The sequence below is a fragment of the Carassius auratus genome, unplaced genomic scaffold (genome assembly GCF_003368295.1).
Source record: "Carassius auratus strain Wakin unplaced genomic scaffold, ASM336829v1 scaf_tig00031346, whole genome shotgun sequence".
Classification (NCBI taxonomy): Eukaryota; Metazoa; Chordata; class Actinopteri; order Cypriniformes; family Cyprinidae; genus Carassius; species Carassius auratus.
Genome location: NW_020525918.1, coordinates 115,683 through 187,771, shown reverse-complemented (window position 1 = coordinate 187,771; position 72,089 = coordinate 115,683). Strand labels below are relative to the sequence as shown.

The 72,089-nt window shown below is 38.8% G+C and overlaps 4 protein-coding genes across 4 annotated transcripts in view; all 4 read right to left on the bottom strand.

The window, feature by feature from the left end:
- Positions 1-31,948: 31,948 nt before the first annotated feature.
- LOC113080444 (C-type mannose receptor 2-like) lies at positions 31,949-34,470 on the bottom strand. Its single transcript, XM_026252619.1, has 4 exons — positions 34,434-34,470; positions 33,973-34,341; positions 32,479-32,820; positions 31,949-32,319 (listed from the first exon to the last, which is right to left on the bottom strand). Exons 1-4 carry the CDS (start codon positions 34,468-34,470, stop codon positions 31,949-31,951), a joined length of 1,119 nt encoding a protein of 372 aa, XP_026108404.1.
- An 8,077-nt stretch (positions 34,471-42,547) lies between these two features.
- LOC113080443 (macrophage mannose receptor 1-like) lies at positions 42,548-43,267 on the bottom strand. The gene is made up of 3 exons (XM_026252618.1): positions 43,229-43,267; positions 43,080-43,134; positions 42,548-42,984 (listed from the first exon to the last, which is right to left on the bottom strand). Exons 1-3 carry the CDS (start codon positions 43,265-43,267, stop codon positions 42,548-42,550), a joined length of 531 nt encoding a protein of 176 aa, XP_026108403.1.
- Positions 43,268-45,195: 1,928 nt separating this feature from the next.
- Positions 45,196-47,239, bottom strand: LOC113080442 (C-type mannose receptor 2-like). The gene is made up of 5 exons (XM_026252617.1): positions 47,207-47,239; positions 46,994-47,032; positions 46,542-46,898; positions 45,731-46,072; positions 45,196-45,566 (listed from the first exon to the last, which is right to left on the bottom strand). Exons 2-5 carry the CDS (start codon positions 47,028-47,030, stop codon positions 45,196-45,198), a joined length of 1,107 nt encoding a protein of 368 aa, XP_026108402.1. The 5' UTR covers positions 47,031-47,032; positions 47,207-47,239.
- Positions 47,240-71,400: 24,161 nt separating this feature from the next.
- Positions 71,401-72,089, bottom strand: part of LOC113080447 (macrophage mannose receptor 1-like) — a 2,581-nt gene continuing 1,892 nt past the window's right edge. The window contains exons 3-4 of the mRNA XM_026252623.1: positions 71,979-72,089; positions 71,401-71,815 (exon numbers count right to left, since the gene is read on the bottom strand). The exon at positions 71,979-72,089 is cut by the window's right edge and continues 231 nt beyond it. Of these exons, the coding sequence (XP_026108408.1) occupies positions 71,445-71,815; positions 71,979-72,089 (482 nt within the window). The 3' untranslated portion in view covers positions 71,401-71,444. The remainder of the gene's footprint in view (positions 71,816-71,978) is intronic.

Genomic DNA, 72,089 nt, shown 5'->3' with positions numbered 1-72,089 from the left:
CATGGTACTTGCTATTGAACCACAAGTCCAAGAATTGCTTTGTCACTCCCAAGAGAACACAGTGCATGTAGTCAGTTGGAAAGCTGTCCACAATGTCAAAACCAGTCGAGGGATTCAGGAGGACTAATGGTGATACTGTCTTCACACCATAAACATGGTCAACATCATTCTCAGTGGCCATCTGCCCACATTCAATAACATTGGCATGGGTTCTTTTTTGTGTCTCAGTAGGCGGATAGACTCTGAAATATCCTTTTCCCTTTGGCACTGTTTTTCCTTCACTTAAGCAATGGCCACATCCATATGCACCATTGAACTGATGTATACCTTTAAGAACACATCGGGCTACTGCATCACATGAGCATATGATAGGGAAAACCTTAGACACCACATTTTTTTTCGTATGTGGGTGCTTCCATTCCAGACCTTGTGAATTAACTTTTAGAATGTCATCCACAAATTGCTTAAGATAGGTGGACATTTCAGGTTTACCACGCCCAAAACAGACACCTGCGAGTATTATGTTTTTGAAACGAACATTTGGGTGGAGTTCATTGATTACACATCTGATTGGCCACAATGAGAAAGGTGAAGACTTAAACATTGGAATGCCATCACAGTTCCATAGTAGTGATATGTCATTAGCTGTGAAATTAGGGAGCGTTTGATACATTTCACCCTTTCTCACATCATTTGTTCCATTTTCTTCTGGCTGAAATACACACTCTTCTTTTTGAAGAATGTCTCTTAGCTGGTCCTCAATAGAGAGACTTATATAAAAATTGCCTTCTACAAGATTCTTTTGTTGGTCATTTATCTCATTGCACTCTGGACAGTGCATGTTGTTCTTTGAAAGATGTGACCGGCAAACTTTGCAGAAAAGGTGAACATTTAGAGACTCTAATCATGGAATAGTTTTCGGAAGAGGTGGAGAGACTGTGGCAATGTGTTGCTACTCGGGAGAAAGACATTTAAGAGCTTTAAAAGGTCTTCCACAGTACTTGCTGTTAAACTGTGCCTCAGTGAAAAGGACAAAATTAGAAGTACAGCCTGTTCAATTGTTATCTCTGATCCTGTGTAAAGAGGTGTCCCAAATTTTTCAAATTGTGAATTAGAATCACAGTTTGTGTCAGCAGTGTCATCAATAGCAGATTCTACTTCTCCCTGAATGTCACTCCACTCATATTCGACATGGTCCATTTCATCAACAGAATCATAAAATTCCTAGTTTTCCTCACTGTCTGCAAGGGAGTCATTCTGATGGGTAACATCTTCCCAGCTGTGATGAGGAGTGTTGTTTCTTCGCCATCGACTTGTCTTTGGAAGAGGACAAATCGATTCTGGATCCAAAAACCTAGTAATGTAATCAAGTTCTATTTTAACATGTGACAGTGCTTTCAAGTAATATGGTAAAGTCATAACATTTCTTTAACCCCTGAAGCTGTTTAGTTATTTTTGTGTTTTAGAAAGTTTTACACTTTTTACTTCATCAAATTGGTACACAGTTTGGTAACTTTTGTGGCACTTCCTAAAGTATCAGAATCATCCATTTGGGAAAAATCACACCGCTATTAATGGGGCTGAACTCTGAAACATCAAGTGTGCAAAGGATTAAGACTGTTTACTCTAAATTGAGCCGGAACACTCAACTTAAACTAGGAAAACATTTGCTGAAACATTCTAAGATTTAAAACTCAACACACTAAAAGTTTCCTTTGACTTAAGCATTTTTAAATACATACACATAGATTTTAAACACCGACTGTAAACACACTGACTAAATGCAACTGGCTCTGACTCAGTGGGTTCAGAAATCAGATCATCAGCCACATAAATCAAGTTCTGATCAAGCATTCCTGTTCATTTTTGTTATATTTTGAATTTTGATGTTATAATTATTACAAAATGTTTTAACTGAAATCATGATGTAAAAACTGACACTGCATATCAACATTTCTAAACAAATAAATAAACAAATAAATAAGTAGGCTTCTTGTTATTTAGATGATTTTCTTTTCACCAGATGGCACCAATATGCCTCAATTCATTGGATTTTTTTACTCCATGTTTATATAAAGAGGGTAAGAGTTTATATATATATATATATATATATATATATACACACCCTCTAGCATTGTTCATTTACTCTAGTCACACTAGACATATATATATATATATAGAAATATGAGAGAAAAAAAAAGAAAAAAACATTTTTTTTTTTTAATTATATTTTTTTCTCTCCGATCTGCAAACAATACGAGCGTGACTAGAGTAAATGAACAATGCTAGAGGGTTTAAAAACTTTTTTTTACAACAAAAACAAATAATCATATCAATAACAATATTGTATAAGACTTACAATATCCATAAATATAAAAAAAGAGTTTGCAAGTATTAAATGTACTCATTATTATTTGAAATATTTATTTTTTTAAATGTATTATTTTTATTGCTTAACTTCAAGCTGTAAAAATAGGCTACATTTTGTAAGGACCTCTTTGTCGTGCATTCATTTCACTGTAGGGATATCTTCTGGTTTAGCTGAATCATGTGGTCACTGTTGTGCAAAGATCAAATATGAATGTAACTTCCTGCATAATAATAATTTCAGAAAATTTCTCAAATCAAAATTATAAAAAGATTAATATAAAAAGAAAGATTAATATATATATATATATATATATATATATATATATATATATATATATATATATATATATATATATATATATATATATAAATAAAACACCACCCACAACTCACTTGGTAGGCGTGAACATTTAATTGCGCATGCGCATTTCCTGCTCAAACTGCCACGGTCGGACTCGGAGTCGAGGAGGAGACGACAGGAGCTTGAAACCGGAGGGAGCACTGACAGAAAATTGTAAGTGACATATTTACTACTTAATTCATGTCAGTATTTGACACAATATAGAAATATTTAAGCGTAAGCCTGTGTAAAATGTATTTGTTAAGTGGGCCTAACTTACGTAAACATTTATCTGGTTAGTCTTAGGTCGTTATAGAAAAAAAATACATATATTATGATATTATTTAACGGGTTACCTTCGTCAGCTACTTAAACCATAAGTAGAAACTGTATACTAATTTCATAATTTGTTTTTTTTGCAATAATATCGAAATAGACGATCGTCAGTGGCTGTCAGTTAAGGCCTAACGCTCCGTCTTACGTGCTGGTTGCTTAGTAACAGTTTTGAACATCATTTGTTGGAGGGAAAAGCCCCTGCACTGTTCTAAATCTACCTTAAACCTCAGTTCACTGGGCTTATCGCTTGAATATAAATGAGAAGATAACAACTTGTGTTCTTTGCTTTTGAGCATATCTCTGCCTAGAGAAAGCAAGCAACAGGCTGTCATAACGTTCAGACGCGCAAGCACCAAGGCCGTTTTTTAATTATTATTATTACCAGTCTTAAGTGTCAAATGATCCTTCATGCTGATTTGCTGCTCAAAAAACATTTATTATTTTTGTTACGTTTTATTAAACAGGGTTACTTAATAGAAAGTTCAGAAGAACAGCATTTATCTGAAATATAAATATTTTGTAACATTATAAATGTCTTTATCATCACTTTGAATCAATTTAAAGCATCCTTGCTAAATAAAAGTAAGAATTTCTATGACCCCCCCACCAAAAATTATAATAATAATAACAACAACAAATGTTTATTGAACAGCAAATGAGCATGTTAGAATGATTTCTGAAGGATCATGTGACAATGAATTCCGCAGTACTGATGCTGAAAATTCAGCTTTTAATAACAGAAATAAATTACATTTTAAAATGTATCCCAATTGAAAACAGTTGTTTTAAATTGTAAAAAAAAATATTTCTCAAATATTTCTTAATATGAAATATTTCTCAATATTATTGCTCTTGCTGTACTTTGGATCAAATGAATGCAGGATTGATGGGGTGGGGGGGGGGGGGGGGAGAGATTTGGGGGAAAATTAAGAAAAGGGAAGCGATGGTGCAGTGAAAGAGAGAACATTTAATTATTTTCCATGGACTTGTGGTTTCAGAAATTTTTTTGGGGTTCAACAACTTGTCCCTGGAGCAATATCCTTAAAAGGACATATTTGATAATTTTTTTATCCTTAATAGTTAGACTTGTCCCTATTAGGGTTTAAAAGCTAGAAATATGTCCTTGGAGCCCTTTCTGTTTAGCTCAGTGTTTGGGTGCTGCTTTTCCCCCTGTCTTGTCTCGTTCTGTGTTGCAGGAGGAGCTGACTAACTTGGTGGATGTACCGGAGGCTTACCATGATTTGAGAGCGGTTTTCAGTAGATCCCGAGCTTCATTTCTGCCTCCACACCGCCCGTACGACTGTGCGATTGACCTGCTTCCTGGCACTTCTCCACCTAAGGGGCGCCTTTGCTCTCTGTCGGGTCCGGAGCGGGAGGCCATGGAGAGGTATATACATTATTCTCTGGTAGCAGGCATTATCCGTCCCTCATCCTCTCCAGCCGGGAATCATTGTCCTTTGCCGTTGATGTCATCGGCCTTCGAGCTCCTTCAGGGGGCAACCATCTTTACGAAGTTGGACCTACGCAGTGCTTATCACTTGGTTCGGATTAGGGAGGGGGACGAATGGAAGACCGCCTTTAACACCCATATAATGCGTTGGATGCGTCGGAGGTGGGGGTGGGGGCAGTTTTGTCTCAAAGATCAACTTCGGACGAGAAAATACATCCCTGCGCCTTCTTTTCTCATCGTTTAACCCCCACAGAACGGAACTATGACATTGGGAATAGGGAGTTACTAGCTGTCAAGCTGGCCCTGGAGGAGTGGCGTCACTGGTTAGCGGGAGCGCGATTTCCGTTTATCGTTTGGACTGATCATAAGAATCTTGAGTACATTCGCACCGCCAGGAGAATAAATTCTAGGCAGGCTCGCTGGGCATTATTTTTCGGACGTTTCAGGTTTACCATTTCTTATCGCCCGGGCTCTAAGAATGGTAAACCTGACGCGCTGTCGCGGGTTTTTGAGGCTGAAGCTAGTCCCACCCTCCGGGTGGCCATTTTGCATCCCGAACGGGTTGTGGCTGCGGTCACCTGGGGGGTGGAGTCCAAGGTCCGCGTGGCACAACGCCATGCTTCAGTTCCCACTGGATGCCTGAGTCAGTACCTGAGTCAGTCCGAACTAGCGTACTTCAGTGGGGCCACTCTTCTAGTCTAGCTTGCCACCCTGGAGCTACTGGTACTTGTAGGTTAATCAAGCAGCGGTTTTGGTGGCCGTCCGTGGCGCAGGATGCTCGACGGTTTGTGTCGGCCTGTCCGATTTGCGCTTCGGGTAAGGGATCCAATCGACCCCCTGCAGGGCTACTTCAGCCGTTGTCGGTCCCTTCACGGTCCTGGTCACACATAGCGATGGACTTTGTGACTGGCTTGCCTCCATCTAGGGGCAAGACGGTAGTTCTCACTGTGGTGGACAGGTTCTCAAAGGCGGTCCATTTTATTCCCCTCCCCAAATTGCCGTCAGCGAGGGAGACAGCGACTACGGTCTTAGATCACGTTTTCCGTATTCATGGCCTCCGGGTGTCTACTAAGGACATTAATGTCAGACTGCCCTCACGTAAACTGGGACCCAAATTTGTTGGACCGTTTATCATAGCCAAAGTGCTTAGTCCGGTGTCAGTTCGGCTCAAATTACCCCCTCAGTTTAGAAGGATCCACCCGGTTTTCCACGTTTCTAAGATTAAACCCGCCTTTCGCTCCCCCCTTCAGCCCCTGACCTCTGCCCCTCTGCCTCCTAGGCTTATCGAGGGGTCGCCTGCCTATACTGTACGGCGGCTCATTGATGTTCGGCGTAGGGGTAGAGGTCATCAATATCTGGTAGACTGGGAGGGTTATGGTCCGGAGGAGAGATGCTGGGTTCCGGCTCGCGATATTCTGGATTGCGCTCTCATTGATCAATTTCATCAGCGTCATGGTGAGTCCTCCGGGGATGCCAGGAGGCGTCCCTGAGGTGGGGGGTACTGTAACGGCGGGGTTGTGCAGATCACGAGCTGATTCTTCCCCACCTGTCGCTCATTCCCCCACTCCCTTATATGTCTCTGCTTTTCTGTCTGTGGTCGTGAGTAGATTGTTTTGTCTTTGTCCATGTTTTGCATGATTCTCAGTATCAGTCTCACCTTCTGTTCTTTTGTCAAAGGATCCGTAATTCGGAGATCCGGCAGCGGGAGTGGTCCGCAGTGTGACGGCCAGCTCGGAGATCTCCGTGTGCGCCAGAGCATTTATTGTTTGTTATTTTTTGTTTTGTGGCGAGAATAAAGATTCTCCTTTTCTTTACTCTGAATCCTCTGTCCAGTACGCACCCCTGACACCTGTATTTATTTATTTATTTATTTTTATTTTTTTTGGTGTTCCAAAATTTTATTTGTTGTCATTGAACTAAATATAAAGTACTTGTTTGACCTGTGCCATTGCATTTTTTATTTCTCTCCCTTTTACCATTCCTATTTATTGTCTGTCAGAAAAAAAAAGTATACTTCTAATTTTTTAATACTTGAGTACAATTTAAAGTTGTACTTTTTTTATTTTATACAAGTATGATTTTGACCAGGTACTTTTAATTGAGTAAAATTTTCACTGAGTACTTGTACTTTCACTTGAGTAAAATGTTTTAGTACTTTTTATACTTTTATGACAAAGTGCAAAGTTTCTTGAGGGAACATGAAAGTTTTGTGAGAGAATGCAAAAAAAATAAATCCCACCACCATTTCATTCAGGGGCTCCATAGTGTTGTCCTCTTGTATTATCAGCAGAGGACTCCATAAATCAAGATAACTTGACTTGACTTGTTTTCTATCACAGACTGATGATTTTGATTAGATTTTTTTTTAAATTATTATTATTAATGTTTTATTATTTTTAATTGCTTGCCATTAATATCATATTATATAATATTATATATAATATATATGGGCCCTGGGATTTTTAAACCTTTATCTTTAATCTACAATATTTATATTATACTATCAGCGAATCACTGTCTGCATAGTTAGTAAGCATGTTGACATCATCCATAGAGGTCAAGCCCCGCCCTCTTACTCTGAGCTTAAGACTTCTCTCTGTTCCTTACAAGTTTGTCTCAGCAGCTTTGTGAATAGCTTTTAAGACAAAATTCTTTGCTAAAATGTTTTACTGATATTTATGAGATATTTAGTGGTAAGATTAAATGCCCAGGAGCCATATGTATAAAGCAGCTCAGTGTAAAATTTTTGTCCTAAATGTGTCAAAATTCTAAGAATGACATAATTTTACTCTTATTTCTAGACTTAAGAATAAGAAGTGTTAGGACTAGGTTTCAGCTCCTAAATTATTTAAGAGAGCTGGAGATGTCTCCTAGTCAGGAGTAACAATACGGTAGCAAAGGGGAGGAGACACACACTTGCACTTCCACTCTACAAATGAATGCTACAAATCAATACATTTCATCATAATGGTGAGTTCACTGATATATATAGAAATAGAAATATAGATCAGTGGGAATGTCTTTAAATTTAGATAAGATTTTGAAAAAAAAAAAAATCTCAAAAGCGGTGAGGAAATCACTAAACTGGCATCACTGACATTGACTACAACATAATCAGTTGTTCATATTGCACTGGTCCTCTCTTGTTTTTGCATGTGTTCATAATTTATTTGTGTGACAGCATGGCATCTTTCAATGTACTACACTTTATCGCAAATAAAACAAATTATTCTAAGTAACTATGCAATATGCTTACAATTTGCATTTTTTTTTTATTGTGAAGATGTCAAATTTCCTATACATTACCCATCATAATCTATTTTCTTAGTTGATACCAGTAATCTGTAATATGTATCTTATTTTATTTATAATATTTAATTTAGATCATATTAATAGTAATCTAAATGCAATATTGGCTACTGAAAAAGTTGTAAAAGATTTTTAAATTAGCATAGTAGCCTAAAGTATTATGTATAGATTTATGCTGTATAATATTCAATTAAATGTCTAATACATTCATTCAAGATGAGGCAGCAGAGGCAAGCTCAGAGAGTGAGGAAGAGCCCACTGAGCATCAGCCAAATCGAACAGGTACAGGTAAGCCTGTTAAACTGGCTGAAAGTAGCAGCTCAAGCAGAGGTGTCCAGTCCTGCTCCTGGAGGACCGCTGTCCTGCAGAGTTTAGCTTCAATCTCAGTTAAAGCCACATGAACAGCTAATCAGGCTCTTAATAATAAAAGAGACTTCCTGACTGGTGTGTTAGACGCAAGTTGGAGCTAAAATCATGGCCCTCCAGGACTGAGCTTGAGCATCCCTGTGCTACAGTATAGTGCGAAGAATAAAGATAGACAATTACAGCATCATAAATTAAATTAGCATTCAGCAGTATTTACAATATGATTGTAAAAGGTTTGTTATTAATTTTCTATATTAAGATGATTCTGCCTCAGAGTCAACTCAAATAAATCAAAGTGAAGATCATGGAACTGAGACAGAACATATTCAGATTGAGACAATAATAAAGGGAGACAGAGAGAGAAGAGACAGAGGCAGAGCAAGAAGATATGGAAAGTGAGGCAGCCACAGCAGTGTCACGATCGCATAAGGTACAGGAAGCAAGTTGCAAGTAAATGATCCTTTATTAGAGAAGTATGGTCAGGCTGAGTAGATGGTGGGTGACGCGGGGACCTCGATGGCAGCACAGACTGGTGAGAAGGTGATAGAGTGCGCAGGTGGGTGAAGATGAGGGATCCGTGAGATGAATGGTAGTCCACAACGACCGAACAGGAACATGACACAAGGAGTAGCTGAGCGGCTGGGACACAGACAAGAATCACGGAGGACCTCAAACAACGATCTGACAAACAAGCGACGAAAGACAGGGCATTAAGTAGGCTGGTGGAATGAGCTGCAGCTGCCGCTGGTCAAGATGATCAGCGGCAGGGCCGTTTGAAGGATTTTGGGGGCCCCAAGCAAAATGGACATAGAGGCCCCACAACCCCCGCACGCACGCAAAGCCTACAGGAACCACAGCATAGCCATACAGTTTAAGTTCACCCACACTTATATAAATAAAAAAAGGTTTACAGTGAAAATACTGCTTGAAAAAATAGTTTGGTGGGAATTCAATAGTGATTTGCACTGTTTTTTTTTTTTCTAATAATATGACAGCACACACTTATCAGTTTAAACTCTGGGCTGTGCATGATATCAGCTATAATTATAGAGCTTGTGGTACCTTGGCTATATAGAGGAAACATCAGCACTGAGAAGTGATGCATCTGTTGATGTTGAGGATGAAGTTGATGGTGTAGCTGGGAAAATAATTGAAAAAAAAAAATATCTGAAATTACCTGTCAAGTATCGTTTTACCATTTCACTGTTAGCGTATTGAAAAAGGTCACTATTAACAGCTCAGGGGTGCGTTTCCCAAAACCATAATTGCTAACTAAGTTAGATGGTAGACACTTTATAATAACAATCATTAATAGATGGTAAATTGATAGTTAATTAATCTTTAGTTAATTGTCGTTTAACTGTTAGCAAACAGTATTTTTACTTATTATAAAGTTTACCGAAAAATTAAAGATATGTTAGCATTTCCATATTTTGATATTAGAAGGGAAGGGATGCAGGCAGCTGCTTTCACTACCAATGCTTAAAAACATCCCAAGCTAATGTCTGATGCACGGAATTTATTGTGTGGTTTTCCTAACCCCCATTTGGTAAATAGATTATCACGGTGGAATAGTATAGCATGCTATTTGCTATGCCACTTTCATCTAGGGCTGTAGCTATCAAATTGTTTTAGAAATCGAGTATTCTACCAAAAATTTCATCAATTAATCGAGTAATCGGATAAAATGTGTCTTTGCTTATTAGTATTAATTATGCAAGAGAAAAAAGATTCCTGGGTCTCTTAAAATGATCAACTAAGTATCCTTTTTTAGATTTTTTTTTTTTTTTTTTTTTCATTTTTAAATGCATAGAATGCAATGCATACATCAAAAATAAACATTTAATTATTATCCATTGTTTCTCTGTCTGTACTTGTACTCTGAACAATGACAATAAAGTTGACAGATGAATTAAGTGCATTTAAGTGCCATTCAGTTGGGGTTTTAAATAGGCATTTTCTGAGATGCACATTAAACATTAAACACAAAACATTGATTTAATTTATATTTTAATTATTGAAAATTACTTACTTAATTACTAAATAACTTAATTTTTTGGTAAACAATGGGGATTTACTATTAAAAATAAAAAATTGAAGAAATTTTTTGTGATTAAACCTTAAAAAAAAAATTTTAGTAGTAGGCTATGTACATTCTGCTGAACAATAGTAATACATCTCTGGAAAATACTCATCTAAAACAGGACTTGTGTATGTGATGAAGTGAAGTGAAGTGAAGTGACATTCAGCCAAGTATGGTGACCCATACTCAGAATTTGTGCTCTGCATTTAACCCATCCGAAATGCACACACACAGAGCAGTGAACACACACACACACACTGTGAGCACACACCCGGAGCAGTGGGCAGCCATTTATGCTGCGGCGCCCGGGGAGCAGTTAGGGGTTCGGTGCCTTGCTCAAGGGCACCTAAGTCGTGGTATTGAAGGTGGAGAGAGAGCTGTTCATGCACTACCCCCACCCACAATTCCGTCCGGCCCGAGACTAGAACTCACAACCCTTCGATTGGGAGTCCAACCCTCTAACCATTAGGCCACGACTTCCCCGGCCTAGTGTGACACTAGTTTTATTTAAATCAAACGGTCAAATGCTCATGAAGTGACTGTCAGAGCAGTTCTGGAGATGTTGTTCATGTGTTCTCGTCTTATTTAGTGAGACAGCAGACGATGAAATTACCGTGAGTGTCACGTGCGCTTCAGTGTGTGTTAATAAAGGAAGTCGCGCTTCTGCTCCATTCAGACACACGCAGAACATGCAGGATTCATATTTAAATAGACTGTTCCGGCTTAATATTTACAGATATTAGTCCATCACGTGAGATCACGTGGTTGGCTGGCTGCTGTCAGCGACTACTGAGAGGGGCCCCCTTGATGGGGATCCCGATGCATGTTACTGCATTGACGATCAAAGGGGCGCTCACACAGTGTCGTTGCATTTTATTCTTAACCAGTCATTGTCTTGGGGCCCCAGGCCAGCTCGGGGCCCCAAGCAATTGCTTGGTTTGCCTGCCTTGTCGCGACGGGCCTGATCAGCGGTAACACCCACATGAAACAATCAACATGACGTAACATGAGATGAGCAGGAAACAGTGCATTCATGAACCGTGACAAGCAGTGTACACAAGAAAGAAAGAGCCAGAGGTCTTTGAGTTATTGTTCCAATTACAAAATCCATTAGATACTGCCCATGTAAAGGAATACAATATAACATACAATGAGGCCATCACAAAATGTTAAAATTCTGTTGGACCCTGTCGTCCAATTTTGCAGATCCCAAAAAATGCACAAGGATGATAATTTTAGAGGCAATGGTATAAAGAACACCCCTGTAGTGTTGTCACGGTACAAAAAAATATTTGTTTCCTCGCCAGAGTGATATACTATTTTACACACACACACACTTAGCTTCTTAATCAGTCAGTCAAGCATTATATTATGGTATTAAGCACTTTTTAATGTTAGAACTTTAGTTCTTTAGTTTACAAGTACCGCAAAGAATGGCGGCCTTGAAGTGGCCCAGAACTGGATTAAAGACTAGGGCCACACATTGGGCCATATCTCAGCCAGTTAATCACCCTTAACTGGCCCTGAACTGGGCCAAAACTGGTTTTTGGTACCAATTCTCAGCATTGAGTAAACCAGAATCCCCCAATCTGAGCCACACCTGAGCCTTATATAGCCCAGACCCAACCCAGACAGCAAGCAGTTTCAGCCCAGCTGGGTGCTGAGTACAGGGTGAGAGAAACTCGAGGGAGATCCAGTTAAATGGGGAAGGGTTGCTCCAAAGGGACAGGGAGTGACCCAAGAGACAAGCTCGTCCCGACAACACACAACATGACAATTCAAAACCAAACCCCAATACCCTGTGCCTCATGAGATAGACAGCATAATAACACCCAAATGCTGAGTTAATCAGCACTCCCCAGTAACCTCCCTAGTTGGCAGGCAATGCCTGGTGGCCTGCTATTTGCAAGGACATGAGACAGAAGCTTTATGGGACACAGGTTCCCAGGTGTGTATTAATGTTGAGCAGTGGAAAGACAGCTACATACCGGAAGTTAGCAACAATGTTGAAAAACAATGTTGAAAAACAATGTTGTTTTCATCAACAATGACGACAACGAAATGATTTCGTTGACGCACCTTTTTTTATGACGATAACGCGACGATGACTAACTAAAAATGGCTCTAATGTGACTAAAACATGACGAGAAGTTTTTAGAGTTTTCGTTGACGAGACGAGACGTAACGAAAATGATTATAAGTCTGACGTTCACAATGCATGTCATTTCTGCCTGTTTTGGAGAAGCACCCGGCTGCAGCCTGCAGATCGAGGCGGGGCTGCCCGTTTTTTTTAAATGCGCAGTTGATCAGCGCAGCACACTGTGACTCCATGTTGCTTTGAGCACATCATTCTGCACCCGCGATGTGCATACGCGCTTTGTGCGCTCTGTTTTGAAGCGTTTCATATTATCATGGGTTTGCGCACTGAAAGATTATTAAAAGCCTATATTTTTATACCTAGCCTACACAATACATTTAAAATGAGCATAATTTAATTGTATATAATTTGTGTGTAGTGTAGGCTATATAAATACATACACTTCTTAGCTCTTGACATCCATATATACATATAAAATTGTGTTACTTTATTACTGTGATTACTGGTGAAAATAGGCAATGTGCTGAAATTTTAGAAGAGCATCAATTCATGGAAAAATATATAACTTGAAATATGTGGATAAAAGGTTTCTGCCCGATGCGACCATGAAGTACAGCTTGGCAGCACTGCATCTCCATCAATGAGAAAGTCTAGTTTATTATGCAAAGCTTTTAAGGTTAACTGTTGTTTTATGCAACACTCGTTACAACCTGTAAAACCTAAGTCCATTTCCGATACTTTTTAACCTAAATTAATTTGTTAAAGACTACTTTTTTGTTTTTTACTAAAATTGACTAAAACTTGACTAAAACCTTTTTGCATTTCGTCGACTAAAACTTGACTAAAACTATCAAGTTTATAAGTGACTAAAATGTGACTAAAACTAAAAAGCATTTTCGATATTGAATGGATTTGCATCCCTTTTAACCTTATGAATGCTCCAGCAGCGTTCCAGCAGTTCATGGAGAAATGTTTGAAGGGAATGAGAGATTAAATCTGTGTGCCATATCTGGACGATGTCTTGGTCTTCACAAAATCATTTGATGATTTGAAGTGGAGGCAGTGAGGAGAGTACTGAGGAAATTATGTACCCATGGGATTAAATTAAAGCCACAGAAATTCAACATGTTCAAGGACGAAGTGAGATACCTGGGCAGAATTGTGTCTGCAGAAGGTAGTCGCATAGACCCAGCCAACACAGCTGCTGCAACAGCTTTGAAGGACAAGTGACCAAGCACTGTAGGTGAGCTACATAAGATCTTGGGCTTGCTCAGTTACTACTTGATCAGGTCCCTGGTCATTGACTATCCAGAGTCAGGTCAAGTCACCATTGACTTCCCAGAGTCAGATCAAGTCACCATTACCACCCATGAGTCAAGTAAAACCACAGTTAAACCTCATGAGTCAAATCAAGTCACCATTGATCTCTGTGAACAGGGTCAAGTCACGGTTGGTCTTTATGAGCCCAGTCAAATCACTACCGTTCTTCCAGAGCCTAGTCATGTTTCAGCTGAACTTCCAGAGCCTCGTCACATCATGTCTGTTGTACCCAGCAATGCTCTCTCAGCCTGTTCTATTGCTGTCAAGGAAACTGTTACGGCTGTGGAACCTCCAGAGGTGGTGGCAACTGCTGCAGAACCTTCGGAGGCCATCTACCCTCTCGTCACAGCTATGGAGGCCACCTATAAACTCACCGCCTGCCCTGTCATGACCTTTGCAGGCTATCTACCATCTCTTCATGGCCATGGAGGCCACCCTTAACATGTTCATGTTCTCTGTTTCAGTCTTACCTGACCAGACTTGCTCTCCGGTGCCATCGACTCCACTGTGGTGGTCTTCTGTTCTGCCCTGGTGGGCTTCTGTCTCATCTGCTTGGTTGTGGTGGTCCTCTGCTCTGCCCTGGTGGGCTTCTGTCTTGTCAGCTTGGCTGTGGTGGTCCTCTGCTTCACCCTGGTGGGCTTCTGTCTTGTCAACACGGCTGTGGTGGTCCTCTGCACCACTCTGGTGGGCTTCTGTCTTGTCTGCATGGCTGTGATGCTCCACCTGGTCCACCCTGGATTCCTGCTCTGTCAGCACTGTCCTGGGCCCCTGAACTTTTCCTTTTCCTGGGTGTCCACAAGAGGTCTCACTTCCCCTTATCGTCACCCCACTTCAGTCCTGCATCTCACTCAAGGCCTTATCTGGATTAATCACTTAATTGCACACTTAATTGTTTGAGAAGATTTGATGGGCAAGATGGCGCCAGTGTGTCAGGCATGCCGTCAGCCGTTCCATCTGTTGTATGTGTTTCTGTTGTTTCTAACACTTGTACATTCTGTCAACACCCTGTCGCTGTATGAAACGCTGCTAGATCTGAGAATAACGGCTGGAAATCTGCACAAATTGGATTATTACGGTGGGGGGACTGAGCCTCCCTTCCTTTCGGATATTCCATCATACCTCCGCCGCACTCCTGCTCTACCATCTCGACGAAAAAGATACCGACGCCGGGGGAAGCGTAGCGGTTGTCTCGTGAGGCTGAGGGCGGTGTTTGTACGTCCCGATCGAGGTGGATATGGAGCTGGTCCTCGCTTGTGTGTTGCTCAACGTTCTCTGGACCCTGTTGCCTCCTGTCTGGTTACGGTGGCGGGTTCCGATGTGGCCTTCCAACCCCTCGGCCCCTGCTCTCCCTGTCTCCACTGGCGCGGAGTGAATCTGGAGTATCTGCGCCCTCTGTATCGTGCTTCCTCGTCAGCTGTTCGTCCTGAACTGCCGGCTCCGGCTAGAATGGCCCTGGTTAACGCCAGGTCACTTGGGAATAAAACATTTATCCTTAAGGATTTCTTCATATCACGGGAACTGGATTTTCTCTTTATCTCCGAGACTTGGCTGAGTGCTGGTGAGTTCAGTGTCTTTACAGAACTTTTACCTGACGGGTGTTGCTATTTTAATTCTCCCCGGACATCTGGCCGAGGAGGAGGAATTGCTACTGTTTTTAAGAGTGACTTTAAATGCAAGCAGATATCGCTGTCATCTCCCACCAGCTTTGAACTGAGTCTGTTTGAGCTGGGTCAGTCGCACACGGTGTTGTGTGCGGTGGTTTATCGCCCTCCCAAATTTAACAAAGACTTTTTAACGGACTTCTCTGTGTTTTTGGCGGATATTATGCCTAAATATGACCAGGTCCTTATTGTCGGTGACTGTAATATTCATGTATGCTGCCCTGAGAATCCATTAGCGAGAGACTTTCTAAATATCGACTCTTTTAATCTCGTCCAATCTGTAACTGGGCCGACACATGAACGTGGTCACACACTTGCCTGTTTTTAATCTGGAGATCTGTCATGTTTTTTTCTCTGATCACATGCCGGTATTGTTTGAAGCTACTGTTTGCTGTCAAACAGTTAAACCTCGTGCTGCCGCTCGCACTTGCCGAGTTATTAACCCCTCCACTGCTGCTTACTTCTCTACTGCTTTCAGTCAAAACTGCATCATGCCTGAAAGTGTGTATAATGATACGGAGTCTTTGAGCTCTTGGTTTCTCGACACCTGTCAAACTGCCATTGACATAGCGGCTCCATTAAAAATCAGACGGACTAAAACTAAGTCTGAGCCCTGGCTGAATGAATCCACCCGTGCTTCCAGACAGCAGTGTCGAAGAGCTGAGAGAAAGAGGAAAAAGGACAAATTACAAGTGTCTTTTCAAATATTGAAGGATTGCTGGCGCCATTACCAATCCACTGTGAGAGAGGCTAAAAGACAATATTTTTCTGATATTGTCCTGTTGAACTCCTGCAAGCCTCATGTTTTGTTTAAGGTTATTAATTCTGCTCTGAATGCACCACCGACTGTTGCAATTGATGCTTCCCTGGCTGTGTGTGAAAACTTTCTCCATTTCTTCATTGATAAAGTATTTTCTGCCAGAGCACTTATTTACCCCCTGGTTTCGATCCTTCAGTGTTTGTCCCCTGCTCTGCTGTTCTAGACACTTTTAAGCCTGTGACTCTGCCCTTTGTGCAGGAGATTGTTGGTCATTTGAAGCCCTCAGGTTCTCCGGTTGATACTGTCCCTCCTCGACTTCTTAAAGAGGTTTTCCCGACTATTGAACCATCATTTACTACAGTTATTAATAGCAGTCTGTCCTCAGGAGTGGTTCCTGTAAATTTTAAACATGCCGTTGTGCAGCCCTTGTTGAAAAAACCTGGGCTGGTTCCTACTGTTTTGGCTAATTTTAGGCCTATTTCCAAATTGCCTTTCCTTTCTAAAATTTTGGAAAAGATTGTCTATTCCCAGCTCATGGACTTTATAAATGAACATAATATTATTGAGATTTTCCAGTCCGGTTTTAAAACATTACATAGCACCGAATCAGCACTTTTAAGAGTCTTTAATGACATTTTTTTAGCTACTGACTCTGGCCACTGTGTTGTCCTTGTACTTTTAGATTTGACTGCTGCTTTTGATACAGTAGATCATGAAATACTGATTACTCGTTTGGAGCAGTGGGTGGGCATCAGTGGTACAGCATTAGAATGGTTTAGGTCCTACTTGTCCCAGCGAACTTTCTGTGTTGGCCTTGCTGACTATGTTTCCTCGACTGCTCCCTTGTCACATGGGGTGCCACAGGGCTCTGTGCTTGGCCCTCTCTTATTTTCCATCTATCTACTCCCACTTGGTTCAATTCTCAGGAAGCATGGTATTTATTTTCATTGCTATGCAGATGACAGTCAGATCTATGTCCCTCTTAAAAAGTCAGACTCCTACTGTGTTAAGCCTCTGCTAGCGTGTTTACATGACATTAAGGCCTGGATGTCTCTTAATTTTTTAAATTTTAATGAAAAAAAGACAGAAGTAATGGTCTTTAGTGGTAGTGGCACTTCTGTGACCCCGATGGTTGATCTGGGTTCCTTAGCACAGTATCACAAGCAAATTATTACTAATCTAGGGGTAAAGGTGGACACTGACCGTAAGTTTGAAAACCAGATTAAAGCCGTAGTGAAGTCCAGTTTTTTCCAGTTAAGGCAGCTGGCAAAAATTAAACCAGTCCTCCAGAAACAGCACTTTGAGACAGTAATTCACGCCTTTGTGACCACTCGGCTGGACTACTGCAATGCACTTTATTTGGGGGTTAATGGGTCCTCCATTGCCCGTCTGCAACTGGTTCAAAATGCTGCTGCTCGTCTTTTAACTGGCACAAGAAAGTATGAGCACATTTCACCTATTTTAGCTTCACTCCACTGGCTGCCTGTGCATTTTAGGATTCAATTTAAACTACTCTTATTTGCTTTTAAAGCCTTGAATGGCCTTGCCCCACCATATCTCGCCGAGTTGCTGCACCCCTACATTCCCAGCCGCTCTCTCAGGTCAGCTGACCAGCTGCTCCTGACAGTGCCTAGAACTAGGCTAAAACTCAGAGGAGAAAGAGCTTTTGCTGTTGCAGCTCCAAAACTATGGAATGTATTGCCATTACACATCAGACAAGTCTCCTCACTGTCTCATTTTAAATCACTGCTCAAAACTCATCTCTTTACTCTGGCTTTTAATACCAGGTAATCGTGATTAATGTGATTTAAATGTGTTGTGTGTGCAGTGCATTTTATTTATTTATCTTATTTGATTTTATTTCTATAATTTCATGTTGTTTTTATCTTATTCTATTACTCTTATTTTATTGTGTTTATCTTTTTTATCCTATTGTGTATTTTTTTTTTTTTATTGTTGTGGTGTACAGCACTTTGGAAACCTTGTGTTATTTAAACTGTGCTATATAAATAAAGCGGATTGGATTGGATTGGATTGCACACAGCTGTTCCCACTCACATTGTTTGCACCTGTCCATCTATACCCTGTTTGTTTCTGGCATTGTTACAGAGTCCTTGATTTATGTCACTCTGCTTCTTCGTGTTCCCTAGTGTTTGTTGGTTTCTTGTTTTGAACTGCCTTTTTGGATATTGACCTTTTGCCTGACTGGACATTGATTCTTGGATTCCCCCAATAAAAAACTGCATCTGGATCTCTCTGTTTGTGTGTGCGTTCGTGACATAACTGGTGTAACTTACCTATTAGTGGTCATGCCTGGAGATGGGCGGAGTCTGGTCTTTAAATCTATGTGCCAGACTTCAAATGGGACTTGTTTACCAAGTCGAGCAAACATGCTATTGAGGTGCCGTGAGCTAAAAAAACCTTTGTGTATTGTTAGATGCAAGTGGAAAATCTGTATATATTTATTACATCATTGTTTAGTTTATTTTGGTACTTTGTTTTTATATATATAATGGTTTGGACTTAACACTTGTCAATATCCAAGTTACATTAAAGAAAATCTGCAGGTTAAGTCATCTCTTTTGGTTTTGTTTGTGGGTTTTTTGGACATTAGCACGTCCCACAGTAGACTGAGGAGACACATTCTGGGCCTATCATAGTCTGCTGCATCACTTTTGGTGGCAGCGGTGGCATGGCTTCTCGTAAGAAAGCACCAAAAGGCAACAGGCCTGGTCTGCGCTCACAAGCAAAGTGGGTGGTTAAAGGGGAAGAGACCAGGGACAGCTTGAAATCAGAAGGAGAGGAGGCGTCATGGTAGATCCTCCTGAAGCGTAAAGCAAACCCGGCTTAGCACAGACCAGTGGGCCTTCCACATTACCTAGCGGGGGCCTGGCAAGCCTGATGAGAGATTTCCTTGAGGCGCAGCAAGTGAGGGAGCAGAGATATGTGCGGGAGCCACAGAGGATTCGTGAGTCAATCCAACAGACTGTGCGATCAACCACAGAAAACTCTGAGTGACACCGGGAGCATACATATAAAACATGGGCCTTCAGGAATATCCACATCACCAACCACGTCACTAACACAGCATAGATTGCCCATACATCGATCAGAGATACCGGTGCCTGTCTTGCAGCCAGGGGATGACATCAAGAGTTTTCTGAGGAGGTTTGAGCGATTGGCCCGAATGTGTCAGTGGCCAAAGAAAAAGAGTGGAGCTGTCGACTCAAACCTTTACTGACTGGTCAAACACTTAAGGCATACCTCACCATGAAAGAGAATCTCGCAGATGGCTACGACCACCTGTAGGATGCCCTACTGCAGAAGTTCAACATCTCAGCCGAGACATATCAACAGCATGTCAACAGCTGGGACACAAAGCTTCTGTATGTCCAGCACGTAAAGCCAAACTGACTGGCTTTTGCTATGTGCCCAGAGAAAATGATGGGTAAGTAGACTCTTTTGGGGTGGGGCAATGTGATAACATGCTGTTGGACATTACAGTAAATGGACATTCGTTAAAGGCAATGCTGGATACTGGTAGTGCACTCTCTCTAATTAAATCATGCCATGTTGTTAATATTGACTATGCTACCACCACTAATGTACAATGTGTGCACGGGGATGTAAAGCAGTATCCAAAAGCTGAGGTGTTGGTGGGTGTGAAAGGTCAGGTTGGTAATAACAAGGGCTAAATCCTAGGTGGGACTGCAGCCGCTGCCAGACTTAGACAATAGTCTGATGCAGGGCGGGACCAAAGGCCCAAGAAAAACATGCCGTCAGATGTGACTATGTAAATATACGGGTACTCCAGTCTTCAAACCTGATACGAAAGGGCTTGAGACTTATGACTGACAGATCCCAGAAAACTTGGCTGAATTGCAAAGGGGGGATGAAACGTTAAAAGCCTTAAAATCTGAAGGGTTAAAGGAATCTAAAGGTTCTACTGGCCAACCATACTGCACCACATGCTCAACATGTCAAAAGACCAGTGCTGTACGTCAGCGTGGTAGAGCGCCATTGCAACCATTACCCGTCATTTCCACCCCCTTCTATCACCATCAACATTGTGGACCCACTAGAAAAGAGCAGTGTAGGGCACCGATACATCCTTGTCATTTGTGACTATGCCACACGATATCCAGAAGCTATCCCACTTCGTACCATTACTACACCAAAGGTCATTCACACTCTCATCCAGCTGTTTTCTAGGGTAGGCATCCCAGATGAGATCCTCACGGACCAGGGGACAAATTTTACCTCTCAATTGATGAAACAGCTTCATCAGCAACTGGGCAGCACAGCCATTCAAACTACCCCCTACCATCCTCAGCAGGATGGACTGGTGGAGAGGTTCAGTCAAACGCTGAAGGATATGTTGCGGAAGTTCTTCGCAGACACAGGACGCAATTGGGATAAGTGGCTGCCAATTTTCCTGTTTGCCTACTGGGAGGTACCACAGGCATCAACAGGATTCTCACCCTTTGAACTTCTCTATGGCTGGACCTCTGAACATCTTAAGGAAAACCTGGACCAAACCAAACCATTACATCTCACACCAAAGGCATGTGTCTTATCCACTGCGCCAACACCATCACCAATGGTTCTGGAGATGAGAGACTGGTTAGAGACCTATAGGGAACAAGCCAAAGAAAACCTCCAAGAAGCACAAGCAGGCCAGAAGAGTTGATATGGCCAGCAAGCCAGACTGTGCCAGTTCCAGTCAGGACAGAGGGTACTGTTACTCTTACCAACTTCAAGCAACAAGTTCATCGCCAAGTGTCAGGGGCCGTATACTATGGTGAGGAAGATGGGTCCGGTGATGTACGATCTTAACCACCCGGAAAAGAGGAAGACCCACCAGACATATCACATCAACCTGCTGAAGAAGTGGAAGGAGGGAACAGTAAGCTCCAAAGACATGGTATTGGTGGTGAGAATAGTAGAGGAAGAGGAGGACTAGCCTAGTCCAGATATATGCAACCACAGAGAGATGCTGCAACGGTGATGCTGGATCACCTGAATGAGCCACAAAGGGTAGAACTTCAAGATCTCCTCCATCAGTTCCCGTCACTGTTCCAGCCAAGGCCTGGACAGACCGAGCTCATCCAACATACCATACACCTCACAAATCAGACTCCCTTAAGACACCAAAAGAATCATACAGAATCCCCGAACGATTACTAGCTCCCCTAAAGGCAGAAATTGAGACTATGAAAGAGTTTGGTCTCATTGAACCTTCCACTAGTGAGAGCGGCCCATTAGTCATGGTACCAAAAAAGATGGATCACTGTGTGTCTGTTTTGATTTCCGTAAGCTGAATTCCCAGTCGAAGTTCAATGCCTACCCTATGCCAAGGATTGATAACCTGTTGGAGTGAATAGGGCAGGTCCAGTACATTACGACACTGAACCTTTGTAAGGGGTACTGGCAGGTGCCCCTCGATCCGATCTCCAAGCCTCTCACTGCCTTGAGAACACCAGTTGGATTATACTATTTCACCGTTCTACCCTTTGGTCTGCATGGGGCACCTGCCACCTTCCAACGACTAATGGACCAGGTACTCCGGGGCTGTGAAGAGTGGGTGGCAGCCTACAAGGAAGAAGTAGTCATCTACAGCCATAAAAGGAAGGAGCACCTAACCCATCTACGACAGACCTTTCAGAGAATCCATACAGCAGGCCTGTCCTTGAATGTGGCTAAATGTGAGTGGGCAAAGCGAGAAACAAACTACCTGGGAACCAATTGGGCAATGGTGAACAAAATCCGGTTTATCCGGGATTTGCCTCAGTCGCAGTACAACTGACAGACTTAGTACAAAAAGCAGGAAAGAACCCGATGAAATGGACAGAGGTCTGCAAAAAAAGTATTCAATTCCCTAAGAGGGAAAATGTGCTCTGCACCAGTGCTGCAGAGTCCGGACTTCAACCGGCGGTTCCTGGTACAGGCTTTATACTGCACCTAAAATGTAACAATGCTCTGAGCAGGTTTTGAACCGGTGTTTCATGGGAGGCAGGAGCTCTAGCAAGGATGCTAAAGACCAAAGCCTCTATTCTGCCTCTTGAGAGCTCCTATTAGCTGGTCTCCATTGCTAAACCTTACTTCCACCAGGGTCATGGCACCAGTGTAACATATACAGTCTTGTTCAAAATAATAGCAGTACAATGTGACTAACCAGAATAATCAAGGTTTTTAGTATATTTTTTATTGCTACGTGGCAAACAAGTTACCAGTAGGTTCAGTAGATTGTCAGAAAACAAACAAGACCCAGCATTCATGATATGCACGCTCTTAAGGCTGTGCAATTGGGCAATTAGTTGAAAGGGGTGTGTTCAAAAAAATAGCAGTGTCTACCTTTGACTGTACAAACTCAAAACTATTTTGTACAAACATTTTTTTTTCTGGGATTTAGCAATCCTGTGAATCACTAAACTAATATTTAGTCGTATGACCACAGTTTTTTAAAACTGCTTGACATCTGTGTGGCATGGAGTCAACCAACTTGTGGCACCTCTCAGCTGTTATTCCACTCCATGATTCTTTAACAACATTCCACAATTCATTCACATTTCTTGGTTTTGCTTCAGAAACAGCATTTTTGATATCACCCCACAAGTTCTCAATTGGATTAAGGTCTGGAGATTGGGCTGGCCACTCCATAACATTAATTTTGTTGGTTTGGAACCAAGACTTTGCCCGTTTACTAGTGTGTTTTGGGTCATTGTCTTGTTGAAACAACCATTTCAAGGGCATGTCCTCTTCAGCATAGGGCAACATGACCTCTTCAAGTATTTTAACATATGCAAACTGATCCATGATCCCTGGTATGCGATAAATAGGCCCAACACCATAGTAGGAGAAACATGCCCATATCATGATGCTTGCACCTCCATGCTTCACTGTCTTCACTGTGTACTGTGGCTTGAATTCAGAGTTTGGGGGTCGTCTCACAAACTGCCTGTGGCCCTTGGACCCAAAAAGAACAATTTTACTCTCATCAGTCCACAAAATGTTCCTCCATTTCTCTTTAGGCCAGTTGATGTGTTCTTTGGCAAATTGTAACCTCTTCTGCACATGCCTTTTTTTTAACAGAGGGACTTTGCGGGGGATTGTTGAAAATAGATTAGCTTCACACAGACGTCTTCTAACTGTCACAGTACTTACAGGTAACTCCAGACTGTCTTTGATCATCCTGGAGGTGATCATTGGCTGAGCCTTTGCCATTCTGGTTATTCTTCTATCCATTTTGATGGTTGTCTTCTGTTTTCTTCCACGTCTCTCTGGTTTTGCTCTCCATTTTAAGGCATTGGAGATCATTTTAGCTGAACAGCCTATCATTTGTTGCACCTCTTTATAGGTTTTCCCCTCTCTAATCAACTTTTTAATCAAAGTACGCTGTTCTTCTGAACAATGTCTTGAACGACCCATTTTCTCCAGCTTTCAAATGCATGTTCAACAAGTGTTGGCTTCATCCTTAAATAGGGGCCACCTGATTCACACCTGTTTCTTCACAAAATTGATGACCTCAGTGATTGAATGCCACACTGCTATTTTTTTGAACACACCCCTTTCAACTAATTCAACTAATTGCCCAATTGCACAGCCTTAAGAGCGTGCATATCATGAATGCTGGGTCTTGTTTGTTTTCTGACAATCTACTGAACCTACTGGTAACTTGTTTGCCACGTAGCAATAAAAAATATACTAAAAACCTTGATTATTCTGGTTAGTCACATTGTACTGCTATTATTTTGAACAAGACTGTACATAAAGCACCATATTAATAAAATTATCATGAAACAGCGCTTCAGATTTCCTATAGCAAAGAGTTAATTAAGGAAGTGTTGCATCAATTTCTGGATTTGGCCTTGTGCATGATATTCCTTGTTGTTCATTCTTGTTTTTAAATACTTCCAAATTATTGGATTAATATTTTGGCTCAATTTGATATTTATTGATATTTATCAAATATTTATTACTTGATGATTGTCTTGAAAGGTCACTTAAAATGGTTTATTAAAAGGTTAGCCTAGTAAAAACGTCATATAGCTGTTTAAATTTAAATACATTTATTTCATACTAAATATAATTCAAATCTATTAACATACAATGTTTACTGACATATCACTTGAAACTCATAAAAAATATAATTAAACATTATTTGGAGTACCACTTGCACACAATGCAAAATTTCTTAATACAACCCCTGGCAAAAAGTATGGAATCACCCCTCTCAGAAGATGTTCATTCAAATGTTTAATTGTGTAGAGAAAAAACCAAGCACATATATGCCACAAAACAATTTTCACTCAACAAAACAATATTCTGGCTGTATAAAACACTTAAAAAAACAACAAAGAAAGATAACTATAGTCAATTACAATTACAATTACAAATGTTTTTACAGATCAAACAGAGGAAAAAAATATGGAATCACACAAATCTGAGGAAAATTATATGGAATCACCATGCACTTTGCATTTCTAAAACAAACACCTGTATCTGATTACAACTGTTAATTAGTCTGCAGTTTAAAAAGAGTACTTGCACACATTAGTGATGTGTTGAACCAAGATGATTGACATAACTCATGGCTCCAACACGAGAGATGTCAGTTGAAACAAAGGAGAGGATTATCAAACTTCTCAAAGAAGGTAAATCTTCACGGAATGTTGCAAAAGATGTTGGTTGTTCCCAGTCAGCTGTGTCTAAAATCTGGACCAAGTACAAATCAAATGGAAAGGTTGTAAAAGGGAAGCGTACTGGTAGACCAAGAAAGACATCAAAGCGCCAAGACAGAAAACTTAAAGCAATATGCCTTGAAAACAGAAAATGCACAACAAAACAAATGAGGAACAAATGGGCAGAAAGTGGAGTTCATGTCTGTGACCGGACTGTAAGAAATCGCCTAAAAGACATGGGATTTACATACAGAAAAGCCAAACGAAAACCATCATTAACATCTAAACAGAAAAAAACAAGGTTTCAGTGGTCTAAAGAAAGACAATCTTGGACTGTGAATGACTGGATGAGAGTTATATTCAGTGATGAATCACGAATCTGCATTGGGCAGGGTGATGATCCTGGAACTTTTGTTTGGTGCCGTTCCAATGAAATTTATAAAGACAACTGCCTGAAGAAAACATGCAAATTTCCACAATCATTAATGATATGGGGTTGTATGTCAGGTAAAGGTATGGGAGAGATGACAGTCATTACATCTTCTATAAATGCACAAGTTTATGTTGAGATTTTGGACACTTTTCTTATTCCATCAATTGAAAGGGTGTTTGGTGACGGTAGCATCATTTTTCAGGATGATAATGCATCGTGCCATAGGGCAAAATCTGTGAAAACATTTCTACAGGAAAGACATATAATGTCAATGGCATGGCCTGCAAATAGTCCGGACCTCAATCCAATTGAAAATCTGTGGTGGAAATTAAAGAAAATGGTCCACGACAAGGCTCCAACCTGCAAAGCTGATCTGGCAACTGCAATAAGACAAAGCTGGAGACAGATTGATGAAGTATACTGTTTGTCATTAGTTAAATCCATGCATCAGAGAATTCAAGCTGTTATAAAAGCCAGAGGTGGTGCAACAAAGTACTAGTAGTGTTTTTATTTGGTGATTCCATATAATTTTCCTCAGATTTGTGTGATTCCATATTTTTTTCCTCTGTTTGATCTGTAAAAACACTTGTAATTGACTATAGTTATCTTTCTTTGTTGTTTTTTAATTGTTTTATACAGCCAGAATATTGTTTTGTTGAGTGAAAATTGTTTTGTGGCATATATGTGCTTGGTTTTTTCTCTACACAATTAAACATTTGAATGAACATCTTCTGAGAGGGGTGATTCCATACTTATTGCCAGGGGTTGTATTAAGCCTAAAATGTGTTTTAATATCGCTGTCGATGAGGCCTGTTCTTTGTCTTTAAAGCCAAGATATTTAAAGTTTTCCTGAAATATATCTTCAATAGTTCCACTTCAGTCCCACTTATATTTAGTTGCACTACTAATAAAAGTCCACACAATAAAAGTGCATTAAATACAAAATTAGTTGTTGCAATTTGGGAGATAGATGCTATTTACACTTAGAATGTTAAGAAAAAAAAAGGATATTCTGCTAATTACTTATTGCAAATAGTGGCAATCATATGCACCTGAATTGCAAGCATTATAATACATTATATAAAAAAAAAAATATATATATATTTTAATTATTAAAATTAAAATGATTAAATAGATGCCACCTTATTGTAATACAAGCCCTAGACCCACCCAATACAATATTTCCAACTTTTTGATGATTTCCTTTTTTTTTTTTTTTTTTTTTTAAATCTATGTTTTTCTGATGTGATTGGAAATTTGACAAGGGAGAAAAAAGTTTGCCAAAGGGCAGGTTCGAACCCGGGTTGATCACGTCAAAAAAATTATGACTCACACTTTATCATCCATGCCACTGAAACTGATGAGTGATGATAGTCTTTTGTAATCCTGACTTGCCCAATAACACGTTGGTGGGTGTAGGTTGTATGTGACAACAAGGCGACCTATCAGCACACCCACTCCCCGTGCCTATGAAGTATGATCAGTAAAGTCAGTTTTCTCACATTTTATGTCAGCCCACAAAAGTGCCTTTTCTCTTTCTTGCTGATCTGTTCTCACAGGTGATTGGTGTGATCCAGGGCGGCTCCTCTTCTGTTTTAAAAGCAGCAAAAGTGGCCCGTCCCAATGTGACAGCGTTCGCCTTCATGAGCAGCAGTGTGAACCCCGTCCTGTATGTGTTTGCTGGCAGCTCTCACATCCGTCAGGCTGGTCTGGGCTTCATGGCCAAACTCTTTGAAGGAACCAACTCAGAGTCGGCCTCCACCCGCAGCAGTCGTGGCTCTAATGCAGAGAGCTCTGTTTTCACCAAGCTGTCCGTCAAACTGAGTCGTAAAGGGGACTGGGCGAGAGACGAGACCCCTGGTGGTGAAGACGAGACCATGGCAGACGTACAGAACAGAGATGAGATGAAGACTTTGACCACCCTGCATTAAAGTGCTCATATCTATTCTCCTGTGGTCCATTTATAATGCTAGAAAATGTTGCTGGACTCCCAGTATCCCAACTGAAATATCATCTTCTGCTGCTGCTGTTTCAGAATCAATGTCTTATTTTCTCAGTCTAAAAACTTTATTGAAATGTGAGAATTAAAACATTGTCACATTTTGTTTTAGAAGATTTTCTTTGTGAAAAATTCTCATTTCGTGTTGTTTCATACTCCTGCTGTTTACTGTCTGTTTTTGTTTGCTTGTTTCTAAAATATGAATAAGTTTGCATGTGAACATATCCTCGTTCATTTGCTTATGTCTACATGACATTTAGCCATTCAGGCTGGACTGTATTTACATCTCTGACGTGAAATAGAAGGACAGTGAGTGTTATTGATCAAGTCCATTACATACAAGTCTTGTTTGTTACTCCGTAGTTCTTTAGTTTGTCTCCTAAAATCAAACAATGAACAAAAAATATCCAATGCAATATGTTTTTTTTTTTTTTTGCAAGACTGTATATATAAATATATATATATATATATATATATATATATATATATATATATATATATATATATAGTACAGACCAAAAGTTTGGACACACCTTCTCATTCAAAGAGTTTTCTTTATTTTCATGACTATGAAAATTGTAGAGTCACACTGAAGGCATCAAGGGCTATTTGACCAAGAAGGAGAGTGATGGGGTCCTGCGCCAAATGACCTGGCCTCCACAGTCACTGGACCTGAACCCAATCAAGATGGTTTTCTGCCGAGGCAGAATGGCGGCTGCACTCGTGGGGTTCGCAAGTGGATTTGGTGGAGGGAATGGAGACGGGCCAGTCCCTATCTCCTTCCACTTCCGCCAGCTCCCGCGCCCAATCTCTGGAGTTGGAAGCACGCTCTGCGGTTCCTTCCACCCAGGGAGAGGGATCGACGCTCCACCTCTCTTCCTCCGAGGAGGTCGATGTGGAGTCGGTGGACAGGGATTCGCCACCCCATTCGCCGCAATATGAGGAGCTCTTGGAGGTGGTTACTCGTGCGGTGGCCAAATTAAGCATTGAGTGGCCCGCCGAAAAAACAACAATTTTCAGCCCGCCTCTATATCCTCTCGTCTGACTACTGAGGGAACGTAGTGGGGATGGGAGGGCACGGCTATAGAGCGATGCCCCGGGTGGAACAGACGCTCGTGAGGTATCTGTCCCCCGGCGCGGCATCATCTCTGAAGGCCCCGGCATGAACCACTCAGGACAACATCGGCTTTGGTGGGCAAAGGGTATTCAGCTGCAGGCCAGGCTGGTGTGTGTCTGCACACCATGGCGGTGTTACAGGTGTACCAAGATGACCTTCTTAAAGAGCTAGATGAGGGAGAGGAGATTAAGTCCCATGATATTTCAGAACTAAGAAGGACCGCTGATCTCTCCCTCTGCACCACCAAGGAGACTGCCAGATCGATTGGGCGGTCCATGGCAGCTATGTTGGCCGCGGAGAGGCACTTATGGTTGACCCTGTCTGATATGAAAGAGCGTTAGGGCAGTCATAGAAGCTAAGAAGTCCTTGGTAGAGCGTTACACACTGCAGTACATGGTGCCCGTCTCGCCTCAGCGCCCTCTGGGGGCCGATCTGCCAACCCTGCCAGTGTTCCAGGGTGCAGCGGTCCCCAGCGAGCATCGGTCTCAGTATCTTCCGCCCGTGCGCGTAGCGGGGCTGAGACACTCGCCGCCCCTGCGGGGGCCTCTTACACCAGAAGTCAGTCTCGAGAGACTGATTCCCTTAGTAGATTATTTAGCAGCGTGGAAACTACTGCCAAATGTATCTCAATGGGTCCTGCACACAGTAGAAAAAGGCCACCATATTCAGTTCGGCTCTACGCCGCCAATATTCAACGGGGTCATCCCGATGATAGTCGGCCCCAGGCAGGGTCTATTTATGGAACAGAAAGTGAAAATCCTATTAGAGAAGGAGGCCATCGAGGTGTTCCCTCCTCAAGACAGGGAGTCCGGATTTTACAGCCGGTATTTCATAGTTCCAAAGAAGGATGGGGGGTTGCGTCCGATTATAGACTTGAGGGTCTTAAATCATTCAGTTATGAGATTGAAGTTCAAAATGCTCACAATCAAGCATGTTGTAGCACAGATCAGGTCCGAGGACTGGTTTGTCACAATAGATCTCAAAGATGCATACTTCCACATATCCATCCTTCCACAACACAGGAAGTTTCTGAGGTTCGCTTTCGGGGGCGAAACTTACCAATATCGAGTACTTCCCTTCGGCCTTGCACTCTCAACTCGCTCGTTCACAAAATGTGTAGACGCAGCTCTGGTCCCCCTGCGCATGCATCACAATGTCCCCTTTGGTTCTCTCTAGTTCATCCAGCTCCTCTGGGACTGGACGCTGTGGTACAGACCTGGCCGAGGCTTCGTCTGTACGCCTTTCCCCCTATTGCTCTGCTCCCGGGAGTTCTGTCGAGAGTACGCCGGGACGGGGTCCGTCGCAGACCTGGTCTCGCTCCTCGACGGCTCTCCTCTCTGTGGCCCCCACTTATCTTGAGTTTGTACCTGGCATGACCAAAGCGTTCATATACCCTCGTGCAGGATATGTTCCTAAGGTTCCCTCTGTTACACCATGACCTGTAGTGCTGCATACGTCCACAGAGCTGCCCTGTGGAGAAAAAATGACCAATTACTTGTATGCTACGGTCCCCCCAAGATGGGTTCTCCTGCTTCTAAGCAGACTATTAGTCGTTGGATAGTCAAGGCTATCAATGCCACCTATGAGTCCTCTGGTCATCCCCCGCTGTCGGCAGCCAAGGCTCACTCTACTCTGGGTATGACGGCCTCCAAGGCCTTCCTAGCAGGTGTATCCATGCTGGACATCTGCAATGCTGCGGGGTGGTCCACGCCTTCTAAGTTTGTTAAATTCTATGGCCTAGACATGCCAGTCACTCCAGGCGCTTCTGTCCTCTCGTCCTAAGCTGTGCTCTTCGGATTCACACTAGGCAGGGGTTTGGTAGCCTGGCGGTGTTGGTATTCGTTCCCCAAAGTGTTGTTCGACGCAGCTCGAGTTCCTGAAGAGGAACATCTCTAGGTTACGTATGTAACCCTAGTTCCTCGAGAGAACAAGACGCTGCATCGAACAACGCTTTGGGGAACGCGCTTAGCGTGAGTGACTCTGAATATCGTGTGTAATCAGTCCAATGGAAGAGTGACGTTACAGGCGGGGTGACGTAAGCGACCAGGAAGCTGTAAAAGCACGTGCCACGCAGCTGGCGTCAGCTTCGAGTACCAGCAAGCGCCGGCAGGGGTGCCGGGGGTATGGCTCAGAGACGCAGCGTTTTGATGCCTTCAGTGTGAATCTACAATTTTCATAGTCATGAAAATAAAGAAAACTCCTTGAATGAGAAGGTGTGTCCAAACTTTTGGTCTGTACTGTATATATATATATATATATATATTTTTTTTTTTTTCTTACAACCATGGGAATCAAATTGTAAACATTTGCAATAATAAATGCAGATAATGAATGTTTAATTGTGCTTTTTAATCAGCTTCAGGGAAGTTACACTATGCCTGAAAATTTTTAAATTGAAAAATAAATAGGATTTAAACCATTTTTGCTCTATGATGTAACTGAATGATAATTCAAAATAGTTAAATAAGATTAGATTGCTGGTTTTACGTGAGTTTATCTGAGCTGCGGTTGTTGACATTTATGTTTTACTTTTACTTTTATGTTTAGCACAAACGTATTGTAAATATTTTACTCCCAACCATCCCTGCTTAAAGGATAAACAATATTCAAATGAGCTAAAGCACATAATAAATAGTACAAGAGAAAAAGAAGTATCCACACCAACAGAGATCCTTGAAACAGAAATATGAAACTTTAATTCCTGAATTATCTCATAATAAAATAGAAAGAAAACAGGTATACCTAATAATGGGTATATGAGTTTATGTATATATGAGTTTTTTTAAGAAATGTTGAAAGAGTTTCTAAAAGCGAAATATGAGGCTCTTAATATTAAGCAAACAAACCCACAGGAATCACATTGAAACATCAACAGAAATTTACCCACCTGCAGAAAAACAAACCCTCATAAGAACAATTCTTTCAATTTACTGTGCAGCCAATAAAAGTTGTTTTAACCTGTTAACTGTCACTCACGTTTTTGAAGATAGACATGAATGTGCATGATACAAACCTAAATTTTTATAATTCATGACTGAAAACATTTTGTAACATGATTTTGATGTACCATTTACATGGTAATGCAATGTCTGATTTTAAAATGGGTTTTGAAGGATGAATTTTGAGATTTTATGTTTTCAAGTGATATATAACTTCTGATGATTTCTAAAATGTGATAGAGAAAAAGGCAACGAGAAAGTCTTTTTTTTAAACAAAGGTCAAAACTCCTTTTGTAATGTAGATTTCTGAGGGTGCACTCTTGTCATAAATTCATCTATTACTTTTCCTACATAATTTTTAACAAAAAATATTGGTAAAATATATATTTGGGAGTCTTAGACCTTTCCAACGATATATAGTTTGTCAAGATTAGATTAGATTTGATTGTTATATAGTATAGTCAACGTAGGCGTCCCGTATACGGGACGGGGTGACATTTAACAGGTTAAACTGTTTAAAATATTAACAAACATCTGAGCAAAAGATTTCTGCTTTTAACCTCCAGGTGTGCCTGCCTGCTGAGCTAGAAAATATTATATGTACAAGTATTGCTTTACAATGTGATTAATGAAGTTAAAGCATCACACAGCATTTTATATCTCATGTGAAAGTTCTGTGTTTCCTTTCACTCTTCATAAGTTCTGCAGATGAAGTTGAGTTTGTGAGTCTCAGGAAGGCTGATCCAGCGGTGATCTCCTCCAGACTGAACTGCTCCAGATCTCACTGTGTGTTCACAGTCCTCCTCTGATGAGCCGTTCCCTGGAGCCCAGTTCTGATAGCACACGGTATCTCCACTCACCCAGTACCAGATGCCCAAAATGTGAGAGTAACGTAAACCCAACCACATCTCTGCAGTAGACGCCAGTTTAACCACGTTCAACACACGACGCTGCATCTCTTCTGAATGAACCGAGATCAGATCCACATGATTCTGTCTGCAGTATCTCAGAGCTTCAGACCACGTCACATTCTCTCTGATCACAATCAGTTCAGGATCTGCAGATAAACCAAGCACAAGCAGAAACTAGAGAGAGACTGATCTAAAACAACAGAACAAACACTGGGGATGAATTTGTCACGTCAGACATGTAGAGTGAACTTTAAGAGATCTGGAGGTGATGATGGAGTGTGTGTGTTTAGTGAAGATCTACTCACGTTCATAACACACAAAAGGATATTGTTCGGTGCAAGAGACATCAAACCATTTTCTCTGAGCATTAAGAGCTGTACAGTTTTCATTTCCTCCCCAATTATCAGGTTGACCAGTGTCCCAGTCTCTGAATGAAGAGTCACTCTGATCTGACCACTGCCATGAGCCTCTGAACAGACCGATCCAGATCCATGATCCAGATGAGTTATTATCTCTAATGAACCGTTCAACCTGTTGATTCTCGTTCTGGTTCCTCACACTGACCAGATCAATGTGATTCTGTCTGCAGTAACTCTGAGCGTCTCTCCAACTCTTCGGCTGATCGACAAAGACAAGTCCTGTGTTTGCTTTAAGAAAAACAGATGAAAACAGATTCATCAAACAGTTTGTTCATTGTTCTTAAGCTGCTTCATGGTTATTATCAGAAACACATCATTTAAAGACTGATTTTGTGTTGAGATACTGAAAGCTGAATGTATCGCACAGCTCACGGTGTTCAGGAGGTTTATCACAGACTCTGAAGCTAGTGATCACAAATTTGTATTTGTTTTGAAACCTCTACTTAAAAAGACTAATTTCTGAGAATAAAAATCTCAAAACAAAATATTGTTATATGGGTAAAAGTGAACACAATAAAATGACATCGATGAGACAAGAACTGAACAAGAGTTTTGTTCGTAAACATCAAGAAGAGGCAGAATTCCATTCAGTAGTGTCCAAAACTGATGACCGGAGATGTTATGAGTGTCCCTACATGTTCAATTAAACCATTAAAATTATATTATTATTTTATATTTTTCAAAATACAAAACCATATATATATATATATATATATAAACTGTATGTGTGTGTTATAAAATATTTAACACAGTTTTAATAATACTTGAATAAAGAGTAAAGAGTTATGTTGATTTCCTACACCAGAAATCCCCATTTATAAATTTATAAATTAAATAATTATTAATTATAAATAAATATATAAATAAATGATGGATTATTTTTAAGAAACACTTGCCAAAACAATTGTTTGACATTTTTGAATTCAGAATTTATAAATATTGCTGAAAAAAATATAAAACTATTATATATATATATATATAATAGTTTTATTTATTTTTTTCAGCAATATAAGGTTGCAAAATATTTAACACAGTTTAAATAATATTTGATTAAAGGGTTATGTTGATTTCCTACGCCAGACATCCCTGTTGACCCCTGCTATATGCCAATTAAATTTGTCAATTAAATAATTATTAAATTTATGAAGAAATTATGAATTATTCTCTCTCTCTCTCCAGGCCAACATTAGTTTCACTCCAACCCTAATCAAACACACCAGAACCAGCAAATCAAGCTCTTCAGGATCAGCTGATAATCACAAGCTGAAGCAGGTTGGATAGAAACTTCACAGGACAGTGGACCTCCAGGAGCAGGGTCAAAAACTCTGTGCTTCTTTTTATACATTAATGTTTGTTGCCATTGTAGGGAGATGCACTTACTGTTAATGGAGGAATTGCAAATAAAATTTAGGAGCGTGCTACATCTTCCATCATGCCACTGTCCATTTGACATCATAACACATTCTTCTGCACCAAGATTTGGTTGTCCAGGAGCCCAATCCAGATAGAGCGCAGGTTCACCTGAAGACCAGTGCCATTCATCACGACCCGTCTTCTGCAGCCCAATCCAGATATTCTGAACACTTCCATCATTCACACTCTTCTTCAGCTCGTTCATGTCGTTCATGTTGTCAGCGGTGGCCAGATCTGTGTATTTCTCTCTGCAGTATCTCTGAGCTTCAGTCCAGGTCTTCTTCTCATTTATAAAGTGATACTGACGCTGAACACATTCAGATACGGAGCAGAGAGCTGTGAAAGAGAGACGCTGCTTTAATGCTTTTCATAACAGGATCAAACCTAATGAAACTAGAAATCATGAATAAAACCACAAACACACTCACCAATGAGAAGAAGAGTGAAATACAGAGTTTGGTCCATTTCTGAGGAAGAAATGCATAAAAAAAACCCAAATACACTCATTTTCATCTTAGAGTAAAACATTTTGAATTAAAAAAAAAAAAAAGACATCTTAGCGGCATAACAGGATTCACACCAAATCAGTTAATATTAACCTTTCAAAGTCTAATTCTAGTTAAAGAATGAACTTGTGAGTTATTCTTACTTTAGAGGTCGTGTGTTTCTGTCCTGAGTCTGATGTTTCTGTCCTCAGCTTCAAACTGTGTAATGATTATTATATCTGCTCTCATCACTCATTTAGCATCACATTATTTGTTTACTAGTCTAAAACCCCTATTTCATATTCACTTCCTCTATATTTGTGTATATCTCTTTCCATTAATTTCCATACTTACATCTGACTTACGTCAGTCAGTATCAGTCAATATGGAAATGAACCTTATTTAACAGAATTACATACTTATAAACATTATTTAATTAACATTTTAACTCTTAAAACCTCAGTTTGAGGCACCACTGTGTGAGATGATAAAATATTTATGATTATTGTGAGAAGAGTTTTAGAAATAATAATAAAAAAGACTAGATGAAGAGGAAAGAGAGAAAGAGAGATCCTTCACCTTCTTTTTCCTCTTCAGAGCCGAGGCCTCTGCTGGTGAAGATGAGACACAGAAGACATGAGCAACAGAGACCAGCCTCCATTAATCTGCTCATATTGTGTATTTATAACCCTGAGGTCCATTTATAATGTTAGAAAGACTCTCATCATCCAAAATAAAATACTATCATCTGCTTCTGTTTCAGTAGAAATGTGTCTGATGTTCTCTGTCTAGATACTCAATTCTAGATACTAGACTGTGATTGAATGGAATGCAAAGATTTAGATTTCATCTCTTTGTGAAAATTCTAATAGTTTTGTTTCCTACTCCTGCCGTTTACTGGATTTTTTTTGTTTGTTTGTTTATGAAACATGAATATGTTTGCATGTAAACACATCCTCATTCATTTGTTTATGTCCACAGCACATTTAGACGTTCAGGATGGACAGTATTTGCATCTCTGACATGAAACAGAAGCATAAACAATGAGTTTTATTATTTTAGTCGCATCTGATTACATGTCATTCAGTCTTATTCATTAGTTTGTTTGTTTTGTTTTATTGCAGAAAAGTTAGACTGTAAATGTGTCTCAATTCAAAGGTCCAGTGCCTTGAAGTTCACAAAGATTGAACTTAATGTTGTTAAATGAGGCTGTCTACTTCCTGTTTGCATCACCAGCTGTTCCCACATCCTCCTGTTGCCTAGCAACAGTGTGACAGCTGCCACAGCAGAGACGTTTCTGACAGACTTAAACAACTATAAATAAAAAATCACCAAAATCATCCTAAAACAACACTATAACAAACTTCTGTAGTTTACAAAACACTATTACTGTATAATAAACAGATGTCTACTGTAGAACCTGCTTACACAACACATTATCACTCCTAACTCACTGACACTTGGTCAGGATCCTTTAGCATCGCTATTTGACGCTCAACATACCCCTTTAGCATCATTTTCAGTGTTCAGGGGTATCATTTTAGCATCACTTTTTGACATTCAGGGTCCTCAATTCTTTCCAGTTGTTTGTCTTAGTTTAATGGTTTGCATGCATTTGAAATTAATAATAATAATTTTATATAAATTTATGCTTTGACTGGAATAAAACCCCTGCTTTACCCTAAACCTATAACTTCTGAACTATATAAAATATGACAGGAAAATAAAAATACAGTCGCAGGTATTTGCAAAAACTGACGTAAATAAAACCATCGAGACTATTTACATGAAAAATTACACTTCAACATATATGCAATGATGGCAATATTATTACTCAATATATATTACCAAAGTTAGTCATGAAAATAAAATTCCCAGTGCCTTTCACGTAGGCATATTGATGCCAAGGAGTTTTATCTAAACTAATGGAGAACCTGCACATCAAAAAAATGACCTAAAGGTGTACCCTGTGTGTCAGAAAGTGATGCCAAGGGGTCCTGACGAAGCATCAATATGTGACGAGCTGGGAGTGAGAATGTTTTTTGAAGCACGTGGGAACCACAGACAGACAGAGGGAGAGGTTGAAAATGTCTGTGAAAACAGCGGCTAGTTGGACTGTGCATGCTCTGAGCACACGGCCTGGGATGCCATCGGGACCCGCAGCCTTACGGATATTTACCCGTCGGAAGGATCGAGTTACATCCGTGACAGAGACAGAGAGTGCACTCACATCTTCTGCAGCAGCCGTGGGAGCGCTCTCTGTGTGGACGGTGCTGTGAGCCTCGAAACGAGCATAAAAGTTATTAAGCTCATCCGGTAGAGAGGAGGCGATGTTCACAGAAGCTGGTTTATTCCCTTTACAGTCTGTGATGTTGTTGAAGCCCTGCCACATGCTTCTTAATGGCATCTACGCTAATATTAGTCTGTTTCTCTCTTATTCCGAGGTCACCATAGCCACCAGATCCAGTCTGTATCCAGATCAGAGGGTCACTGCAGTCACCCGGATCCAGTACGTATCAAGACCAGATGGTGGATCAGCACCTAGAAAGGACCTCTACATCCCTGAAAGACAGCGGAGACCAGGACAACTAGAGCCCCAGATTCAGATCCCCTGTAAAGACCTTGTCTCAGAGGACCACCAGGACAAGACCACAGGAAACAGATGATTCTTCTGCACAATCTGACTTTGCTGCAGCCTGGAATTGAACTACTGGTTTCGTCTGGTCAGAGGAGAACTGGTCCCCAACTGAGCCTGGTTTCTCCCAACGATTTTTTCTCCATTCTGCCACCGATGGAGTTTCGGTTCCTTGCCGCTGTTGCCTCTGGCTTGCTTAGTTGGGGTCACTTCATCTACAGCGATATCATTGACTTGATTGCAAATAAATGCACAGACACTATTTAAACTGAACAGAGATGACATCACTGAATTCAATGATGAACTGCCTTTAACTATCATTTAGCATTATTGACACACTGTTTTCCTAATGAATGTTGTTCAGTTGCTTTGACGCAATGTATTTTGTTTAAAGCGCTATATAAATAAAGGTGACTTGACTTGACTTGATGTGTTGGAAATATTTTGGAGTTTTTGTTCTGAATTTGGCTTTGTTAAAGTCCCCCGTGACAAATGCCACATCTGGGTACGCGGTTTCCTGCTCACTTATATCCCGATACAGTTAATTGAGAGCCTGGTCTGTGTTGGCTTGAGGAGGAATGTAAACAGCTGTGAATATGACCGCTGTAAATTCCCTTAGTAGCCAGAATGGTCGACACAGAAGCATATGAAATTCTAGATCGTAGGCTGGTAGTGTAGTGTAGTTCCAGTAGTGTAGGCTGGTACATCACCACAGTTTTCAGTATGCTAATAGTCGAGCCAAAGTTGTTGCATACAGTGGAGAACAGTTCCGGGGTGGCCTGCATGTCACAAGAACTTCACTTATTCAGGGCGGAGTCATCAGCAAACATGACATAATGTTAGGATAAAGACATAGTCTGGCCACATGGACCTTGATCTTATCTACTTCATGCTGAACAGTGTGGGGGCAAACACACAGCTTTGCTTCTCTCCATTTATAACTGTGAAAGCTAGATCTCTATCATCAAGCACACAATGCTGTTGTGGAATTGGCATGCTATGCAAATTAATCTTTCAGGGTAACCAAACTTACTCATGATCTTCAAAAGCCCCTCACAACTTATGGTATTGAATGCCTTGGTTGAGACTATGATTGCAGTATTAAGGTCAGTGTTTCCTGGCACTTCTCTTGAGATTGTTAGGCAGAATAGCTTGTGCCCACAGTGTTTGGAATATAGTTCTTTCTGCTAATTTTGCAGGCATGGTCCAGACACTTAGATCTCAGATAAAATATGCTTATGTTTGCATATAAATACATCCTCATTCATTTGTTTATGTCCAGACCAAATTTAGACATTCAGGCTGGACAATATTTGCATCTCTGATTTGAAACATTGGGATAAACAGTGAGTGTTATTGTATTTATTTACATTTCATTCAGTCTAATATATCGGTTTTATTGCAAAAACAGGAAAGTTACACTGTAACTGCTTCCCCTTTAAAGTCCACGAAGGTGAAAGTTGCCGTTGTTAAATGAGATTATGGTCTTTGATGATTTCCTGTTTGTATTGTGTGTGACAGCTGCCATCAGGTACACAGATATTTCTGACAGACTTTACACACAAAAATGTCAGAATTGTATTTCTTCCAGGTAAAATAATTTTGGTTATTTTTACAGGCAAGTCATTAAGAACAGGTTCTTATTTACAATGGTGGCCTGACAAGTGGAATGACCACTTAGGTAAAGGGAAGTAGGGCTAAAATAAATACAGAACATTAGAAACACAGGTTAGCATTTACATAAATACATATTAAAACATCAAACATCATCAATCTATTTAGTGTATAAAAAAAATAAAAAAAATAAAAAATATAAAAAAAAAATAATAATAAAAAAATACTTAGATAATTATGTACTGAAGCACCTGCATTTGTCCGTGAACAAGTATGATATACTAGTTTTGAAGGATGAAATTGGAATTAGTTTATCTAGTTTGACAATGTTTTGCAGAGCATTCCAATCGCGAGTGGCAGCAGATTGAAAAGATGTAAGACCAAACGCAGAATTAGTTTTTGGGAATGTTTAGTTGAAGATGAAGTGAGGACCGAGTGTTATATGTGATGGGCTTTGGCTGTAGCAGGTGACCTAAGAAGGGAGGTGAGTGGCCGAGAAGTGTCTTGTAAATGAAGGTGAACCAGTGAATTTTACGGCGATTGTGAAGGGAGGGCCAGTTAACAGATGAATATAAAGCACAGTGGTGTGTATTGAAGGGTGCATTTGTGGCAAACCTGATAGCAGAATGATAAAGAGCATCATGTTTTGAAAGAGAGGACTTGCAAGCAACCCTGTATTTAGTGTCTCCATAGTGTAACATGGGTAGAATGGTCATTTGAATGAGAGTAAGTCTGGCAGAGGTGGTGAATGAAGAGCGGTTTCTGTAAAGGAAACCAAGCTTGGCTTTGACCTTTGATTGAAGCTTTGATATGTGAATGGTGAAAGAAAGTGAAGTTTCCAACCAGATGCCCAAGTAGTTATATACAGTGACTTGTTCTAGAATAGTCCCCTTGCAGGTAGTGATGTTAAGTGCAGGAGGAGGCATAGTACCCTTATGGTAAAACCACATTATTTTTGATTTGGAGGTATTGAGAGTGAGTTTGAGATGTGGTAGTTGGTAAAAGCTATCTTGCAGGGTAGCTTGAACAGCCTCAGGGGAGGAACCTTTGGCATAAAGGATTGTATCATCAGCATATAAGTGAATGAGTGAATTACCAACTGCCTGGGGAATGTTATTAATATAAATTAAGAATAGTGTAGGGCCAAGGATGGAGCCTTGGGGGACACCCCTGGTAACTGGGAGAGGATGGGAGAAGCAGTTTTCAAATCGTACACGTTGAACCCGGTGAGACAGATAATTTGAGAACCAAACCAGAGAGTGATCAGTGACACCAATGCTGCTGAGTCTGTGGATGAGTGTATTGTGGTCCACGGAGTCAAAAGCTTTTGCAAGGTCAATGAAAATAGCAGCACAGTGTTGTTTGTTATCTAACGCAGTTTTAATATCATTGAGCACTTTAGTGGTAGCTGTAACACAACCATACCCTGATCAGAAGCCAGACTGTGCCCCGGAGATGATACAGTTCACATTAAGATGATTGATTAGTTGTTTGTTGACAAGTTTTTCCAGAATTTTAGACACACAAGGCAAGACGGAGATTGGCCTGTAATTGTTTAGGTCAGCCTGATCACCACCCTTAAACAGGGGAAGCACAACCGCTTCTTTCCAAGCAGGTGGAATCTCGGCTGTATGGAGGGAGAGATTAATGAGGGCTGTGAGAGGAGCCGCAATGACAGGGGCAGCTATTTTAATGAAAAAGGCGGCAAGATCATCTGACCCAGCTACTTTATTGGGGTCCAGAGCGGTCAATTCCTTCAGGACTTCTCCCACTAAAACAGGCCGAATAGAAAAACTGTGAGAAGGGGCTTAAAGGCTACAGGTATTAGAAGCTGCTGGAGCTGTAGCATTAAGGTTTAGTGCATTGGAAACATAGCCAGAATTTATGAAGTGGTGATTGAATGCTTCAGCCATGGAATTTTTATTAGTGACAACAATGTCATCCACTTTTAGAGACAATAGTATGGTCCGGGGTTTGTTTTCAAGTTGTTTTACCATATTCCAAAATGCTTTTGGATTCGCACCACAAAGTGTGAACTGTTTTTTAAAGAATCCAGCTTTAGCCTCCCTCACTGCTTGTGTGGCCTTATTCCTAATTTGGCGAAATAAAAGGCTGTCTTCGACAGAATGTGTCTTACGTGCTTTGCGCCAGGCTGTATTTTTTTGCTGAAGCAGAACAGCTAAATCACGATTAATCCATGGGCTGTTGCGGTTTTTATGCATATATTTTTGTTTGGGGCATGTTTGTTGATCACAGCAGTAAGAAGATCTTTAAACAACAACCATGCATCATTCACGGTGGGAATGAGGCTGACTCTATACCAGTTTACATTGGTCAGATCACGTAAGAAGGCTTGAGCATCAAAATGTTTCAGAATGCGTTTAGTAGTGATTACGAGAGGCTGTTTGACAGAAGTTTGTTTCCTAACAAAGGCAATGAAACAGTGGTCATGAAGTCATTGCAAAAAACACCTGAAAGGTACATGAGTGGGGCGTTTGTAAAAACAACATCTATCAGTGTGGCCTTGTCACAACTTTTTGGGTTGTATCTAGTTGGTAGGTTTATGATTTGATGAAGGTTTAGGCAGTCAAATTGTTGTACAACATTCTCAGGGGGCTTAAGCATGTCCCAGTTTAGATCGCCAAGTATGATCAACTCGGACCTGGTGAAAGGTGCAATGAAAAGCTTTTTGATAATTTCATGTTAAGAACAAGAAGATCATACTGTTTAGGTATAGACTTTGCCAGGGCTACACTACATTGAAGATATTCTTTGGTGAAGATTGCCACCCCCCCACCCTTAGATGACCTATCCTGCTGAAACAGGTTGTAACCAGATAAATGTAGGTCAGGGTAGGGAATAGAGTTACGCAACCATGTCTCAGTGATTACTAAAACATTGATTGCGCATGAAGTAACGCAAGGTACTGAGAGATATGAGAAAAGTGCGGAAAGGATGCAAAATAGTTTGAGTATATCCATGGTTCAACAGAAGAAGACAAAAAGTCAGCGAAAAGTCCTAATTCCAGAGTGACAGATTATTAATTTGATCTAATTAGCAACATATAGTCAACAGTTTATTTCTCATTTTTTAACAGTGCTAATTTTATTTATTTATTTTGTCCTGCAATGGAGTCACCGTTCCAATCAAACATATTTATGAATTATGATTGAAACCAAGTTGGATTTTATAATTCTGGTGTTGGGAAACAGTCAAAGAAAGAGATGAGATTGCTGGTTGTACAGGAGTTTATTTGAGCTGCTGTTTTTGACATTCTTTAATATTTAGTGTAAAATACTTCTAGAGATGTTATACCCAACATTCACTCCTCAAAGAATAAACATTAGTTCATTTAGCTGAGACGCACAATGTTGGTGCTCACTTATTCATATTCAACAAGTCATTTCTAATCTTAAAACATAGATACATGAAACTCAATATAAGAGATAGAAGTATCTGCAGTAACATACACAGATCCTTAAAACACAAATGAATTTAATAAACCTCATATCACACACTTCAGTTATTTTATTTGTATCATGATAAAATAGAAACTATTATAAATGTATATCTAATTGAGAGTCTATGATGTTCTTTGACCGTCACAAAACTCAGTGAAGTTACTAAATGACACACACACACACATGCGCTGAGTAAGCACAGTGTTTCTGTATTTTTAACCCTCAGGTGCGACTGCCTGTTGACACAAATATTATTCAAATTATTCCTTTACAAAGTGGTGGATGAAAGTTTATAGGGAGTAAACACACAAGCTCTTCTTATCTTACATAAAGTTCTGTGTTTCATTTCACTCTGAATATCTGCTACAGATGAAGTTGAGTTTGTGAGTCTCAGGAAGGCTGATCCAGCGCTGATCTCCTCCAGACTGAACTGCTCCAGATCTCACTGTGTGTTCACAGTCCTCCTCTGATGAGCCGTTCCCTGGAGCCCAGTTCTGATAGCACACGGTATCTCCACTCACCCAATACCAGATGCCCAAAATGTGAGAGTAACGTAAACCCAACCACACCTCCGCAGTAGACGCCAGTTTAACCACGTTCATCACACGACGCTGCATCTCTTCTGAATGAACCGAGACCAGATCCACATGTTTCTGTCTGCAGTATCTCAGAGCTTCAGACCACGTCACATTCTCTCTGATCACAATCAGTTTATCTGGAAACCAGACAGAGCACAAGCAGAAACTAGAGAGAGACTGATCAAAAACAACACGCAGAACAAACACTGAGGATAAATTTGTCATGTAAGACATGTAGAGTGAACTTTAAGAGATCTGGAGGTGATGATGGAGTGTGTGTGTTTAGTGAAGATCTACTCACCTTCATAACACACAAAAGGATATTGACTGTTGCAAGAGACGTCAAACCATTTTCTCTGAACATTAACAGCTGCACAGTTTTCATTACCTCCCCAATTATTAGGTTCACCAGTGTCCCAGTCTCTGAATGAAGAGTTACTCTGATCTGACCACTGCCATGAGTCTCTGAACAGACCGATCCAGATCCATGATCTAGATAACTGTCTGTCACTAATGAACTGCTGAACCTGTATAAGTGACAACAATGTCATCCACTTTTAGGGACAATGGTATGGTCCGGGGTTTGTTTTCAAGTTGTTTTACCATATTCCAAAATGCTTTTGGATTCGCACCACAAAGTATGAACTGTTTTTTAAAGAATCCAGCTTTAGCCTCCCTCACTGCTTGTGTGGCCTTATTCCTAATTTGGCGAAATAAAAGGCTGTCTTCGACAGAATGTGTCTTACGTGCTTTGCGCCAGGCTGTATTTTTTTGCTGAAGCAGAACAGCTAAATCACGATTAATCCATGGGCTGTTGCGGTTTTTATGCATATATTTTTGTTTGGGGCATGTTTGTTGATCACAGCAGTAAGAAGATCTTTAAACAACAACCATGCATCATTCACGGTGGGAATGAGGCTGACTCTATACCAGTTTACATTGGTCAGATCACGTAAGAAGGCTTGAGCATCAAAATGTTTCAGAATGCGTTTAGTAGTGATTACGAGAGGCTGTTTGACAGAAGTTTGTTTCCTAACAAAGGCAATGAAACAGTGGTCATGAAGTCATTGCAAAAAACACCTGAAAGGTACATGAGTGGGGCGTTTGTAAAAACAACATCTATCAGTGTGGCCTTGTCACAACTTTTTGGGTTGTATCTAGTTGGTAGGTTTATGATTTGATGAAGGTTTAGGCAGTCAAATTGTTGTACAACATTCTCAGGGGGCTTAAGCATGTCCCAGTTTAGATCGCCAAGTATGATCAACTCGGACCTGGTGAAAGGTGCAATGAAAAGCTTTTTGATAATTTCATGTTAAGAACAAGAAGATCATACTGTTTAGGTATAGACTTTGCCAGGGCTACACTACATTGAAGATATTCTTTGGTGAAGATTGCCACCCCCCCACCCTTAGATGACCTATCCTGCTGAAACAGGTTGTAACCAGATAAATGTAGGTCAGGGTAGGGAATAGAGTTACGCAACCATGTCTCAGTGATTACTAAAACATTGATTGCGCATGAAGTAACGCAAGGTACTGAGAGATATGAGAAAAGTGCGGAAAGGATGCAAAATAGTTTGAGTATATCCATGGTTCAACAGAAGAAGACAAAAAGTCAGCGAAAAGTCCTAATTCCAGAGTGACAGATTATTAATTTGATCTAATTAGCAACATATAGTCAACAGTTTATTTCTCATTGTTTAACAGTGCTAATTTTATTTATTTATTTTGTCCTGCAATGGAGTCACCGTTCCAATCAAACATATTTATGAATTATGATTGAAACCAAGTTGGATTTTATAATTCTGGTGTTGGGAAACGGTCAAAGAAAGAGATGAGATTGCTGGTTGTACAGGAGTTTATTTGAGCTGCTGTTTTTGACATTCTTTAATATTTAGTGTAAAATACTTCTAGAGATGTTATACCCAACATTCACTCCTCAAAGAATAAACATTAGTTCATTTAGCTGAGACGCACAATGTTGGTGCTCACTGATTCATATTCAACAAGTCATTTCTAATCTTAAAACATAGATACATGAAACTCAATATAAGAGATAGAAGTATCTGCAGTAACATACACAGATCCTTAAAACACAAATGAATTTAATAAACCTCATATCACACACTTCAGTTATTTTATTTGTATCATGATAAAATAGAAACTATTATAAATGTATATCTAATTGAGAGTCTATGATGTTCTTTGACCGTCACAAAACTCAGTGAAGTTACTAAATGACACACACACACACATGCGCTGAGTAAGCACAGTGTTTCTGTATTTTTAACCCTCAGGTGCGACTGCCTGTTGACACAAATATTATTCAAATTATTCCTTTACAAAGTGGTGGATGAAAGTTTATAGGGAGTAAACACACAAGCTCTTCTTATCTTACATAAAGTTCTGTGTTTCATTTCACTCTGAATATCTGCTACAGATGAAGTTGAGTTTGTGAGTCTCAGGAAGGCTGATCCAGCGCTGATCTCCTCCAGACTGAACTGCTCCAGATCTCACTGTGTGTTCACAGTCCTCCTCTGATGAGCCGTTCCCTGGAGCCCAGTTCTGATAGCACACGGTATCTCCACTCACCCAATACCAGATGCCCAAAATGTGAGAGTAACGTAAACCCAACCACACCTCCGCAGTAGACGCCAGTTTAACCACGTTCATCACACGACGCTGCATCTCTTCTGAATGAACCGAGACCAGATCCACATGTTTCTGTCTGCAGTATCTCAGAGCTTCAGACCACGTCACATTCTCTCTGATCACAATCAGTTCAGGATCTGTAGATGAAACAAAGCACAAGCAGAAACTAGAGAGAGACTGATCAAAAACAACATGCAGAACAAACACTGAGGATGAATTTGTCATGTCAGACATGTAGAGTGAACTTTAAGAGATCTGGAGGTGATGATGGAGCGTGTGTGTTTAGTGAAGATCTACTCACCTTCATAACACACAAAAGGATATTGACTGCTGCAAGAGACGTCAAACCATTTTCTCTGAGAATTAACAGCTGCACAGTTTTCATGACCTCCCCAATTATTAGGTTCACCAGTGTCCCAGTCTCTGAATGAAGAGTCACTCTGATCTGACCACTGCCATGAGTCTCTGAACAGACCGATCCAGATCCATGATCTTGATAACTGTCTGTCACGAATGAACCGCTGAACCTGTTGATTCTCGTTCTGGTTGCTCACACTGACCAGATCAATGTGATTCTGTCTGCAGTAACTCTGAGCGTCTCTCCATTTCATCACCTGATTGACTAAGACAAGTCCTGTGTTTGCTTTAAGAAAAAAAGAGAGAAAATTGATCATTCAGTTTGTTCATTATTCTTATGCTGCTTTATCGTTTGTATCTGAACAGAAGCAGCGATGGAAACATCAGAAACATGTCATTCAACTTGAGCTGCTTCTGAAGCTAGTGATATATTGAATATTCACAATACATTCAGGATTATTTTAAAGATGTAACATATTTAACATGAAGTAACATCTGGGAACATCCTGATTATTATAAAGCTCTTATATGTCTCTCTAGAACACTGGATTCAGACACAAAGAGTCGGATGAAAGACTTATCAAACAGAGGACATTGTTACACTGCAGCTAAAGGTTGACTAGTCCCTGAAACATTTACTTGGACAGTAGATTAGTAATTTAGAAATTAATGAAAATTACAATAAATTACAATAAAATATTTAAATGTAAATCTATAAATGAAGTGTTGTTGTGATTTTAAATATCTACACTCACTTTTGTTGCAGATGAAATATCGTCCATCACTACAAGACAAATCCTCAAATTTTCCATTTGTCATCATACCACAATAATCTCTGCCTTCTGGTTGTCCAAGCGCCCAGTTCAGATAGAGCGCAGGTTCACCTGAAGACCAGTGCCATTCATCCCGACCCGTCTTCTGCAGCCCAATCCAGACATCCTGAACACTTCCATCATTCACACTCTTCTTCAGCTCGTTCGTGTCGTTCATGTTGTCAGCGGTGGCCAGATCTGTGTAATTCTCTCTGCAGTATCTCTGAGCTTCAGTCCAGGTCTTGTTCTCATTTATAAAGTGATACTGACGCTGAACACATTCAGATACGGAGCAGAGAGCTGTGAAAGAGAGACGCTGCTTTAATGCTTTTCATTACAGGATCAAACCTAATGAAACTAGAAATCATGAATAAAACCACAAACACACTCACCACCAATGAGAAGAAGAATGAAATACAGAGTCTGGTCCATTTCTGAGGAAAAAATGCATAAAAACTAATACACTAGTTTTCATCTAAGAGTAAAACATTGTGAATAAAAAAAATAAAATCATCTTAATGTCAAAACAGGATTCACAACAATTCAGATAATATTAACCTCTCAAAGTCTAATTCTAGTCAAAGAATGAACTTATGAGATATTCTTACTTTAGAGGTTGTGTGTTTCTGTCCTGAGTCTGATGTTTCTGTAGCTTCAAACTGTGTAATGATTATTATATCTGCTCTCGTCACTCATTTAGCATCACATTATTTGTTTACTAGTCTAAAAAGCCTATTTCATATTCACTTCCTCTATATTTGTGTATCTGACCATCTCTTTCCATTAATTTCCATACTGACATCTGTGTCAGTCAGTATCAGTCAATATGAAAATTAACGTTATTTAACAGAATTATGTAACCCTGATGTTATATTTGTCATTGTATATATTTACTGAGGGTGCAATTATGATAAAATGCTTCATTTAATTTATTTATTTATTTTTTATTTGAAATGTTTAATATGTTTTTTTTTTTTTTCCTTTATTAGAGTTTGGTTGGGGAGTACAGGTGAAAAACGTTGCAAACATCATTTTGGGTTGTGAGTTGATGTGCATTGGCATGTGATGTGCATAAGAGCCTGACAAGTTTGTGAGCCAATCAGATCAAAGGAAGAAAAAGAGCAGCATGGGTGATGGTTCTGATTGTGAACGAACAATTAATAAAGTAGAACAAATGAGCAGTGGAGATGATAAAGAGGGGGAAAGAGAAATCAAGGACCTAATTACTTTTGCTATTCAGTCAGAACAAACTCATCCTGTTAAATTATCGAGAGCAATTCAGAAAGAGATAGGAGTAGTGAAAGCTGTAGCTTGTCTAAACAATGGAAGAATAATGATTAAATTTAAGAAAAGCGAAAACAAAATTCTGAAAATAAAAACGTTGGCAGGAGGAAAGATATCATGCACAGAAATAGGTAATGGAATCAGAGGGGTTATTTCAGGAGTACCTCTTAATGTAAGTGTGGATTCAATTCAAGTTTATTTGTATAGCGCTTTTTACAAAACAAATCGTTACAAAGCAACTTTACAGAAAATTATGTTTCTACAATATTTAGTAGTAGCTAGTAGTTTGTGCACATTTGACAGGATTTTAGAAAAAATAAAAATAATAATAATAATACAAGACGTAGTCAGCTAGACGATGAACTATCAATATTATTAATTAAGTTATTATATGATTCAGTCACACATTTAGCAATAATTGTTAGTTCTGTTTGTTGATTCAGGGTTAGCATCATCTGGGGTCCTCTGAGGGTCAGCATCATCTCTTCTCAGGTGTTCTGGATCCAGACTGGAGCTTGGCGAAACATAGAAACAAAATACAGACATCATTAGCATAGCTGCTGATCCAACAAAGTAAAATTAGTTTAACCCAAGCTAATGAATAAAAATGCACCTTTGAACAGATGCAACTACACTCACAATTAAAAAGATACATTATTCGAATGCTTGGCGAAAGAGATGTGTTTTTAATCTAGATTTAAACAGAGAGAGTGTGTCTGAACCCCGAACATTATCAGGAAGGCTATTCCAGAGTTTGGAAGCCAAATGTGAGAAAGCTCTACCTCCTTTAGTGGACTTTGCTATCCTAGGAACTACCAAAAGTCCAGCGTTTTTAAAATAAACTTGAATTGAATTGGATGATATTAAAGGAAATCTAAGTGGATGCACAGTTATCTCTACTAGAAGACTGCATATATGGAAAGACAAAAAAAGATGTGGGAGTATGAGTGTGATGACTCAGTTTGAAGGGAGTAATTTGCCCACAAGAGTGAAGCTAGGATTTGTTAGCTTCTTGGTGCGAGAGTTCATACCTCCACCTTTGAGATGCTTTAAGTGTCAACAGATGGGACATACTGCAAATGTCTGTAAAGGGAAAATGCGGTGTGCAAAATGTGTGTGTGTGTGTGGGGGGGGGGGGGGGGGTCATGAATATGGCAAGTGTGAGGAGGGTGTAGTGATTAAATGCTGTAACTGTGGCAGTGGACATAGCGCAGCATACACAGAAGCATGTGAAGCACAAACAAGAAAAAACTGTGCAGAATTTAACATATGCAGAAGCTATGTGCAAGATAAAAGACAAAGGTAAAGCTGAACCGAAGGTAAATAACGCGCAAGGAAATAGGTTGGAATCATATTATTCTCAGAGAGAATTAAATCATGAGAGGATTGAGCCAGATCTGCATATCACAGTGAACAAAATTGACTTTGTGGCATTCATTTGTGCGGTGGTGAATGGTACCTCACAAGTGGAAAAGAAATCTGAAAAATTAAGGCTTATTGTAGGATGTGCTAATAAATTTCTCAAGTTAACAGGAGTCTCAGCTGAGGAGGTGCATGGGATTTTGAAAGCGGAAGAAGGAACTACTGCCATGGATATGACTCAGAGTAATAATCCTTAACTGTAAGATGTCTTTCCTACTACTACATTGGAATGCTAGGAGTTCAAATGGTCAAGAATAAAAAAGAAAACATATCTCCGAAATGGAAAAGGCACCAGACATCATGTGCATCCAAGAGACATGGTTAAATAATTATTTAGACTTTAAGATCAATGGATATGTAGTAGAGAGGAAAGACAGAGGAACTGGAAGAGGGGGAGGGTGTTCAACATTTATTAAAGAAGGTATAGTGTATAAGAGAATAAATACAAATAATAATATAGAGTGTGTTAGTATAGAAGTAATGGGGAGATATGAAGAAATTAGAATTTCAAAAAAAATTATAACCCATGCAAAGAAATAAATAATAGTATTCTCAAAGCTGTGATTCAAAAGGTAAAATTATTAGATGTGGAGATTTTAATGCACATAATGGTCTATGGGGTAGTAAGAATACAGACAATAATGGGTTGGTTGTAGAAGAAATTATAGAAGTACACTAGTATGTTTGAATGATGGGAAATCAACAAGAATGGATATAGTTAAAGGCGGCTTGTCATGTTTAGATCTAACAATAACATCAGCTGCATTAGCAGGTAAGTGCACTTGGAGCGTACAAGAAGAAAATTTGGGTAGTGATCACTGGCCTGTAGTTTGTAAGATTCAGAGTGCAGTACAAAAGCAAAGTGTCAACCAGTGTGCAAGGTGGGGATTTAAACAGGCAAGGTGGGAGGAGTTTTATGTGTTGTGTGAATTAAAAAAATATGAAGCTAGAAGGGAATATTGAGGAGAGATATACAAAAGTAGTAAATTAAATTATTTTAGCAGCGAACCTATCTATACCATTAATAAGAGGATTTTTTTTTTTTTTTATGAATGTAAAGTACACTTTATAGTTATTGATCCAGTGAAGTGGAACTAGAATTTTGGAAGAAAACAACAGTGTGTGTTACTGATGCCAAATAAAATGCATGTACACATGAAAAGTAGCCTACTTTATCCTTTATTAAGGGATGGGCTAAATCAAAACTAAATTAACTGAAATAATTTGCAATGTATTGTTGTTGAAACCACATTTGCAAATGAATGAGCCATTTCTTATCTCATCAACTGCAATAAAATATAATCTATTGATATTTTTCTCATTCAACAGTAAATGTCTACTCTATACTTGCATATACAGATATACATAGTCTATATTCTATTTATCATATTGTATATTTATTTTGCACTGTGTTGGCATTCATTGTGGACAGCAAAGTAATAATTGCTCAGGAAAATCTGCTTTCCTCACTGGGTGTATGACAAACACTTTAAATTTCAAATAATATATAAATTCATCAAACCTCTGACAGTGAAATGAACAGCAGTTTTCAATAATAATTAAAATAACAGTACACATACTTAGATGAATGAAAGTATATCTAGTATTTTAAAGCAGGACCATGAAGTGACTAAAACACATCTAGTAGGATTTCGTGAGTAACTAGCCGATAAATCACTAGGATTAATCTTAGCCTGGTTGTTAGCCTGCTCCGGAGCAGGCTAGCTGCAAAGTGTAAATCTCCATAGTAACTTAATGTAGATTAATTTAGCCTCCCTTCATGCAACCGAGTCAATTCCCTTGTCAAAAAATCCTAAAGGATTCCAATAAGAAAACTGTACAGGATTCTAATTGGATTTTCTATCATATTTTGGAACCGTTCCTATAGGATTCTGATAGGAATAGTCTTGTAGGACAAGACATAAATATCCTGTAGGATCATTCCTATAGGATTTTAATGGGATCCAGTTGGGTGACTGTTTATATGGGATTTTTTTTTATTCTAAAGGTACACTTTTCCATTGTATTTGTTTTATGGACAAATAGTACTTGCAGTTTGCCTAAACTCACCCTGATGTAGACATTGTTCATTGTACGTTGCACGACCTTCGGTAACATTGTAAAAAACATAAGAGGTGATTTGTGCAGCAATACAGCATTAGTGCAAAAATTTCTAAGGGACTGATAATGGATTGATCACACACACACACAATATGTAGCACTTGTGCTTCCAATGTAAATAAATATACACTAAACCAGTTCTAGACCCAAAAAGGGAGGAACATATCTAGAGTGAGGAGGAACATATAACGTGTATAGAGGAGACCAGAAGTTGAATATAAAAATAACACTTTACTGTAACAATAATAATAATAGCAAATACAATCACATCACAACACAGAACAATAAAACATCAAACAATATGTAGAATATGATATTGTAACTCAGTATAATACACCTCAAAGGGAACTTAAACTGTTCATTTCATTTAATACAGTACTATTTGTGTGTAATGTAAAAACAGAGAAAAAAAAAACTGAAAAATATTGTATCAAATATATTCCAAAGCAGTCACTAATGCTCTGTCAAATGAACATATGCAGGATTACTTCCTGGTTTTAGATAAGCCAGCTCAGTCATTTCGAGTAGTACTGTGCTTTAAGGGGAGAGCACTTTTCTCAGCTTCTCTACAAAATCTATTCACAATTTGAAGAAAATCTTTGTTAATCTAAAAGGACCAAACATCCACATTTACTAGTGATGTGTCGTTCGTGAACGAATCGTTCTTTTTGAACGAATCTTTTAGGTGAACGAATCGTTCTCGTTCACGCTATCCACTGACTCATATTTCTCGTTCAGTGAAGTTCCTCCCTCCACAGCAGCGCGGCGCTATAAGCAGCGCATGCGCAGCTCAGTGAACCGGGTATTTCATCCTGTCAAAGAATTGCTCAACCTCGAGCCAATAGCCTTCGAGTATGAGATGTGACAGAGTATGTGATTTGTTGAATGTAGTGAACGAATACGCCCTTCAATGAACGAGTTTCATATGAGTCTGAACTAGATCTAGAGATCGTTCGTGAACGAAATGACTGAACTGGTACCCATGTCGTTCGTGAATGAGTTGAATGTGCTGATACATCTCGTTCGTGAATGAAATGACTGAACTGATACACACATCTCGTTCGTGAATGAAATGACTGAACTGATACACACATCTCGTTCGTGAATGAAATGACTGAACTGATCCACATGTCGTTCGTGAATGAAATGACTGAACTGATACACACATCTCGTTCGTGAATGAAATGACTGAACTGATACACACATCTCGTTCGTGAATGAAATGACTGAACTGATCCACATGTCGTTCGTGAATGAAATGACTGAACTGATACACACATGTCGTTCGTGAATGAAATGACTGAACTGATACACACATGTCGTTCGTGAACGAAATGAATGAGAGTAAACCGGGTTAATCTGCCTTTAGCATGTCAATCTCGCAAAATGCAAAGCTGTACTTGTGCACATACGCTTGTTTTGATATTTAGCAACTACACGTTTAATCCCCGATTTATTAATGTAAATATATAATATACAAACTGTCTGACCAAACAATTAAAATGCTAATTAGGCAAGAAAACCTTGTGCTTTGTTCATCTGAACAACTTAATTAGACTTTATATATTGAATACGATTATACACACATTTTAATAAAGCCAGATCAATTTTTGTAACAAGTGAATACGTTCGTTGACTTATGACATAACACATAATACACTCTATTTTGCCACCTGCTGGCTTATTTTGTGTAATACGAAGAAATGGTCACTGAACGAATCAGTGAACGATTCTGAACGAATCATTTTTGGTGAACGAACTGAAAATGAACGAATCTCTAGAAAAGAATCATAATTTCCACCACTAACATTTACCATTTCAGAAATGACAAACGCGAGTGTTAAATATTACGCCGGTAAATCTGCTAAATTTTTCTGGACTCATTGCTTCGATTGACAGTAATAACGGAAGACGCCATCTATTCTCTTGTCATGCGTGTCTTCATGTAACTTAACGTACACACAAATATCACGGGAGAACTGTATCATGTCAAACTTTTTAACTGGAACAAAGAACCTAACCTGCACAACAGAACATATTAATCCATCAATAAGCGTACACAAAACCGTAAAGCACAATTCAAAACACTCAAAATGTTGGCAGAACAGGCATTTTGTACTCGCTACTTCAGTGTTTATACAATTACATTTTATTATAAATGGCATACATTATTATTTCATTAATATCAGTTGTTAAATTAGCTTTTGCTATCTAAAGTTAATGGCAAACAGCAGATACAGTAACTAGATCAACAACTCAGCAACAGATATAATTACTTCACCCAAAATGGTTCGTTTGGGATGCAGCTCAGATAAGTATCATTATTTCTTCCTTTTTAGAGTTTTTCAATACATTTTTAACAAGTTAACAACGTTAATCACTCGATTTCTCAGCTTCCTCACCTGACCGTTACCGTTCAAATTATGCACGCTACAGTGTCACGCCGCACTACTACGTTCGGATTTCTTAAAGGGGGAAGCGTCACGACAATACCATTTTTAGATGTTTGTGTTTTTATGAATTCTTAGTCACATGTAATACATTTTAACTTATTCGGATATTATATCAATTAAAATATTTTCCTTACTGTATTTTGATACACACATATATATATATATATATATATATATGTGTATATGTAGGCTGCATTTTTATGGGTTACAAATACACACACACACACACACACACACACACACATACACAGTGCTATTCTAAAAAAGTTAAGTTACTCTTAAAAAGTATTAACAGAATCAAAGAAGATCCTACAGGACAAAGTGAATTTCCATTTGAAAATCACAATGTCCAATACAAATCAATAGAAGATCACATGAAAAAATTAAATTCCATTAAATTAAACACAATATCCAATAAGATTCTAAACATCAAATAAAATCCTACAGGACAAAGTGAAATTCCATTAAAATGAATCAGAATGTCCAGTAGGATTCTAAGAATCCAGTAAGATCCAATAGGACAAAGTGAAATTCCATTAAAATCAATCAGAATGTCCAATTGGATTTTAAGAATCCAGTAGGATCCAATAGGACAAAGTGAAATTCCATTAAAATCAATCAGAATGTCCAATAGGATTTTAAGAATCCAGTAGGATCCAATAGGACAAAGTGAAATTCCAATAGGATTTTTTGACAAGGGAAGGCTAAATTCATCCAGGATAACTGGAAAATCCCAGCTTAATCCCTTATCTTGCTTTTGTGCAATACCCCCCGGTTTATGAGAGCACAATGGCAATTAAAAAAGGAATAAGGCATTCCGGTGTTGTGAAATATTTGATTTCTGAGATTTTCGGTGACGCTGGGCGGAGCATACGTGAATATTCATGAGTTTCCTGTTTCGCGTTAAAGGCAACTCTGAAAATACTAGTACGTTGTCACTGAACATAAACGATTTTCAAAAAGGTTGCTCAATTATTCAAAAAAATGTTTTTAATAACAAAAGTAAAAGCTGAATGTTTTAATGCACACATGAACTTGAATATAAACATTCTTAATCTCTGTTTTTTTTATTTGCCCAAAAATTTGAAATTTTGTAGATAAAATGCACTATAATAATTAAAATAAATGTAAAATGTATTTATAACACTTTATTTTTGTCTTTAATCATATACTGCATTGTGGTGCTCTTGAAAATCATTGTGACTCAAATTCTACTGGTCAAGTTTTGAAAATCCACAACATTGCAGTACTTTAACAATGTTTGCTTATTTTATACAAACTTATAACAATTCAAATGTTTTGTAGTTTAATAACAAATGGCTATATCAAAACATACAGTAATTTGTATATTTTCATTTCAAAGATAAAGTAGATTGCTTTTGCTGAATAAAGACTTCAAACTGATTCTGTGTTAAAAGTTTTTATTAACAGATATGGTGAAGGCATTACATAAATGACATTTAATACGCACCTGTATAAATATAAACTACATGTTGAAAAAAAAAAAAAAAACCCCTGAAAGCACAAGAGTTTACTTGTATATGCGTTTAGGGACAGGCCCTACTGATCCACACAAGCAAGCACATTGTTATAAGATTTCTGTTGTAAGTAAATTATTAAATACATTATTAAAGTAAATTCCTATATGAACAACAAATGGCAAACAGAGATTTAAACACCATGAACAAACTCAATGAAATCAGTCTAAATGTTGGGAGAAGAAACATGTTTATACCCCACTGCAGAATAAGCCATTCAAGAATAACCAACATGTTTTAAATATTAGTAGAATATCCACCAACATGATCTTTCTTACAAAACCCTTTATCCATGAAACTTGTTTTATTAGGTTGTGCTTGGTTTGATTACTTTTGGTTATCTTGATTTCAAAAGTGTGGATTTCAGGAATAAAATGTAGTAAAACTTTAAAACTGGTTAAATAATACAACATTTGTATCAAATAGTAGGCTATACAATTTTTGTATTATTATTTTGCATATGATTTAAGTATTAGCCTACACTAAATGACACATTCTGTTGGTCATCATCCACCATCCCTTGCATAAAAACCAAAAGTTAATTCTGACAATCTTCACCCATGTCTTCATGTATGTGTAATATAGTGGCCTCATATAACTTGAGAAAATGTAAGTCTCCCCCATTAGAAGAGCTTCTGCAACTAGGAAAAAAATGACAGGCAGAAGTGCAAGTATCAAACTCTGCTGATTTGTAACAGATATATTAATTACAAACAAACAGCATTTTTTTAAGGAGAAAAAAAAAGTTAAATAGTTGTTACTTCATAAGAGTCTTTATATCGTTCTTTATTTCTCACCTTACAGTTTTACAAAACAGTGAGCAAGTTTTGTGCCACCATATGATACACAGCTTCAAACGACATACTTATCAAATGACATACTAAACAATAGCTAAACAGAGAAATATGAGAAAATATTTAACATCTGCTGGCCCAATTACTTGTAGCGTATTCCAACGATGGGCTACCTCTGGCAAATCAGTGGCCGTAATCGTCAAGTAAACATTTAAAACAGCAAACAATGAATAACATTTAGTGCACAAACGAACAAATATATTCTATGTTTGCTTATCTTCATTCGAAGCTGAAACGTAATTAAACTACCTTGCTGAACAGTTTTTGTGATCCGGTGAAAACGTCCTAATATTTTCAGAGTCGTTTTAACGCGAAACAGGAAACTCATGAATATTCACGTATGCTCCGCCCAGCGTCACCAAAAATCTCAGAAACCGAATATTTCAGAACAACGGGTCTTAAAAAGGTTAATAACTCAAGATACAGTAAAAGATTATCAGAAAAAGGGGCAGCTGCAAGAAGGGTAAAGTGCAAAGAGAAAAGCATGGCAGGGGTTCTGTAACACAATTGGGAGAGAGACTTTGAGAGAGAGGAATGCATGTGGTATGGAGAAAGATAAGGAAAATGCGTGGTAAACAAATTCCTCTAATTAAGGAAGATGTAAAGGTGGCCAGTACAGTACAGTGTATTGAAAACTTGAGTTATAAGTTATTAAAATGTATGAGAATGTCTGCATGAAAAAAACAAGTTGATAACAACATGGATGATGATTTTAATATTTTTTAACTAAAAATTGCTATTAGCAATTCAAAGGATACAACACCAGGAAGAGATAGAATCAGCTATAGTATGTAAAAAAAAAAAACGTAAAAAAAAAAAACACTTACCGGGCATAGCCATTAAGATAATATTGGATGTATATAATCAGATATAGAATGAAGGTACTTTACCCAAAGATTGGAAAATTGTGATTCCAGTAGCAAAACCAGGTAAAGATGCAACAAAATCAAGTAGCTATAGGCCAATTGCTCTCACATCTAGATTATGTAAGGTGATGGAAAGAATAATAGTAAGAAGACTAAATTATTTTTTTTATTTTATCATCAGCTCAAAGTGGGTTTAGGAGGAAAATATCTACAATGCATGCTTTGCTATTATTTGAAAATGAGGATAAAAAGCTTTAACAATGAAATAATTTTTTGTCGCCATTTTCTTTGATATTGAAAAGGCAAACAACACCTTATGAAGGGAGGGAATATTAATTAATCTAGATAAAAATTGGAATGGGGGGGGGGGGGGTGTACATCTTTATATTGGATTTCTTGTTTAAGCGTACATTTCAGGTTAGAATAGGAGAGGAAATGTCAACACTGCATGATATTCTGAATGGGACTCCACAAGGAAGTGTAATTAGTCCAATTTTATTTAGTATAATGATATTTATGAAAGAGTTAAACCAAGTATGGGGAAGGCACTATATGCAGATGATGGTGCAGTGTGTAAAAGGGGTAGGAACTTAGGTGATGTAGTCAAAGGAATACAAGAATCAATAAATTAAGTTGAAAGGTGGTCAGTGGAATGGGGACCACCTTCAAATGACTTTGGAATTGTATCGTCAATTATTAGAAAGAGTGACAATTTAAATACCTTGGGTTAATATTTGCTGGAAAATTATTATGGAATAGACATATTAAGAAAATTGAGAACAAGTGTAAAAGTGTAAGGAGTAATAAATTGCATGACTTCAATAGCCAAATATGAGTGGGGAGCAAAGAAAAGCATATTACTAAATGTATATCAAGCCTTAATACAGATGTAGCGGTGGCGGCACTAAGACATTTTTCTATCAGATTAAGGAGATAAATGTTAAATAAGAAAAAACTTAAATCAATAATCTGATTGGATTAGTTCGGGCGCCAGACAAGATCGGTCTTGTCAAATATAACACTTTTACCCAGAATAGCTCTTTAAGCCACCGGATACAGATTTAATTTGAATGAAATGTCCACACACAATAAATTCAGATTCATACTGTAGTGTCAAAGTTGTATTGAAGGAAAAATATACAATGCAACAGAAAAACTTTCCAGTTCAAATGTAACTTCAGTTTCAGAGATACTTTCAACAATCAATATGTAATCAAACAAAACTTAGTACTTTGGTTAATATTCATATTTTAACAATCCACTAGTTCAAAAACTGAAAAAAATAAAATAAAAAAAGATAAATAAAAAAAACACAAGCTTTGTAGATAAGTTCCAATAAAGTCTTTACACCGATTTTTGTAGTCCAACAATGACAAGAAAACTTGAAAGAAAAATGTAAGATGCCTCTAAGGTAGCAGCTTCACTGATGCATGTAAACCTCTGCAGATTCAACCGTCCTTGAGATCCAATGTGTAGAAAGTAGTAATGGGACAAAAAAAAGGAAACATTAAATATAGAATTTAGATCACCTTAGACATTAGTAAACTCTTGATTATAGTTGTGGATAATATAAATACCAAACAGCAGGGATTACTAATGTCAAGTGTTATGTGAAAGTGTGTAGCCTACGTTAATGTTTGTGATGGGTGTGGGTGACAAAAGAGTGTGTGTGTTTGAGATATGAATGGATTGCTGGCCACTAATGGGGGGGGGGGGGGACGCGTTTTCTTATACTTAAACGTGCACTATGTAATTTTTGGCCACCAGGGGTCTCTCAATCAAAATAATAACATAAGACGTACTTTGATGGCGTCGGGAAAGAGCGTAAGGCTCATGGGAGTTGTTGTTCATTGGAAACACGCACTCTGTCGCTCCCTATCATTCTTCACTCATTCTAACTTAGTATTTTGACAATCACATCTTTTCGAATGGAGAGATATAGACGGTTTCAACGGCAACAACATAAACAAACGTTACTGCGCATGAGCGCTTTTGTGGACCTAACTTAACTTCCGGTAGACTTCCAAACAGAATCAATAACAACAGCCAAGTCCCTTTAGAGTAGATATTTTTTGATAACAAACAAAATGTTTGCTGCGTGGATCAGGCAGACTTAATGAAAATGCAAATTCATTATTTGCCAACAGGAGATGTTTTAAAGCATAGACATAAAGCGCGAGAAATAGAGGTTTCCCCAGTAACAGCTGTAAACAAAGCAGAGCTGGTACGCTCATTACGCTGCTATCAGGCATATAACATGCAAGTCTTCCTTCAGAAATACAGACATATAAAAACACCTGTGCCTCGCTTTGATATTTAAACATATAAATGTAAGGAATTATTATTAGTAAACGTGCAGTACCGTGAAACCGTCTATATGAATTATGAGACCCCTATCAAATCAATATTCCATCTAGCTAGTAGTAATATATGTTAAAAAACACGGTCGCCTTTCGTTAATAATTATATTTACGTTATACTATGATATCAAACAAGATAGTGAACTGCATTTGAAGCTACTTTATTCAGCTAGATATAGAACAAATGTAGATTTACATGAGAGCTAGTCCATCTGCGTTTTACACAAGAGCTAGTCCATCTGCGTTTTACACAAGACATCATTGTTTCACAAAATATACGGATAGATAAAGTTAGCTGAATGGATGCATACCTGTTTATCAGAATGCAAGCGAGTTCGGCATCTCTCTGTAGTTTCAGCTTGTCACGAAGCTCTCTCTATCTTGGAAATGCAACCCGTACGTTTGCGCTTCACAGAACGTGCAGGCAAAGCATAATCATGATCCATAATTAAGTTATTGATTGAGGTTTAAATACGAATATAAACAATATAAATATAAAATATAATAGTCTCAATAAAGGCTACTACTTTTTCTTCTTCGTCTCGTCTTTGTTTCTGTTCACCTTTGTATTTGGCGCTTCCGCAGGAAGTTAGATAAACTAGAGGGGTCAAAGTTTATATGACGCCATAGACGGGCGACAAAACGGAAATGAAGAAACGTGCTGTGTCTTCTAATTAAACTATAATTTTCTCCGGATTTGAAAGTTCGTGGAAACTGTCGGGATGATGTAAGTACACAACTAAAAAATATATATAACATAGATATAGTGATTTCTGCTATTTTTAAAGCAGAAAAATTACATATTGCGCCTTTAAGAGATGAATGACAGCAATTCACCTTGAGATCCTGCTCGCACTTGTTGCTTTGCTCTGCAGCTGGTGTTCAGAGGTGCAGCACGCACACTCAAATCAATCGCCCGGGAACCTGCAGCGATCCACACTGCCCAAACACAGCGAGGTCTCCACAATGCAGCAACAGCCTCGGACTCGAGTCACGTGACCTGTATCTCTCTGCTAATTGCTGCTGCGCGCTCCCGCAGCTCCAATTTAAATACACATTTCCCTAATTCCAGATAATCGATTTCCCTCCTCCGCTCAGCCAGAACACATTAATAGTCCTTGTTCGTTTTTTCATACTGCCACACGGTCAAGTTTAGATTACGGATTATGTAGTGTATGGTGCTGCAGCAAGATCAGAGCTAAAGAAGTTGGATAACATCCAGATCAAGGCTGCATCTCATTTCTAGTTTAACTTGATCTTAGTGCTGCGTTCGACAGCATCGATCATGACATACTCATAAATAGATTACAAAACTATACAGGTATTCAAGGGCAGGCTCTAAGATGGTTTAGATCCTACCTGTATTTAAATGGGGAGTCATCTCATTTATCACCAGTAAAATATGGAGTGCCACAAGGATCGGTCCTAGGTCCCCTTCTATTTTCAATATAGATGTTGCCCCTTGGTAATATTATTAGAAAATAAAGGATTAGTTTCCACTGTTATGCTGATGATACTCAGCTATATATCTCAACGAGACCAGATTCAACTTCTAAATTATCTAAGCTAACAGAGTGTGTTAAAAATGTAAAAGATTGGATGACCAATCATTTTCTCCAGTTAAATTTGGATAAGACATAGATATTAATTATTGGACCAAAAAACACTACACAGAATCTTGTAGATTACAATCTGCAACTAGACGGATGTACTGTTACTTCCTCTACAGTCAGAAATCTGGGTGTCATATTAGACAGCAACTTGTCTTTTGAAAATCATATTTCCCATGTTACAAAAACTGCATTCTTCCATCTTAGAAACGTTGAAAAGCTACGAAACATGTTCTCTGTTTCTGATGCAGAAAAGCTAGTTCAAGCATTCATGACCTCTAGACTGGACTATTGTAATGCACTTCTAGGTGGTTGTCCTGCTTCTTCAATAAACAAGCTACAGATAGTCCAAAATGCAGCAGCTAGAGTCCTTACCAGGTCAAGAAAATATGATCATATTACCCCAATTTTACAGTCTCTGCACTGGCTACCTATTAAGTTCCGTATCAGTTACAAATTATCATTACTTACCTATAAGGCTTAAATGGTTTAGCTCCTGCATACCTAACAAGCCTTCTACCATGTTACAATCCATCACGCACCCTAAGGTCACAAAACGCTGGACTTTTGGTAGTTCCTAGGATAGCAAAGTCCACTAAAGGAGGTAGAGCTTTTTCACATTTGGCTCCCAAACTCTGGAATAGCCTTCCTGATAATGTTTGGGGTTCAGACACACTCTCGCTGTTTAAATCTAGATTAAAAACACATCTCTTTCGCCAAGCATTCAAATAATGTATCTCTTAAATTGTGACTGCAGTTGCATCTCATCAAATGCGCATTCTTATTCTTTAGCTTGGGTTAAACTAATTAATATTACTTTGTTGGATCAGCAGCTATGCTAATGATGTCTCTATGTGTTTCTATGTTTTGCTAGGATTAACTAGGACTTACACTTAACTAAGATTTACACAAGCTCCAGTCTGGATCCAGAACACCTGAGAAGAGATGATGCTGACCCTCAGAGGACCTCAGATGATGCTAACCCTGAATCAACAAACAGAACTAACAGATATTGCTACAAGTGTGACTGCATCATATAACAATTGCTGTTAATAATGTTCATCGTCTGGCAGACTACATCTTGTATTAATCTTTCAAAAAAATCCTGTCATACGTGCACAAACTGACAGTCACCACTTATAACCTGTAATCAGAAGTACTGCTCGTATTTCTTCACTAAGGAGGTGGCTCGTTATGACTTTGGACTGTTTCATGTAAGTTTGCAGTTGCTGCATGTTTGGCTCGGCCAGAGTTGAACGCTGTGCATGTTGGCATACTTTCGAGACTGAAAGTGTTGTTGTCCTCTGCTTAAACTTAGCTGAGTTTCAGGAAAAATAATGCCGAATGTTTCCTGGGATGAAAATGTCGGTGAGCATCGTCCAGTGACTTTATGTGAATCTGACGCATGAACAAACACCGCACCTGACATTGCGACTCCACACCGCACCTGACATTGCGAGGACCATTTCAAAGTGATAAAAGCGGACGTGTTTCAATACATACTAACAACCCAATTGAGGTAACCATCTAAAAAATGTTTTTGTTTGCTCTCTGGAGCGAAGGGGCCAGTTTTGTTTTCTCGGCCACTAAGCACTCGAGCTTCGTATCAGGCCTGCAACAGGGTGGGATGTGTGTAAACATTCACTCTAAAAACGGCTGGGTTATTTTTTAACCCAAAATGCTGGGTGGAGTCTGTTGGGTCATTTTGTTGGGTTATTTTATTTCTTTTTAAACACTTTTGGGTAGTTTCAGTTTACCAGGTGTTGGGTTAAACCTGCTGGGTTGCGTCGCTGGGTTGTTTCAGGCCAGCGCTGGGTTATTAAACACGCCTTGAAGATTTTTAAATCGCTCCCCAACTGTCATTTTGGAAGAACAACGGGGCAAAACCACGGCTTTCAACTGTTTTAAGGTAAGTTTATTTAATTTTTTTCTTTAATAATTATTTTAAATTGGCAGAATTATAACTTTTTTGCGGCAACAATACTGTTAAATGTCTACAGGCCAACATTATTTACATTAAATGATGAACTGTTTAACGTTACCTCAAACGGCCAACCTACTATTATGCGACTCTCATAATCGTGTTAAGATATCTGAGACGACAGATTAATACAGTTTTATTAAGTTTCAGACAGTAACGGATGGCTGAAATATGCGAATACCTGTGAAAATAGAGGAAAAAGTCGTTTCTGACACTGAAAAGCGAATTTGACATTTAAGTGAGTCAAATGAGTTCAAAAAGTGAATACGACTTTCTGCTCTAATGTAGGCTAAACACCCGCAGTTGTCCAAATCGACATGTAAATCATACAAATTACGTACAATATAGTCGGACCGCTGGTCTAAGAGAACCGACGATCCGGTTCAAATAAACCGGTTCAGTAATTCTCGAACAAAGTGATTCCCGGAAGAGAATCGACGTCTCAGGGCATTTCAAAGTGCGCGTACGCACAGCGAGTGACGTAGTGACGTTAGTGAGGTGATTAGATGCTTGTGTGGTTTATAAAGTCTTTTTACATACATATTATAATTCAAAATGTTTTTTTTTCCTGTCAGAAAATCACATGGATACATTTGTGAGAAAAAAACTCTTCGAGAGTGCAGTCTTATTGAGGCGTCTAACGGTAAGTTCTTGTTTATTATTCATTTTACATAAATGTTTGTCTGTGATAATCAACTAACTTAACGTTAACCCTCACGTAACTTAAAAGCACATATCTTTTTATTTCGTGCTATAGTTAAAGCTGCACTTAGTAACTTTGTGTTCAGAATGTACATAATTTATGAGCGTAAACATCATAAACATCCAGATAGTGTTTTTGACTTGTCCTTATCACTTTGGTACACCTATTAGTGTTTATATATGGACTGTTTTAAAGCTGCAGAGTAACCCAGTAACTTACCTACGTGACTTGTCATAGAAATGTCTGTGCGCGCATGCAGTGTGGTCTCTCTTACTGTGCCAGTGACTGTGTGTGTTTGATATAGCCAGCATATTAACATAAAAACTGTGATTTATAATGACTGGAACATCCCATTGATTAGACAGTTTGAAAGCACACCTTTCAGCCAATCACTAGATCATATTCTGCTTCTGTAGACCAACTCATAGGTGAATTTAACAAATAATCATGATGGGTAAATTTCATGATTAACTTCACACAGTTAATTGAACTGAAAAACTGTTATTAAAACCATTTTTTATTTATTTTTTACTTTATTTTAAAGGTTGGAACAAACATGGAATTCCTTAACCGAGTAGAGTCCACAAAACCCCATACAATTGTCGTGGCGATTTAAAAATGGCAGCAGATCTCTCAGACCTTGATCATAATCAATGAACAGGTAAGGATATTCTGGACAATTTTCAAAAGGAATTGCAAATTGTATATTTAATTGCATTTTTCCACATGTGTACGCATACATTGTGAAATAGTCCAAACGCAATTGAAAAGCATTTGAATATCAGCTGTCAATTTGTGTCAAGGGTGGGACTATACTATGGGGCGTGTTTTTATTGGGATATATTCTGTAGTTTTTACCCCAATCTCTCACTGTATGCACTCTGATGCACATCAGCAAAACAACATTGCAGTTCTACTCTTATTTACCTATTTGCATCTTACCCTACATTTTATTCCTCAGGTGAAAAGCATTTGGTTAATGGTGAATATTGACCAATAATACCATGTGGTTCTAACTGTTAGCAGGGGATAGTAGCTGCATTTGGGGTAAAAATGACAGAATGATTTATTGTGTGAGGTGCCAAGAATATAGGGAGATCCGGGTTGCACTGTCTGTTCTTTAACACGCATCTCTCGGAGCGGCAGCTGCCTTTAGTAGTGCCTTAACCTCCATTGTTCAAAGCATTTTGGCACAATTGTCTTTGAGTGACATCACCTCCCAATACAAACACTCTCCATAGTATGGTCCCACCTCTGGCAAAAATTGACAGTTTTCCATGTGAGGCATTGGAAATTCAGATGCTAAAGTAATTGTGATTCCAATTGAGTTTTGGCAGGTAACATGTGCGACACAATGAAAAAACAGACATGGTAATTAATAACACCTCATGTACTTGCTCTTATGTTGCATCTATGCTAACATTAGTCTGTTTCTCTCTTATTCCGAGGTCACTGTAGCCACCAGATCCAGTCTGTATCTAAAAGACAGCGGAGACCAGGACAACTAGAGCCCCAGATACAGATCCCCTGTAAAGACCTCATCTCAGAGCACCACCAGGACAAGACCACAGGAAACAGATGATTCTTCTGCACAATCTGACTTTGCTGCAGCCTGGAATTGAACTACTGGTTTCGTCTGGTCAGAGGAGAACTGGCCCCCCAACTGAGCCTGGTTTCTCCCAAGGTTTTTTTCTCCATTCTGTCACCGATGGAGTTTTGGTTCCTTGGTTTTCCTTGGTTTGGGACAATTAATATCAAGCGATATCATCAACTTGATTGCACAGAGGGACGATACATCACTGAATCAATGATGAACTGGCTTTAACTGAAAACGGAGTGTTTACTGTTATCCCTTCGCATTATTACACACTATTTTCCTAATTAATATTGTAAAGCTGCTATGATGCAGTATTTGTTTAATATGACAGGCTTATTAGTCATAATACATGGAAAATACAGCTGCAAACAGACTTTGCTTTTCCATTTGAAATTTGGCAGTCACTGTGCATTCATGAAAACTGAAAAGGTAATTTTTGTTCAGTGTTTTTGAAACAGTGTTTTTGTTCAAGATTTGAGATTGTGTTTGGATTATGTCACAATGTGTCACATGTGGAAAACGCAATTGAAAATATAATTAGCAATTCCTTTTGAAAATTGTCCTTCAGTTGACAGGCACTAAAGCAGACTACACTGCTCTCAGGTGTAGATCTTTGCTTCAGAGCTTAAGTGTTTGACAATAGTTCACCCAAAAATTAAAATTGTCACTAATTATTCACCCTGGTCTGAAAGCTCTCGAATATCATCGAAAATATCTTAATTTTTGTTCTGAAGATGAACGAAGGTCTTAAGGGTTTGTAACAACATGAAGTTGAGTAATAAATGACAGAATTTTCATTTTTGGGTGAACTATATGTTGAACTACCCTAAGCAGTGCACATCTACCTACATAGGAGTCTTTATATACTTGATATAAATTTAAGGATATCTTTAAATGATTTTACATTTAAATTTAAAGAATGTTAATTGTCAATGTCAATTCACTGTGTATTTAAATAGATAAACATGTCAAAATGTAATAGTTAAACAGCTAGACAGGTCATTTAGAAATAATTTTCTTATTTATTGCAACTGTAATTCTGTGATTTTTATTTTATTTATTTATTTTGCATTTGCTGGAAACAAAAAAAGGCAAAATTCCATATTGTTTGTCATTGGTACAAATTTTTGAATGTCAGATGGCATTAAAATTATTTTTATTATTTTAACAGTCTAAATAACCTGTATTCTTTATTTATTAATCCATGATTGCTTTGTTAAGCAAAAGTGAAATTATGAGAATAACCCAGCAAGAATAACCCAGAATCATAAAAATGCAAACCCACAAATGGTAAAAATGACTCTAACTTGGGTTTTCTAAATAACCCAGCATGCTGGGTTAAAATGTGTAAACCAGCATGCTGGGTTACTTTAACCCAGCACGTGTTCTGTCCAATATTTACCCAGCGCTGGGTTGCCAATTGGGTTATTTTTAACCCAGCCATTTTTAGAGTGTTTGAGTGCACTAATGATATTGTGACTGTTTTTTTCCCCTTTCCAATTTGAGTGTATTTTGAATATGTTAAAAGCTTAAAAGGTTTATTCGAGCTTACACAAGTTATACCGAGTTATAAGTTAATTTGATAGTTTAACTTAAAGTTAAACAGGCCTTAGAAAAGGTTTATGCCTTTATGGTTAACTTTAGTGATTTAAATACATTCTGAAAGGTGACTTAAAATTGACAGTACTGGTGTGATAATGTAAAAAAGGTGTTTAGTTACTGTTAAAAGGAAGGCAATCACAGATGGTTGTTTTGACATTTTATTATTATTTTTTTTTTTTCATTTACATTTTCAAATTCAAATTCTTGATACATTTCATTTACAAAATTTCAATTTCATTGACATTTAATACAATATTTATTGGTTTAAACGTTTATTTGTGAGTGTGTGGGTTATTGCAGTTTAAAAGTAATTTATAAACAACTCATACGCTCGAAGTAAATGGACTACTTGCATAAAGTGATTCCTTGGAGGTTAGTCTATATTAGAAGACGGGGTTAAAAGATCATTTAGAAATAAAAGAACTCAGGTCCTTATCAAAAAGCTCTAGCCTATGCAAATTGGTTGATAAGTAGGGGTGACAATTACGTACTTATAAACATTATTTAATTAACATTTTAACACTTAAAACCTCAGTTTGAGGCACGATTGTGTGAGAAGATAGAATACTTGTGATTATTGTGAGAAGAGTTTTAGAAATAATAATAAAAAAGACAAGATGAAGAGGAAAGAGAGATTCCTGCCCTTCTTTTTTCTCTTCAGAGCCGAGGCCTCTGCTGGAGAAGATGAGACACAGCAGACATGAGCAACAGAGACCAGCCTCCATTAATCTGCTCATATTGTGTATTTATAACCCTGAGGTCCATTTATAATGTTAGAAAGACTCTCATCATCCAGAATAAAATACCATCATATGTTTCTGTTTCAGTAGAAATGTGTCTGATGTTCTCTGTCTAGATACTCAATTCTAGATACTAGACTGTGATTGAATGGAATCCAAAGATTTAGATTTCATCTCTTTGTGAAAATTCTAATAGTTTAGTTTCCTACTCCTGCCGTTTATTGTATATATATTTTTTTTTTCCGTGTTTATGAAACATGAATATGTTTGCATGTAAACACATCCTCATTCATTTGTTTATGTCCACAGCACATTTAGACGTTCAGGATGGACAGTATTTACATCTCTGACGTGAAACTGAAGCAGGAACAATGAGTGCATTATTTTAGTCACATTAGATTACATGTCATTCAGTCTTATTAATTTTTTCATTTTATTGCAGAAAAGTTAGGCTGTAAATGTGTCTCAATTCAAAGGTCCAGTGCCTCGAAGTTCACAAAGATTGAACTTAATGTTGTTAAATGAGGCTGTCTACTTCCTGTTTGCATCATCAGCTGTTCCCGCCATCCTCCTGTTGCCTAGCAACAGTGTGACAGCTGCCACAGCAGAGACGTTTCTGACAGACTTAAACAACTATAAATAAAAAATCACCAAAATCATCCTAAAACAACACTGTAACAAACCTCTGTAGTTAATAAAACACTATTACTGTATAGTAAACAAATGTTTACTGTAGAAGCTTGCTACACAACACATTATCACTCCTAACTCACTGACACTTGGTCAGGATCCTTTAGCATCGCTATCTGACGCTCAACATACCCCTTTAGCATCATTTTCAATGCTCAGGGGTATCCTTTTAGCATCACTTTTTGACATTCAGGGTCCTCAATTCTTTCCAGTTGTTTGTCTTAGTTTAATGGATTGCATGCATTTAAAAGTAATAATAATTTTATATAAATTTATTTGACTGAAATACAACCCCTGCTTTACCCTAAACCTATAACTTCTGAACAATATAAAATACGTCAGGAAAATAAAAGTACAGTTGCAGGTATTTGCAAAAACTGACATAAATAAAACCGTTGAGACTATTTACATGAAAAATTACATCTAAACATATATGCAATGATGGCAATATTATTACACAATATATATTACCAAAGTTAGTCATGACAATAAAATTCCCAGTGCCTTTCACATCGGCATGTTGATGCCAAGGATTTTTATCTAAACTAATGGAGAACCTGCACATCAAAAAATGACCTAAAGGTGGACCCTGTGTGTCAGAAAGTGATGCCAAGGGGTCCTGACGAAGCGTCAATATGTGACGAGCTGGGAGTGAGAATGTTTTCTGAAGCACGAGGGAACCACAGACAGACAGAGGGAGAGATTGAAAATGTCTGTGAAAACAGCGGCTAGTTGGACTGTGCATGCTCTGAGCACAAGGCTTAGGATGCCATCGGGACCCGCAGCCTTACAGATATTTACCCGTCGGAAGGACCGGGTTACATCCACGACAGAGACAGAGAGTGCACTCACATCTTCTGCAGCAGCTGCAGGAGCGCTCTCTGTGTGGGCAGTGCTGTGAGCCTCGAAACGAGCATAAGTTATTAAGACCTTGTTGACTCTTTTAACTTAATACAGTCAGTATGTGATGCTACTCACAGGTATGGTCATACCCTTGATTTAGTTCTGTCCTGGGGGTTATCTGTTAGTAATGTGTCTGTAGTTGACAATGGTATATCCGATCATAGTTCTGTTATATTTCACTTTGATCTTCCACCTGTTATCTCAAAAAGCAAACCTGTAGTCCGTTGTGTCCGACCAGTATATGAGACTACAGCAAATTGTTTTGCTGAGGCCTATGCGGCAAATTCAATGTCTTCTATCATCTATACTAGCTTCTTCCTTACTGCCTGTGTGAATATCCCCTTACACACAGCTTATTTGTTAGTGATTGAAGCTGTTTTTAACGCTTCTAAGGACGAAAGAGCAGACAGAAGTGTTTATAAAGCTCCGGGTAGAGAACGATGAGCTCTTCACCCGCGTCTTGCTTAGCGCTGTCACGGTTGCTAGGCGACAGGATATGAGTAACGGGTAAGGGAGGGAACTGAAAGAAGGGTAGGCTTTCCAAATTCACAAACACCGACTTCCGGTTTTTGCGGACCGCTCCTCCTTCAACCGTGTAGGAAGGATCCTAAGGAGGATGCAGACCCTGAATTTGGACACAGCTTATGTAGGGATTAGCGAATGAGTGAATGAGTGAGCGATTTCAGACACAGCTCCAGTGAGATTCAAAACTAAAGGTTTTGCTAAAGGTTAAGAGACTGAAGAATATGACAAATTTAAACAGGAAAAATGAAATAAATAATCTTGCTCTATCAGTGAAGTCACAAGTGAAACTTGTTAACTTAGTTCATACATTTGCAAATATATAGTGGTAGAGACTAGAACATGTAAGGTCAGATTTTTCATTTTTTTAAATAGTTCAATCTTTTGATACTACAGCTTATTTACATCACATGATCGGTATACATTTATATTTATTTAAAATAAACGATTTATAATAAATGTTTAGCTAAAATTGCTTGCGTGTATAAGATAAATAATAATAATAATATGAACCACAATAATTATATAAATCATAAAATGACTGAGTAATTATCATTAAAGCCAGACTTCTATTTTTTTTTTTTTTTTAAGCATTAGTGACATTTAATTTGTAGCAAGATAAACTTGAGTGACTTTGTGTCAGACATGTGTCACTTTTCTCACATCTGATTGGTCCAACTTCAGTTTGAGATCTCTGACCCAGAACATAACCTGCCCTGGAGCAGGTTAGCCGTGGAGTGCAAGTTACTATGGCAATGAATGCAGCTAAAAGCCAAGCCACTTACATGGTACCTAAAACCCAGGATTGGTGCAAACTAAACTGAAACTTACCTGGCTAGCCAGCTAATCCAGCTTCATGGTACAGGCCCCTGCTCAATCTTTGATCCTGAGTTCATGGAGCCAAACACAAGATATTGTATACCCTACCTTCACCTCTTCCTTTCTAACAATAACCCTGAAATAATTCTGCTGAGAAACAGAGCTCACACAATCTCAGTCAAAAAGTGTTTACTAAAGTTAATGTACATGTATAATACATAAAATATTTAAACATAAGAGAGAAGTAACCACACCATCATACAAAATATATATATATATATATATATATATATATATATTTCTCAAAACACAAAAAAACATTATACACTTCCACTTCAGTCACGTAGATTAATTTATTTTTACTTTGATTAGAGCAGATTTTCTCATTAAACTAAAATAAAACAGTACAACAATTTATCTAATGATATAAATATGATGTGCTTATGGACCCCTAATAAAATTAAACTGGCAGATGAATGTCTCAAAATTCTGCCGTTACTGAATAAAACACAAAAGTACATTTTGAAAGAGTTTGTAAAAGCAAACACATTAAAAACAGCAGTTCTAACTGTAAGCCCTTAACCAAACACCACCTACACTGATTCATCCACCTGGAGAAATACAGACCATCTACACTTCACAGCTCAGTAATATATTACTAAAAGATTGCATGAACTATGTATATAACATTATCTGTAGAAAAATAGTACACATGTATTTAACCTTCACACCTTTAAAGAGTAAGATAGTGGAAATAAACATACAGGCATTCACATGTTCTTTACTCTTCATAAGTTGTGCAGATGAAGTTGAGTTTGTGAGTCTCAGGAAGGCTGATCCAGCGCTGATCTCCTCCAGACTGAACTGCTCCAGATCTCACTGTGTGTTCACAGTCCTCCTCTGATGTGCCGTTCCCTGGAGCCCAGTTCTGATAGCACACGGTATCTTCACTCACCCAGAACCAGATGCCCAAAATGTGAGAGTAACGTAAACCCAACCAGACCTCCGCAGTAGACGCCAGTTTAACCACGTTCATCACACGACGCTGCATCTCTTCTGAATGAACCGAGACCAGATCCACATGATTCTGTCTGCAGTATCTCAGAGCTTCAGACCACGTCACATTCTCTCTGATCACAATCAGTTCAGGATCTGCAGATAAACCAAGCACAAGCAGAAACTAGAGAGAGACTGATCAAAAACAACATGCAGAACAAACACTGGGGATGAATTTGTCCTGTCAGACATGTAGAGTGAACTTTAAGAGATCTGGAGGTGATGAAGGAGTGTGTGTGTTTAGTGAAGATCTACTCACCTTCATAACACACAAAAGGATATTGATTGGTGCAAGAGACGTCGAACCATTTTCTCTGAGCATTAAGAGCTGTACAGTTTTCATTTCCTCCCCAATTATTAGGTTCACCAC

Coding starts and splice junctions, on each gene's coding strand:
- LOC113080444 (XM_026252619.1), bottom strand. CDS start 34,470: ATGGACCAAACTCTGTATTTCACTCTTCTTCTCATTG. Junction 34,342..34,433: donor TTTCACTCTTCTTCTCATTG/GTGAGTGTGTTT, acceptor TCTCTTTCACAG/CTCTCTGCTCCGTATCTGAA. Junction 32,821..33,972: donor TTGCAATTCCTCCATTAACA/GTAAGTGCATCT, acceptor TTTTTCTTAAAG/CAAACACAGGACTTGTCTTT.
- LOC113080443 (XM_026252618.1), bottom strand. CDS start 43,267: ATGGATCTGGATCGGTCTGTTCAGAGACTCATGGCAGTG. Junction 43,135..43,228: donor TTCAGAGACTCATGGCAGTG/GTCAGATCAGAG, acceptor GTTAATGTTCAG/AGAAAATGGTTTGACGTCTC. Junction 42,985..43,079: donor TCCTTTTGTGTGTTATGAAG/GTGAGTAGATCT, acceptor ATTTATCCTCAG/TGTTTGTTCTGCGTGTTGTT.
- LOC113080442 (XM_026252617.1), bottom strand. CDS start 47,030: ATGGACCAGACTCTGTATTTCATTCTTCTTCTCATTG. Junction 46,899..46,993: donor TTTCATTCTTCTTCTCATTG/GTGGTGAGTGTG, acceptor TCTCTTTCACAG/CTCTCTGCTCCGTATCTGAA. Junction 45,567..45,730: donor TCCTTTTGTGTGTTATGAAG/GTGAGTAGATCT, acceptor TTTCATCTACAG/ATCCTGAACTGATTGTGATC.